Consider the following 72,089-nt stretch of genomic DNA (forward strand, 5'->3'; position numbering starts at 1 on the left):
ATTTTTTTTTTTAGAAAATTGGTTTCGAGATAATCCTTTTCTTATTTTATTGTTAAAATTAGCAAATATCGAAGGAAGTAAAATTTACAATATAATTTATGTTTAAAATTTAATTTGATGAGATCGAAAAATTTACGATAAAAATTGATATAATTATATATATAAGAAAAAAAAATCTTTAAAGGTATTGATACATATATATGTTTAAGTAATAACTTAAATTTGATAAGATTAAGACAATCTAGATATTTATGATACGTCATAGATATAAAATATAAAAAAAATTAAAATTAATTGTTTTTCGTAATATAAATGCAATGAATTGATATAATTGGTATCTTTGAATTCTTGAACCATTCTTAATTATATGCAATTATAACATATAACAACATTTTATGATTTTTTAGTACAATATTCTTTTAGTGAATATTTTATAATTTTATTATAATCATTATGTTCTTTATTTATTTTATAGAGGTAAATTATAAGTTTAGTTTCAACACTTTTAAATTTGTTTCTATTTAGTTTTTTAATTTTAGAAATATCAAATTTATTTATCAACTTTTAATTTTGTATCTAATATATCAAACTAATATATCTTTGATATATTTAAAAGTTTTTAAAAAGAATTGAAATATGACCCAAAACTTTCAAGTTTGTGTCATATATTTTTATGAAATTTTAAAAATGTTAAATAAATCAAAGATCTATTAAACACAAAATTAAAAAAATTCAGTCAATTGGATGTAAAATTGAAAGTTAAAAAAATTTGTAGATAGTTTTAAAGTCCATAGACCTAATGACCAAAAATTAAAAAGTTTAGGACTAATTAGCAGTAATTTAAATGTGGTCTCTCTGTTTTTTTAATACAATTGTGGGTAGGGGATTCAAACTAAACCTCATAGTTTCTCGTATACTCGGACATGCTCGATTCGATGAATGTGGTCTCTTTTAGATACATGCTATTATTATATATCAAGAACATGTTATAATTTCGTTTTAGATATCTTTTATAAATAATAACCAAGAAACAAAAAAAAAAGTTTAAGAAATTAAATTGAGACCATTTGATTTTACTAGTTTGGTCCATATATTTTAAATTCTATTTTTGTTTAATTTTTTTTTCAATTTTAGTTCATGTAATTTTAACCAATCTCAAACCTAGTCTTTCAAAGTTATTATTATTATTTATTGAAATTGATTAAATTACTATTATAAATTGCATATAAGAAAAAACATTACAAGAATATATTTTCACAAATGTGAACGAAGACTAATTGAACTAATTGAAACGATTTATTTTTAATTTTTTTAAAAGTACCGTGACTAAATATAGATATCAAAATAGAACAAATAAAAAATACATAAATTAAAATGGTAATTTTAATCTTAATTTTACATAGGTGATAACTACGGTTTTTTTTCTTTTAATAATGTAAACAGTATATCAAGCATATAAATTCTCACTTTTCCATTAAAAAAAACACAAAGATTAAAACAGTGCTTGTAGTTTTAAATTAAATTTATGTTAGGGAAATTTTCCTAGATAAAAAAATATCAAATTATTTACAAAAATAGTAAAAGATAAAAAATCGATGGACGCTGATAGACTTCTATCAATTTCTATCGATGATAGACTTGTATAAATTTTTATCACTGATAGTATCAATGATAGACTTCTATCAGTTTCTATCACTAATAGAGGCGGATAGAAATCAATTTCTATCACTGATAGTAAAAATGATGAACTTCTATCAATTTTTATCACTGATAGACTTCTATCAGCCTCTATCAATGATAAAATTCTGTCAATTTCTATCACTAATACACAATGATAGACTTTTATCAGCGACTATCAGTGATAAACTTGTATCAATAATACCGATAAATTTCTATCAGCGTCTATGATAGACATTGATGACAATGTTTATCACAACTATAATTATATATTTTTTTTATTTGTGTAAATATTTTTTTTCTTATTTTTCTATTTTTAAAAAAAATCTCTCAAGAAATTTCAATAGTGGTTAAAGTATATACCTTATTTCCATCTCATGTAATGTTGACTTAGAAAATAAAAACAATAAAATAAGGAAGATCCTCGCCTTTACCCCAAACAAAATATCTTATTACTTATGAAAAATAGTAATATTCATTTCAGCTTCCTAAATAACAATGTGACTTTATTCATAATTTTGAACAAACCAAAGTTAATTTGATTACTTGCCCCATACAATAATCTTCCAAATTAATTTTGTCCATTTCATGTCTAATCTGTCCAAGTAATTATCAAATCAAATCACATTATAATTCAACTAAATTTCAAAACATTTATATCCATTTCAATATTTCACCGTCTTTTTACTCACGACTAGATTACATGTTTATTCCCATAACTATGATGTTTATGTTTATTACAACTCCAAACTTTTCAAATTGTTTAATAATTTTTCAACTTTAGATGTTGTATCCAATAGGTTTTTAATTTTTTAAAAATGTCTAATAAGTCCATAAATTTTTAATTTTGTGTCAATAAATTTTAGAATTTTTAATTTTGTGTTTAATATCTTTTTGATATATTTGACCATCTATAAAATTCATAGATACAAAATTAAAATAGACTAGACATAAAATTCAAAATTATATATAATATAACATTTTTTTTTTACATTTTGAATATGTTATAGATATATTTAACTCAAAGTTAAAATTTTACAAATAAAAGTTTAAAGAAAGTGATTGAAGTTGTTATCTACACTACAATGCTTGTATGAGATAAAACAATTTTTTTTATTATTGGAGTGTACTTGACTACTCTTTTCTATACTATAAAAGTTTTTTTTTTTCTTTTAAAAATAGGAGTAGGAGAATTGAACCAAGATCAATAGTATAATGGTTATGTCATTCAAGTTATGCAATATATTTTTATATAAAAAATTTAAAGTAGGCCTAAAATAGACATGATTTTAATCTTACAATGTAATTGAACTTTTTATTATAAAAAAGAAGAAAAATGTTAGGTTAAAAATCACCTTTGGTCGTGAACTTTCATGAAAATAACAATATTGTCTCTATACTTATAACAATTTAGTCTATATACTCCTAAGTTTGTAACAATTTAGTATCTATATTTAAATAATATAAATTTAGTTTTTGTACTTTCCAATTTATAACAATATAGTCTTGAAGTGAAAAATACTACTAAAATTTAATGAAAGTTCTCATACATGTAAATTAATAAATATGTTAAGGGTAAAATCTTTTTATAAAATTATAAAGATTAAGTAGTCACATAATAAAAACTGATAACTAAGTTCGATGAATTTTTTTATGATAGAGATTAAATCTTTACAAAATCATAAATATAATATTAAGACTAAGGGCTGATTGGAACGCTGAGTTGAGATAGGATATCTAGAGTTCATATGTTTGTGAAATTCATGTGTATGTGATTATGGTGTAGAGTTATTTGGTCCGAGTTCATATCTCTATATTTGAGGTGCAGAGTTGATTTCATATGTTTGGGTATCTGATGCAGTTTTTTGAATTTTTAATATATACTTTTATGATTACTATTTTTGTTTTAAAACTTTTTTATTCAATAATTCTACCCATATTTGTTTGAATAAAATATGGATTGCAATTTTTTTCTTTTAATTTTTGAAACTTTTCTTTCTTTCTTTCTTTCTTTCTTTCTTTCTTTCTCTCTTCCTTTTTCTGACAATGAACAACAATTAACTCATTACATTTCTGCTAGAAATATGGTTAAATAAAATGAGAAAGCAAAATCAAAACTTTTGATTAGCTAATTTTTCTCCACGAATTTCATTATCATCTTCTTCTCATTGTTGCTTTATATTTTTTACTATGTCATAAATATTTTTAATTAAATCTCCCTCATCATCGTAACAACCAAATGAATGTCACCACATTTCTTCAACCGTTTCACTTTCATTTCCTCTAAGTTTGGAGAATCATCTCCTATTTTCACTAATTCTTATTGGAAAATGTTTCAGGATTTTTTTTCTTTTCATTTTTATAGTTTTTTTTGTTATATGTTACATACTTTTTAATTACATACATACTTTTTTTTTTAAAATATTCTTAATACGTGAATTCATTACGTATAAATATTGCATTTAATGCAGACAAAATAATATTTTTTATATAGTCAACAATCTTACAACATATTTTAACAGTCATCAGTCTTATAGTAGTCGAAAGTGGTTGTCGAAGTTGATTATCGAAGATGATTTTTGTTGGAGTTTGTAGTCAGAGGTGGTTGTCGGAGCCTGAAGTTTGTCACATGAAGGTGTATTGGAGTTGGTTGTTCAAATTTATCATCGGAGATGGTTTTCGAATCCTGGAGTTGGTCGGACGAAAGTGGTCGTTGAAGTTGATCATCGAAGATGATTTTTGCTAGAGATTGTAGTCGGAGGTGACTGTCGGAGTTCGAAGTTAGTTGCATGAAGGTGGTATTTGAGTTGATTGTCGGAGTTTGTCGTTGAAGGTGGTTATCGATGCCTCGAGTTGGTCATCGGAGTTGCTCGCTCAAAGGTGATCATCAAAGGTGATTTTCGTTGGAGTTTGTAGTCAGAGGTGGTTGTTGGAATTGGTCATCAAAGTTCGTTGTTGAAGCCAATTGGTCGTCGGAGTTGGTAGCATGAAGGTGGTCATCGGAGGTGATTTTCGGAGGCCATAATTGGTTGTCGGAGTTGGTCGCGTGAAGGTTGTCAGAGCTTGGAGTTGGTCGTCGAAGCTGTCATCGGAGGTGGTTGTCGGAGTCCGAATCTCGTTGTCGAAATTGTCATCGGAGGTGGTTATTGGAGTCCAGAGTTGGTCGTCAGAGTTGTCATTGGAGGTGGTTGTGGGAGTCCAGAGTTGTCATCGGATGTGGTTATCGGAGCCCAGAGTTAGTACTTGAAGTGCGATAGTAGTTGATAGGTAGGACCATTGGAAACATGGGAAAGAAGGGAAAGTTGGGGTGAGTTGGTAAAATATACCAACCTAACTCTACCAACATTTAAAGTTTGTGGGTTAAACAATGAATTAGTATATTATACCAACTAACTCAACTTTAGTGAGCCACACACCCCTAAATTTTCTCGGGCTAAAAAGTGATATTTTCCTAATATATTAAAAGAAACTTTTAGCGGGAATGAAAGGCTTATCCAAATCCAAGCCTTTCTTCCACACATTCCGAAGATCAAATTGCCTAAACGTTATGGAATTTCAATCCAAATCCCCCGAAAAGCTACCTCCCAACACCCATCCATGGCTACTTCTTCTCTACCCACCAAATCCCTTCCGCCATTTTCCCCCACTTCAAGCTTTTCACCTTCTTCTCCTTCAACCCACTTCACTAAACCGCTTTTTCTAGCCCCACCAGACATTTCTCTCTCCACTTCTTCCTCATCCTCCTCAAAACTTCTAATCCCCAGTTCCAAGAAGAATCAATGGCTCGACCCTTTCGACGACGGGGATGATCCGGAGATGGAATACGGCTCTCTCTTCGCTGATGGGAAGCAGGAAGAGGACCCTAGGCCGCCGGACAATCCCAACAATCCATATGGGTTCTTGAAATTTCCTCAGGGTTATATGGTGGAAATCGCTTCTCTGGGCCTCAAGCTCCGGGGAGATGTGCGGCGGTGCTGCTGTGTGATGTCCGGCGGCGTCTATGAGAACCTTCTGTTCTTTCCGGCGATTCAATTGCTTAAGGATCGGTACCCTGGTGTTCAAATTGATGTGGTGGCTTCGGCGAGGGGCAAACAGACTTATGAATTGAATAAGAATGTGCGATGGTCTAATGTATATGATCCGGATGATTATTTTCCTGAACCAGCGGAGTATACTGACATGGTTGGATTGCTCAAGGTTGGTTCATTCTCTCCAATAATTGACCTTGAATTTGGATAGAACAATATTGCTAGCGATTCTACACGGTTAGATGTAAGAAAGATTTTAATATTGGGATCTTATAGAAACTTCTTTCAAGAAATGGGCTAGAGTGGGTCGTTTCTCGATAAGAATAGCTTAGATCACGATACTTCTACTTGGATATGGAAATTTCATGATGATCATAATTTTGATAGCCATACTAGTGATTTGGACGAGATCTCTCGAAAAGTATTTATTGCCCATCTTGGCCAAGTCTTCAACAACTTTCTTTGACTGAGTGGGATGCAGTTACACCTTCTTCGTTTTTCTAACTATGAAGCATGACTAGGTGATCCTACTGACATTGGCCCTAGGGTCCAAGTGGTTTGGCGAATAGTGGGTTGAGAAATATTGAATGGTGATGTAGGCCAGGGTTTTCGAGATTGAAAAATGGTTGTGATAGAAATTGCATTAGGGTGTTAATAGGATGTTAAGGGTATGCTAGTAAGTAGTTAGAGAGGTTGTTATGCTATTGATTATAAATTGTGAGTGGGAGAAAAGGAGAAGCTAGACAATATTTTGGTGAATGAATTAGGACTTGAGAGTGATCTCAAGAGGGAAGGGTCCAAGTACCTCAAATTACTTGATTATCCTGTAGTTTAGTTACCGTTTATATTTTAATGTATTGGGTTCTATCATGTTGTTAGTGATAAACAAAATTTGAACCTACACCAAAGCGTCATCAGGGCGGTCACATTGAATAATGTTGGGGTTTGTAGGGTTTAAACTTAGTTAAATGAGAATAGGAGAAATTGGAACTGATTTGAGTGGTGTAACAGGTCTCATTGTTGTTGCAGGGTAGGTACTATGACATGGTCTTGTCAACCAAGCTAGCAGGGCTTGGGCATGCTGTATTTTTGTTTATGACTACAGCCAGAGACAGAGTGAGCTACATTTACCCAGATGTGAATGCTGCTGGAGCAGGGCTTTTCTTGTCTGAAACATTTAAGCCAGATAGCTCTAATCTTTCTGAGGGAGGGTTCAACATGTGAGAATATTTTATGTTTTTTGTTATGAATTTGTACAAAGTTTTTCATATTAGCTTTTGAGCTTAGTATTAGTTTGACACAGCATTGGAGTGGGAGTTACTTTATCTGTTCAAGTTCTTAGCAATGCCATTGTCTTTTCTATATTATATTGATAGTCACTCGCTGGGATGTCAGGCTTATTTTCTAAACCACAAGGAAGATGTGAAGAATGTATGTGGAATATGTTATATATTCTATAACTTATCAATATAAGCTTTTAGGTTTAGTATAATACCGTAACTTATCAATTTAAGCTTCTAGGTTTAGTAGTGTTTACTGTTTTAAATTCAGAAGAATTCAGTCATTTGTCTCTTAGTTAACTCAAAATGTACGATCCTATATGATATGTGGGGAGCAGCGTTTGCCTCTAAATGAGTGAAGTATGGTTTTTATCCGAGGACAATAAGTAGTTTCTATGTGAAAACTGATGAACGAAAGAGAAATAGCTAGCTCAAACTTCTACCTTTCTGATGCCTTGAAAGCTCATTTTCATGATTTAGGTATCATCAAATGGTTGATTGGTTAGGGAGGCCATTCCGCAGCGTTCCCAGGCATCCTGTTCCTCCACTTAAAGTTTCAATTTCAAGAAAATTGAAGGAGGTTGTGGCGGAAAAATATAAGAAAGCAGGTGCTGAGAAAGGAAAATATATTGTGATTCATGGAATAGAATCAGATTCAAAAGCCTCAATGCAGTCCAAAGGTGATACTGATAGCTTGCTACCCATTCAAGCCTGGGCAGAAATAGCCAATGCTGTAAGGTAGGTATTAATATCTTGCTTCATCAGTAAATAGAGGATGAATTATAGGCTTATATAAATGGACTGAAGGAAATAAAAAGTAACATGATGCTGCTTTTTCTCTCACTATTTTCTGATGATAATGTTTAATGAATGTAAATGGCAGGGGATTCAAGCCAGTTTTTGTCATTCCACATGAAAAGGAAAGGGAAAATGTTGAGGAGGAGGTCGGAGATGATGCAAGTATCGTATTTATCACGACCCCAGGACAGGTATCCATAATGACCCATCCTTCTCTTTTAGTGTGAAGCGTAAACTGTAAAAGGATGAATACAAAAAACACAATGTTTTAACTAAGAAAGGAAGGAAGAATGATAGGGAGTTTATGGTTAAAAAAAAATAGTCGAGAAAAGTGAATTATCTAAACACATCATTTTCATCTGGAATCTGCAGCTAGCTGCTCTCATTAACGACTCGGCCGGTGTAATAGCTACCAACACAGCTGCTGTCCAACTCGCCATTGCTCGAGAAAAACCAAGGTATTGATCTGTTTCTCCTTCACAGGAACTCAATAGTTTGCTTACTGATCTTAAAATCTTCCATCTGCTAGTAGTATGGAAAGAACTGTGCTTGACATCTCTCTATGGTACCAATGTGTTTGCAGCATTGCCTTGTTTTGCTCTGAAGAGAAAGCAAAATTATTTGTTCCCGATGCCGAAGCAAAGAGATGTATCACAGTTTCATCAGCAACAGGACGACTAACCGACATCGATCTGGGAACAGTTAAAAAGGCCATACAGAGTTTTGAAGTGCCTCTAGCTCTTGCTTTTCAATGACATTATAGATATTTCTTACCCTATTTCTGCTTATCATCTTGATATTCTTTCATTTTGTTTCACCTTTGTTACCATCAGTTGTAAATCAAAGCATTGGCAATGAAGAAGAGTAATTGTATATTTTCTGTCTGGTGTAGTTTTTTCACAGCTGTTTTCCTTTTTCTTCATGAGTGGCTTGTTTTGGTAAACATCTAATATCGTTTTCCCCCCTCCAAAACTAGCAGCTAAATAGTTCCACACACACATTGTTTTCTTAAAAGTAGCATAGATCAAAGAAAGGGTTAAAATGATTATTTTTCTAAAAGAGTTTGTAAACTAACATGGACGTTTTAAAAGTCTAAGGATGGAAATAAAACAAACATTAAATAACAAACATTTTGAAAGTTCGAAGATCAAAATAAAACAAACTCGAAAGTTTAAGAACTAAGATGGGTCTTAATTTTTTTCTTCCACTCTTTTATTACTTGATAAAGGTTGGGCTTTTTTTATGAGTTATTTTTAGTAGAATCCTAATTGAGCTTAAGTTTCAAAATTAAAATAAGGTAAGAAAAAGGCCATTTGCATTTTACTTTACATTTACTTTTAATCTAAATCCGTATAATTTTTAAAACTTTTATATTAACTTTTACAACAACAACAATAGATACCAATCCAATATTTTAGTAACAAAAAATGTATTATTACCAAGGTAATTATTTTAAATAGTAAAATTTTTGAAAATATTTTCAAGTTTAACAAAATGTCACTGTCACTGCGATACTGATAGATGTCAATCACAGTCTATCACGGATAGATAGTGATTTTGCTATATTTATAAATAAGTTGGTTCATTTTTCTTTATTTGAAAACAACCCTTATACTAAACCTTAATATTAATAATGGTGTAGCCAACAAGGGCTTAGCTCAATTGGCATTTGTATGTACTGAGGACCAAGAGGTTCGTTCGTAGATCAAATCCCTCTACCTCCAATTTCATTCAAAATGTAAAACAAAAAATAAAAAATTTCAACATAAAATAGACATAGGACCAAGAGATCCATAGTTCAAATCCCTTCACCTCAATTTGTACTAAAAAAAAATAATACTAATAATGTGTAAGAAAAAGAATAAAGGTGCCAATTTTATTTGGAAGAGAGTCCAAATGAAAAAACAAAAAAAAATCAACATAAAATAGAGTTTGGTTTTTTATTTTTTAATTTTAGATGGAAATTCGTGAAAACCCACCTCAAAAGGACGAAGGAAATAAGTCATCAATAATTACTTCCAAAATCCAACCCGAAGAATCAGAAGACCAACTATGTCATACGTCCAACATCTTCGAATGAGAATAAAAAAAAGAAAAAAATAGTGAACCTAACAACATACCAGGTTACGAAGTGAGCAGTCTTGTTACATGTGAGAATAATACAAGAAAAAGATGGGACTAGGGGTGAGCATGATATAGACCGAAAAATTGAGCCGACCGATCGAACCAAAATCGGTCGATTAGAGAAGGAGAGAAGTCGGTCGGTGTCGATTTGAGAAAATGTCAAATTAAAAATTTTCAAAAAACAAAGAACAAAACCGACCAAACCGACTGACTTTTACTCCTCGACGGTCGAGGTCGGTTCAAATATTTACTAAACTGACCATAATTGGTTCGGTGGCGGCTTGGTCAAAAATCCGACTCCGATCGACCGATGCTCGCTCCTAGATGGGAACTAACCAACTCGTCAATGCCAAAATTTCCTCATTTGCATTCTTTACATTAAAATCAATCGAGAGATTATTTATTAAATTCACTACCTTTCTAGCATCAGATTCTATACGATAGAGAGAGGGAAAGGGAAATCAGAAAAAGATAGATAAGCTAGTCCATCGATAATTGCTTGAGTTTCAAGCAGCTTGATGGACCATTCATGGAAAATCTTCCTAAAACTCGCCCCTTTTAGAGATCTGGAAGAGTCATGCACCAATAAACCAATGAAAATATTGGAAGATACCAATTCGCAGTGAAAGAAACCATAATCCATAAGCACTCTAATTCATTGATTTTGGCAGAAAAGAAAACATGTTTTAATAGAAATAAATGAGTTTCATGACATACTTTTGAAGAACTTCCTCTAAGCTTTGAACCAACTGCAAATCTCCACAGAATCTTGTTGTAGACCACCCCAAGATCTTCCCTACTATCCTCTTGGTGCTCAAGATTGAGTAGTGGGAATCAAATTAAGCTGGAATTAAGGAAATTTGGAGAAGATCACAGCAGCAACCCAACAGAAGAATAACCTTCTTTTCTCACGAATTATTTACAAAAATTTGTTTGATTGCATTCCCTTTAAAACACTACAATCTCTTCAATATATTGCAGACATTCATGCAAAGAAATTTTCTGCATGAGATGCAGCTCATGCTTGGAGTTAGTGAAGAGTTAAAGTGGGTTGTTGGTGAGCTAGTTCATGAAGACAATGGAAAATCAATTTTCCAACTTTTGTGTTTTTCTTTTCTTTTTCAATTTTATCAAAATGGATTTCATAAATCAATTTTATTTAATAAAACTGAAAATATTATTAATTTTACAAAATTAATTTCATAAATTATTTTATATTATTAATTTTACAAAATTAATTTCATAAATTATTTTTCTTAATAAAATTAATAAATAATTTTTTAAACAATTTAAATAATTCTAATTAATTTAATATCAAATATTATATTAATCTTACACAATTCCATCTTCAAATATTTAAATCATATTTAAATATTATTTCTCCAATTTCATTTAATTCTAATTTGAACACTTCAAATTGACTTATCATGCTATTCTAAAATTAATCCATTCACGAGCTAGTGGATCTACAGATGGAATTAACTGAACTCCATCGTGGACCTACAGATCATGGGCTCCAACGATCTGAAATTAATTGGTTGAACTCATTAGACCGATTTAATACTGATTCGTTAACTAATGGGTGATTCCACTAAAACCCATAGCTGAATTCCCCTCACTGTAGATATATTATGTCCACTCGATATAGCCATGATTAGTAAGTTAACCCTTCATAGGTTGCTCATAATAACGGTTGGGTCAAATATCTGTTTTACTCCTGAAATTACCTTTTGTTCCTTAAGTTCTACCGATCCCCTAATGAACAATTGATTTGTGATCCAATCAACAAATCAAATCCCTCTCAAGCCAATGAAAGAGTGAGGCCTCTTGTTTAAGACCGAGAATCAGTACTTAGAGGGAACAACCTCTCTACTGATTCTAATCGGGTAGGAGTGAATTCCCTCTTGCACCCTATATTCCTAGCTATTCATTCGGTCTTATCCCCAAAATGGTAAGCTTATTGAGCAGAGGCAGTTGGTCTACTCTCACCATTTGCAGATCAAAGGATAATCTCGAACAAACAAAAGTTCAAAGTTAGCTCAGGATTAAGATTAAGTTACCTAGGTCATCGCTTTGAAATAGTCAGTCTTAAACAGTAAACAACGTTATAAAGTAAGAGTGACTGGTTTCGTGGCTCAATCTTGCACAAAACTCATTTGCACAGGACACCCCCACTCCTCATGTCCTAACATGAACGAATTAGGATCCGTTTGTAGCACTTTACAACTCTTTATAACAACTACAGAGTAGGTCGCATCCAATAGTGTTACCAAAATAAGGTACCCAACCTTATTCATATACTATAGATTATTTTTGACTATTTACTCGAACCTGATCCACTTATATGTCTCCAAATAAAGTTCAAGTATTCATATAATAGTCAAAGGACTTAGGTTTATTGGATTTCTAAAAAAACAATATATTTAATAACAACTTTATTGAATTCTCAGAATAAGTTCTTTTGTTTACAAACCATGAGTTTTAGGACATAAAACCCAACAAACTCCCACTTAGACTAAAACTCCAGTGGTAACTTATATATCCGATATATAAGACTGAGTTTTTGAGTTTTATAGAGAAATACAATAAACTAGGGCATCCCATACTCATGATTTTACCATTCAGTATCCCATACCCGATATTTCTCCCACCTGCCCTAGGTTATTAACCTCTGGTATTTCTAGTCTTACTAGATGATTCTTAAACACTTTAGTTGAGAGAATCATTGTAAACACATTAGTGTACAAATAGCTTTTAATTAAACTATATGAGGAATGCACCTAATTCTCAACAATGGCCAGGAAGCACACTTTCCTCCCACGACATTGAAGTACTCTCAACTCTTTGATGCGTCTGACACGCCTTAACAACTCTTGTTAATAGTCAGATATAGAAATCTTAAATTTATTATACTTCAATCTTAGCCGTTTAAATATCTGAATATTTGCAAATGATTTTTAAAAATTTGATTCTTAACAAAAGTTGCTATGAGATAGAACAAACATATTTTCTGAAAATAAACATTTCATTCAAAACAAAAATATGTACAATATGTTCATTACAAAACTTCAAAAAGCAGGTAATAACATCCTCATCAAGAACATCTCCTACTGGTCTAGCTGAGTAAGCGGTCTTCAGGTACTAAGTTGCTTGCTTAGCTTTCTTTGCTTTCTTCTCTGTAAGATATTTAGGGCAATTTCTCTTCCAGTGCCCTTGTTCGTTACAGTGGAAACATTTTCCTTTCTCTGTAGTGGTTTTCTTGCTCTTCTTGCTAGTAGGCTTCTTTTTCCTTTTCCCTTTGTATTTCTTCGCTGGAATACTCTTAGTCTGCGAAGATGAGGCAACTTCAGGCTTGGAGGACATTCCTCTCTTCTCAGCAGAAGCAACATGTACTTCTGGTTCCAGACTCTTAGTTCTCAACATGGTCTGAAAAGCCTGTAGCTCATTCAATAGAGTTGTCAAGTTATATTCGATTTTATTCATCAAGGCATTGGTACAAAATTGCAGAAAACTCTTCGGAAGAGATTCTAGAATAAAGCCAACTTGGCTTCTCTCATCCATCATAGCATCGTTCACTTTAACCACATTAAAGTGGACCATCATGTCCAGGACATGTTCACGAACATTGGTCCACTCTTTCAGGCGACTATAGTAAACGTATTTGATAGCATCATGCCTCAAGGTGAAGGACGGTTGTCCAAACATCCCTCTCAAAGATTCCATAATCTCTTTGGCAGTACTCATATCCTCGTGTTTTTTCGCCAAAACGTCAAACAGGCTGGCAAGAATATAAGCACAGGCTTTATCATTTGCCCTGATCCATCTATTAAACGCTTCCCGAACAGTTCGGTTGGAACTTAAGCTAGAAATGGGAGGACATTCCTCCGTTAAGACAAATCTCAAATCGTTCTCTATCGTGAGTATTATGTTCAAATTCGATTTCCAGGTTACATAGTTGTCCCAAATCAGCTTGTCTGAAGCCAACAATTATATAATTGAACTCGTCATTCTGAAATTATAAACAAATTTTATAAGTGAATTGCTTTTAAATCCAATCATATTTTAGCAAAGTGATAATGTACCCATGATCATTATTTTTGCAATGATACTTAAGTGATTTAAAACAAATACTATCGTAGGGCAGTCAAGAATTCCTTCACAAAAGCAAGACAATTCTTGACCAAATACTATCTCTAGAATAACTCATATGCCGATAGTCATTTAGTTATCGTTTTCGATTAAGATCATTACTAACACTTAATAAATCTTGTAAGTGTAAACTCGCCATTTTCAAATCTTACAGAATGGTATGAGTATGCCTCCGAAATAGAAGACAATACCCAAGATGGAATTATAAGACCCTATTCATTTTACTAAAACCTGGGTTGTTCCAAATCCTATGTTACAACCCTCCGTAGAGATTGCCGCGATTAATGACTAGCTAATGCCGCATAAAAACGACAGCAACGCAACATAAGAATCTCATGGTTCAAACTAATGGAGGAGACCGTAGGACAATTTTGACACATTTCCTTCATCCACTTACTATGAACGACTTCCCTCATTCACCTTGTTATTGACCCATGCAAACACTTTCCATATGGAGCAGTCGAGGTAAAATCGACAAAAAGTTGAGCATGGATCTCACGGTGTGAACTCTTGAGGACGTGAGAGCTAATAACTTTTATTCTCCCACTGAAGTGTTCTAAATATTTGGGTAAATTTATACTTAGCTTTTTTTTTTTGCTAATAAAAACAACCCTAAGTCTAGGTGGTTTTTCCAAGTACAATACATATAAATGGATTTTAAACCTACGATGTCTAGGTGATAAACCAATTTTATTACCTCACACCGCTCACGAATGCTCATAAAACTGGTTACCACGCTCAATTATTCGGTCATAGTCCCCAGGTAGGAGATTTCGTAGACCATCAACTTAAATACCCCCAGCCTTCAACATGATTATATACCAGTTAAGTTTGTAACCCTAGTTTTACAAGTTTTAACGACCTATTTTAACTATTAAAACAAGCGGTTAACCTAAATGAGCATGTAGGTGTTCTTTGTTATGGATTTTAAACATCTAATCCAATTTTATAACAGCTTACAAAATTTTAGACATGCTAAACATCCACGAAAAATAATAAAGGCATTCATTATCTAATATAGCTATTATATTAAATAAAAGAAACTCTAACATGCATACTATATATATAACATTTTATAACATACTTTCAATGCATGTAGCATGCTTCCTATGGTGGGATTTTAAATCTACATGGCATACTGTATGCACATACAAGATTTATTTAATTATAACATACATCACATGCATAAATAATTAAACCCTAAATGATATGGTTTTAGTTTTGGCAAAAACAAGCAAACAAAACCTAATTATTACAAAGCAGCTTATGAACTGCTCCTGGACCGCTCGAACCACTCTAAAACGAACTCAAATAGTTTGAACCGGACCCGAACTGTCTGAACCAAACCAGCCAAAAACCATTCGATGCTGAATCGGACCGGACCACAAGAGAACTGGTCGAACCGACAGCTCTCGCTCATGTTCAACATCTCACTAAGTCTCGTCGTTTAGTAAGGACAACCATCGTCTTGCATTTTTCCTGATCGTTTAGTATTTTCTTGATCATTTAGCAAAGCTATACGATTGTGTAGTATTTTCCTTCTATCGCATAGTGTCATCGTCTAGTGCCAAAGGAAGCCACACGATCGCTTAGTGTCTAACACCATCCCGCAGCTCCATCATTTAGCACAGACAATTTACTACACGTTCGCTTAGCTCCATCATCTAACGCCTGAAGTCGATCGTTTAGTGCGCGTAAAAGATAAGTGATCGCTTAATTCCATCGCATAGCATTCAATGCATCGCCTAGTTGCTGCATATAGATAAGCGGTCGTGTAGTGCTATCACTTAGCATCTCGACGCATCGCTTAGCTGCCGCATAAAGGTAAACGATTGCGTAGTGCTATCGCTTAGCATCTCAACGCATCGTTTAGCTCCGGATCAAAGGTAAACGGTTGTGGTAAGCGATCGCTCAGCGCTATCGTATAGCTCTTCACCGCACCGCTTAGCTCCCACCCAAAGCTACACGATCATATAATGTCATCGTATAGCAATACAACGCATCGCTTAGCTCCAGCAGGTACACGGCCGTCTAGCGCACAACACCTCAATGATCAACACTCAAAGCTACACAATCATTTAGCTACTGAAGCTCAATGACGATATGAACCGAGGCTGATTTTTTGGAATCTACAACTCGACCTTTTCGTTTTTTTCTTCGATATACAGCTTAATTTCAACTATAATGACTCCAAATAAATTACAAACTCTTGGGAACATATTAAAGCTCATCAAGCAAGAGCCAATTAAAAATTTAAATAAGAAATTAGAGAGAAATTATAGGCCAAAACTGAAAGAACCATATCAGTATAGCAGTTTCATATTTTTCATATAAAACGCCCACCAAACCAAAATTAAACCGAATTGAATGCTTATTGATGCTTTGATACCAGTTGTGGAAGATACCAATGCACAGTGGAAGAAACCAGGATCCATAAGCACTTTAATTCATTAATTTTGGCAGAAAAGAAAACATGCTTCAACAGAAATAAATAGATTTCATGACATACCTTTTGAAGAACTTCCTCTAAGCTTTGAACTAGCTGCAAATCTCCACAAAATCTTGTTGTAGACCACCTCAAAATCTTTTCTACTATCCTCTTGGTACTCAAGATTGAGTAGTGGGACTCAAAATAAGCTGGAATTAAGGGAATTTGGAGAAGCTCACAACAGCAACCAAGCAGAAGAACAACCTTCTTCTCTCACGAATTTTTCACAAAAATTTGTTTGGTTGCATTCCCTTCAAAACACTCCAATCTCTTCAATATATTGCAGGCATACATGCAAAGAAATTTTCTGCATGAGATGTAGCTCATGCTTGAAGTTAATGAAGATTTAAAGTGGGTTGTTGGTGAGCTAGTTCATGAAGACAATGGAAAATCAATTTTCCAACTTTTGTGTTTTTCTTTTCTTTTTCAATTTTATCAAAATGGATTTCATAAATAAAATTTATTTAATAAAACTGAAAAATATTATTAATTTTACAAAAAATTTTCTTTATAAAATTAATAAATAATTATTTAAACAATTTAAATAATTCTAATTAATTTAATATCAAATATTAAATTAATCTTTACACAATTCCATCTTCAAATATTTAAATCATATTTAAATATTATTTCTCCAATTTCATTTAATTCTAATTTGAACACTTTAAATTGACTTATCACGCTATTCTATAGTTAATCCATTTACGAGCTAATAGGGGGACCTCGTGGACCTACAGATCATGGGTTCTAACGATTCGAGATTAAACGGCTAAACTCATTAGATCGATCTAACCCCCATTCGTTAACTAATGGGTGATTCTACTAAAACCCATAGTTGAACTCCCTTCACTGTAGATATATTATGTCCACTCGATATAACCATGATTAGTAAATTAACTCTTCATAGGTTGCTCGTAATAACGGCTGGGTCGAATCTCTATTTTACCCTTACCTCTTGTTCCTTAAGTTCTACGGATCCCCTAATGAACAATTGATTTGTGATCCAATCAATAAATTGAATCTCTCTCAGGCCAATGAGAGGGTGAGGCCTCTTGTTCAACACCCAGAATCAGCATTAAAGGAACAACCTCTCTAATAACCCTAATCGGGTAGGAGTGAATTCCCTCTTGCACCCTATGTTCCCAGCTATTCATCCGGTCCTATCCCCAAAATGGTAAGCTTATTGAGCAGAGGCAGTTGGTCTACTCTCACCGTTTACAGATCAAAGGATAATCCCGAACAAACAGGAGTTCATAGTTAGCTTAGGATTAAGGTTAAGTTACCTAGGTCATCGCTTTGAAATAGTCAGTCTTAAATAGTAAACAACGTTATAAAGTAAGAGTGACTGGTTTCGTGGCCTGATCTTGCACAAAACTCATTTGTACAGGACACCCCCATTCCTCATATCTCAACATGATCGAATTAGAATCACTTCGTTTGTAGTACTTTACAACTCTTTGTAACAACTACAGAGTAGATCACATCCAATAGTGTTACTAGAGTAATATACCCAACCTTATTCATATACTATAGATCATTTTTACTATTTACTCAAACCTGATTCACTTGTATATCTCTACATAAAGTTCAAGTACTCATATAATAGTCAAGGGACTTAGGTTTATTGGATTTCTAAAAAAACAATATATTCAATGATAATTTTATTGAATTCTCATAATAAATTCTTTTATTTACAAATCACGAATTTTAGGACATAAAACCCAACCAAAAATACTTATTTTTTTGAAATATATAAAAGGAAATAGTTATACATAGAACTAGAATTAAGTATCTCAATTATAATTTCAAGAAGTTGAAGGGGCTAATGCAAATATTCTGGAAGAGAGAGGACCCGCGGGAAAATCATAAAGTGGCGTCTTCAAGTTCGTTATCGTCTCATCCAAACGACCGGCTGTCTTTTCCCCGGCGACTGAACTTCGACTGAGAACTTCAGAGAGCTTAGCCATGGCGATCATGGCGTTTGTCTCTTCACCACCGCAAATTCCCTCTCTATCTCGATCGTTTCACAGCAACTTTCTCTTCTCTCCCATTTCCTCTTCCTTCTGCGCACTACGGCGTTCTACACGATCCAGCTTATTTGGCGCTCAAACTTTGGCAACTTCGGGATTTTGCTTTAGGATACACTGTCGTGACAAAGAACGAACTTCACCGGTTACTCAGAGCTCCGATCCTAAGGCTGGAGTTCCCATTTATAAGCCCAAAACCTACGAGGTCTTAGTCTCCGATGCTGCGAATTCTCTTGCTTATGCTCTGGAGGACGGAAAGATCCGCTTGGAGATTGATTTCCCGTAATCTTTCGTTTTCTCTATGAATATTGGGGGTCTTATTCTTCAGTCCTATTAGGCTTGTTTTTTTAGGAACACTGTCCATTCCTTTAATTTGTTACTTAGCAAGTTAGCATTAGAGTTATTACTACAATGCTGTACGTTTATTTTCGTTTCTGCTAATTCCTCTGCCCCGAAGTATAGTAATCGGTTGTGGGTTTTATTTCAGTCTTATTTGAAACTGAGATTCAAACCGTAGTCCGTTTAGGTAAATTGTTTCTTAATATCTTTGCAGCTTATGAGAAGTAACAATATCCTTTTAGCGTCGAAATGTTTCGGAGTATAATCCTCATTATTTTCTAACCCTCGTTTTGTTTTTTGTTTTTTTGGTGGGATTTCCTATATTCAGACCCCTGCCTAGCAACATTTCTTCGTATAAGGTATCTTTCTAAAGCATGTTCTTAATGGAATTCGATGCTCAGAACATTATGTTTTCTCATTTATTAAAATACTCCCCATATAGGCCTTTTCCTTAGAGGATATTTCTATATATGTAAAGGGATCCTTGTATGATTTCATTGATGTAAATAATCAACTTGCAAGGAACCTCAAAGAAAAGGGGGAAAACTAGACCTGCTTAAATATTTAGTCGTTCATCATAAATCTTCAACCAATGTACCTTGCAGCTCGTATTAGTTCTCGATTATAGATGTACTCAGTTAACCTAGGGCCATGGTATAAATTGTCCAAAGAATTTTATGCTTGCATGTTTTTCTTTTATGAGCTAGCCATGAATATAGAATAGTATTCCTTGCGAGGACACCAGTTGAAAAGAAGTTGTGAATAGTATATTAACATGAGGTATAGATAAATGCCTCCACCGATTTGACACTTGATGTGTGGAGTATGGGTTACATTCAGAATTATGTTGATTTGGATTGTTGATAGCAGATGTTCATTTGATTTGAGAAAATTTCTAAATATGTCAAGGGATCTTCAGATGAGTTCATTGATGCAAATATCCAACTTGCCCTGGCTGTTGCAAGGAATCTTCAAGAAAAGAGAGGAACTAGATCTTGCATTGTAAGCAACTATGTATATATACACACACATATATATATATTGCAAACCCCTTTGGAAGTTTGTGCAGCTGTTAAAAACTCGTGTTATAACTTTAGGTGTTTCCAGATAAGCCAGAGAAGCGCAGAGCTTCACAGTTGTTCAAAACAGCTCTCGACTCGGTAACAAGCCAACTCTTCAAACCTCTTTGTTTTGCCTTGTTGTTAAGAAGTAAATATTTTGTTTAAGATGGTAAGAGTACCAAAAGAGAGGGAAGATCCAAACCAAGTGAAAAGATATTACAGCAGAAACTCTGTGGTTGTTATTAATTGGTTATATAAATAATTCTGGAGGATTGGGAAAAACACCCCAAGAAGGACATCCTAAAGTTGTTAAGAAAAAAAATCTATATATTCGATGAAAAATTATCCTATTTGTCTCTAGTCAGTCCTTCCAAAGATAGTGAAAAGAGCATCCACCCAAAGCCTCAACTGCTTCATCTTAAGGGATTTTTTCTTTTTTAAAAAAATGTATTTGTTCCCACCATGATGAGGGTTTAGGCAAGCTTGTCCACACAATATAAATCTTGGTCCCCGTTTTATGTGCTCATTTGATCTTGTTTTTCCCTTTTATCTTTCAGATTGATGGAATAACCGTAAGTTCCCTGGATGATGTCCCTGCTGGGCCTGTCACATCTTTCTTCAGATCTGTTAGAAACACCCTTGATTTTGATTTTGAAGACGAGAATTCAGGTTGGTTCTATACGCATGGATCTCAGAAGATGTTTCACATTCTTGTCCTCTTTTTTTTATTATGTGCATGTCATGGCCATGTGTTTCACTATTAAGTGCGTTTTGCAAATATATGATATATTTTGCATGACCCTAACCATTATGGCAAGACTGAAACTTACATTCATAAACTGTATAATAAAGAAAAGGAAAATGACAGGGAGAAAAGAAAGAGCCAAAGGGAAGAAAAAAATGATGAGAGAAAAAAAAGAGAGAAATACTATGATCGAACATAATCCTATATGAGAGAACTATGTATAAACTTAAAACTGCCTCTTCCTATGTATTTCACTTCACTTTTGTGGATATAAACATGTTTCTTCTTGTTCAGCTTGTCTGTATGTGTTATATTGTAATAATCTTTTATTTCTTTACCCGCTTTTCTCCAGGGCCAACATTCTCATTTGATGATTTCTCACTCTTTGCAATCTATCTGATTTGCAGGTCGTTGGACATCTAGTGACCCTCCATCTTTGTATATATTCATTAATTGTAGCACGCGTGAACTTGGTTTGATAGAGAAGTATGTGGTATGATGTCTATGCTAATTGCAAGATAGCAATTTTTGAACCTATGGCATAAACTGATTAGCTTCTGATTAAAAGTTATCATGATTTCTTCTCTAATTGGTCACGTTGGGCTAATTTCCGTTTTTTCACTACATATTTTCTTAAAATGTTTTCCTCCTATTGATTATGATTTAGCTGTCTACTGAATACTGATATTTTAGAGGACATGGGGTGAGTTCTTATAATTATTGCCGTTACATAAGTGGCATCTTTCATGGTGGGATTGATGGTTATAAAATACTTCTTCTCCAACTTAATAGGCACGTTCTGCGTAAGACCTATTCATGGCTTTCTGAGTGACATTTTTTCACGTAATAAGTTATGTTTTAGTTAACTTCATTTGGTTTAGCCCAATTTGTTTTTGCCTGTCAACATAAGGTGACTCATTTTGGGATTTGCAGGAAACTTTTGCTTCGTCAATCCCCACCCTGTTGTTTAATCTAGAACTTGAAACCTTGCGGTAATGATCCTCCTCTTCATCCATCTTTGATAGATATTGGGTTCATATATGTAACTACTGATCAAAAGTTTGTAAATTACAGTGCGGACTTGGGCTTACTGGGATTCCCCCCCAAAGATTTGCATTATCGATTTCTCTCTCAATTTATCCCAGTGTTCTATATTCGAATCAGAGAGTATTCTAAGGTCTCGGATCTCATCTTGGAAACTTTTTTAGTTATACTTATATTTATATCTTGACTAAATTCTCTATTCTTGGTTCTCTTTGGGGGGAGGGATACTAAGACAGTAGCAGTAGCACCGTATATTGTTAATTACAGTGGAGCATTGTTTCGTCAATACCCTGGTGCGTATAATGTTTTATTGCACTTTCTGTTGGAGAATTTCGTTTTTTAATTCTCTTGATATCTTTCTGTGTCCAAATTGGTTCACCACCCTCTTAAGTTTCGCTAGCTAATTTTTAGATTCATCTGTGTTTTTACATCTATCTGTCGTCATTTCTATTCATCCTCATAATACTTTCAGGACCTTGGCAAGTGATGCTAAAACAATCAGATAATTCTTATGCTTGCGTTGCAGAGAGTGAGACAAGGTTCACCCTTGGTGAAGTATGTAAAACTGAAGTACTTCAAACTTTTAGCTGTTAAACATTTGTCTGGTGTTTTTGGACTAACCGTTGCTTGTAATTTAGACCAAAGATGAACTATTAAGGGTCCTTGGACTACAGGAAGAACAAGGAAGCTCACTAGAATTTCTCCGCAGGGGCTACAAGGTTTTTTCTTTATATCTGTGATTCTGTTTTATATCTTTCCTTCTATATGGCGATAACTCATTGCTACTTTTTCTTGTGCAATTAATTCTTATTTGCTTCCCCACCAACCTACCAGAAATTTGAAGAGAAATCTGCTTCATATTTTGCTGCCAAATCGTATTAGTAAAATTGTAGGAAACTGTTGAAATCTAGTCTACTTTTGCAGGCTGCCACTTGGTGGGAAGAAGATGTTGACTCTGAAGTATCTTCGGCATGGCGTAGTTGAGCACCTCTAGTGTCAATTATTTCCTCGTATTTTCGTAGACACAACGTTGATGACATCGGACACGAGATTTCAACTATATTTCCTTGATCAAACGGATGGCTTCTTTATAAAAGACTCTTATGGCTATCTTTGAAGAGTTACTGCAGGGAAATTCTATCTCAAAAGTTAAATCTACATCTCTTTTCAACCCACCAGCTTCAGAAGATTGACACAAACTTGAATCCAGCTCATTCACCTCTGGAATTCAAGGTGAAGTAATCTTGTACATTTTATAAGTCGCAGTAAATTACGATTTGTTGTTCATCCTTGATACTGAGTTTCTTTTTCTTTTTCACTCATGTTCCTTTAAAAAAGTATAAATCAGGCCTCTTAGATGGTTTAATCCTTGCCAAGTATGAAGTTCAACTATTTTCATGCATTATGTGGTTCATAACTGAGTTTTTTAACTGAATCCATAATATGTAGAACAATCCAAACTATTACAACTACTTGTTTTGGAAAGAAAATAAAAGCAATTGCTTTGGACCAAAAGCTAATTATTTTTTATAAGCTCTACATTCAAACATCATTTTCAATCACTAATTAACTTCTCTGTTATTAATTTACTGGTATCAGTCATAGTTATACTGCTTGTAATCTTTGATTAATCATCATTTGTTATATAAAAATGAAAATGTGATGAAAGTTCCTCCCCCGTCCGTCCTTTCAACGGAAAGGAAGCTTTCTTTGGAAAGTCGGAATGTGTGCTTTGTTGTGGGTATATATTTGGGGGAGAGATACGGTAGAATTCTTAATGGGTTGGAGAGGGATCTAGTTGATGTTTGGTCCCTTACGAAGTTTATTGTCTTTGAGTCTCGGTGACGAGTCCTTTTTGTAATTAATCTTTATGTCATATTTTGTTAAATTGGAAACCATTCCTCTAAGGTCTAACTGTGATTGATCAATCATAATCATTCACTAATGTGGTTTTATTTATCATTGACTAGTAATAATAGTAATAGTAATAGTAATAAGATGTATCATCAATTAACTAATACAGTTATGTAAGTAGTCAACGATATATTATAGGCAACCAATCATGATTATCTTAAAGATATAATTGAAAAATAGATGCAGACTTTTAAATAAATCAAAACAGAAGAAAAAGACAGATTTAAAATATAATGTTGTCTGTCTCTTCGCCCAAGTGAGGCTCCAACTTCAGCTGTAAGCTATATTTTGGATGCGGATTTTAAGTACATGGAAGAACTATGTGATATCTTTATTACAAAAATATTAGGGCAAATATCAATTTATATATCCTAAACTTTGGGAATTGTATTAATTTAAACCATAAACTAATAATTGTATTAATTTAAACCTTAAACTTTCATAAATGTAATAATTTAAACTTTAAATTAATAATGGTATCAATTTAAACTCCAAACTTTCATAAATGTAATAATTTAAATCTTGAAGTTTCATAAGTGTATCAATTTAAACCTTCTATTATGTTTTATTTGGATACACTTATGAAAATTTGAGGTTTAAATCAATATACTTATTAAAGTTTAATGTTTAAATCGATACAATTATTAGTCTGAAGTTTAAGTTGATACTATTCCAAAGTTTAGGGTTTAAAGTGATACAATAAAAAATTCGGTATAATATGTTATTAGGCTTGGTGTCTAAAAACCAAGTGTCATATCTACCCATGCTTAGTGGCCAAATTTGTCACATCCTAGTTGCCAAACTATTGATCATTTGTGGATTTTGTAAAAAAATACACATGCTGGTGAGAATAAAAGAGAAATTCTAGAGAAATTTCTAATTTTTAATTTCATATATTTCATTGTGTTATTTTCTAAACTAATTTTATTTATTTATTATATTATACTTTATTTTTTCGATATTTGTGTTCTCATTGTCTCTCGCTTTGCTCATAATTTTACGAAAATATTTATATTTTTTTAAAAAAATTTAAAATAAATTTATTTTAATTAATTGTTTTAAATGACAAAATTGCTAAAAATATTTTTTACATATAACGGAATGTAGAGCCCTTCATGTCCCTGTCCTCGTCCCCATAAATTTTCCTACGAGGATTTTGCGGGGATCAGGTTTCTCACAAGAAAAATTTTTCCGCCATCATTTTTTTCTAACAATTTTTTTAATTTCAATTAAATATATATTTTTAACCATTCCTTAAACATATCCAATATAACTTTCATTTAAATATATTATCAATTTTGGTAATAAAAACAATAGTATACATTCAATTTAAAAAGATATAATTAAAATACTAAATTCTCATAATTTTTATAAATTAAAATTTAACCATTAGAACATCTTATCTTAAATATTACAACATCTAAGGAATTAAAGTAATAAAGTCTTAAACTTAAATAATTAAAACCTCAATAATTATCCTAACAAAGTCTACAATAAATAAATATATATATATAATTTATATACAAAAGCCGGGGCGGGGTCGGAGTCGGGGTTGGGGAATATATTCCCCGTCAGCCCCGAATTGCAAACGGAAAAAAAAATTCTCACTCCCTCCCCCATTCTCTGTGTATACGGGGATAATCCCTGTGGGACCCCGACTCCATAGGTTTTTTGGACATCTCTAAAATGATAGACACTGCAGTAACATTTTGCTATATTTATAAATAAGTTAGACTCATTTTACTATATTCGAAAACAACTCTTTATTTTAATCAATAACCATTGATCTAATACCGATGTATGAAAGGTCATTAATAATTGATTACTATTGCATGAGATATACTAATTGATTAAAAGAACAAATTAATTTTTAAAATATCATTAGTCAATTGAATTAAGGTCACGTTCACCTCATGTGAAAGGTAATCCATCCTTGGTAATGTAATAAATGGACCCTAATTGATTGTTTTTGTTGTTATTTACCTACATTCCATGACTCCGTCATTGTAATAAATTGTGGGTCCACCTTGAAATCTATAATCAAATAGTGTAGTCTAATTGAAGAATGAAGGGTGTTCAATCGGATTATAGTTGAAAATTACATGGGAATCACTACGTTTACTGTTTTCGTTACAGATATTGTTACTATAACAATATAAGAATTATGAATATGCCACATTGATTGTTACCTTTACCTTTACCATTACTATTACCATTATTGTTAGGGTCAAGTAGGGATGGCAACGCAGCCAGGGCGGGGTGGGGATACACTCCCCATTTCTGTCCCCGTGGGGATTTTAATCCCCGTCCCTGCCCCATTCTCTGATTTTGGGGGTCAGGATCAAAGTCGGAGAATCCCCATTCGGAGTTTTGGGTCCCTACGGGGAAATTTTTTTTTCTTTTTATTTTATTATTTTTATTATTTAAAATTAACTAAATTTAGTATTTACATTGAAATTGTAAATTTTATGTAAGAAATTAGTATTATTGTTACATATATTTGTTCAAATTAATAAATAGAAAAAATATTTTAATACTTTTTATTATAAATTTAATAAAAATTTAATTAGAAAAAAAATAACTAAAACAGGGTCGGGATGGGGCAGGGATCCCCTCCCTGTCCCTACCCCGTTCCCGAACGAAGATCCCATTTAAATCCTCGATATGACCTCATACTCAATCAAACTGGGGATTCCCCACAGTCCCTCGGGAAATTTTGTTTTCCCTTGGGTCAAGTCGTAACGATAATGATAACAATAACAATAAAATGTGACAAGTTCATACTTCTAGGTAAACGCGATAAAAAACAATCCAATTATATTTGCGATTCAGGCATATTGTGATTCATCCATCAATCAAGCTCATTTCAATTACATCAAAATCCATTATGATTTGATAAAGATGACCTTATTGAAAAGCAGTGAACTATTATCGAAAAAGTGGCCTAAACTACATAAGTGCAATAAAAAAAAAAGTTAAGTATATTTGATAGATAAAATATTAATTATCTATATAAATCGAGTTTACCAAATTGATGTGACATATCATCATTAGTTTTTTTTCCTTAAGATACCATCATTAGATTAATCACTAATATATTCATGAAATCAAATCAAAATTTGAAATCTATCGGCATAACTTTTTACAAGTTTCATCTATAAATATACTACAAATGAAAACATGGTCTTTTACATATACATATACATATAATATATATATCTTTTCTAATTAATGCGTATCTCTATTAGAATGAAGTATCAACTTAATTATAGATGCGTGAATAAGATTTTAATTACTATTTCTAGATTTTCTCAATCTATTGGTTGAAATTGAAGAGTAAGTCATGAAAATTAAATGAGAATATGTTTATAATTGGAAGATGGGGCCATAGTTTTGGTGAATCACATCTATCAAATATCATATTATTCTTTGGGTAATATTTCTTTCCCGTCACTGACGAACATCAAACAATAAGGATCACTGTCACCTACACCTACAGTTGACAAGCCACGTACTTAGATTTTATTGGTCTGTCACCTGAATTTCTTGGGCCCCACTTCCATACCTCAACCATTGGTTTGTGATTTAGAAAACCATTTTCTTTTTTAAGTTTTCTTTTTAAAAACAAGTAAATTCCAAAATAAAGGGTAGGTAAAATTTATAACATAATACTTAATTATCGTCTTAAAAATAATCAAGTTTAGATCAAGTACATTATTAAAATTTGGGTCAATATCAATCCTTTATGTTTGTTCTGCAGGAAGATATGAAGTATTATTTGGCTCCACTACCTTCCTAACATATGACCCTCTTTTCTAGGGAATTTTGATTGGTATCTAACCTATGAGAGTAGATGATGGATAAGTTAGGAAAAACAAATCGTTGTATCTTTGAAGCTATTAAGATTCTTTAAGTATAAGTAGAATCATAGTGTTGCTCGAGTAGTTTCAAGATAAGTAACTTATATCTTGACGAGTATCTTTATTGGCTTTCTGTTGATTTACATATTACTCGAATGGAGAGCATAGTGAATCAAGTTTAATGGTGCCCCCCTCAGGTGAAAGAATGGAAGTGGAATGTTGATGCTTTCGTGGAACTCTAAAAAGTGTTGCAGCATAGTTGAGTGGATGTTTCATGACTCATTTGGATTTTCTATGTACGTTGGTTTCCAAAAGATCTCTCAAGAGTTGTCCATCAAATTATTGGAAGTCCAAACTCTTATTGAGGGTTTTAACCATTATCTTGTCTAAGCAGATAAAAAGAATTCAAATTTTTTTTAAAGAGAGTGCTTTTTTTTATATATATACAATATATATTATGACATACAAGTTTATTATCAACCATATTTTAACATTCACCAAGGATATAAGTTTAAAATGTACTCAAATTAGGGGTTAAAACATACATTTAGCATAAATTGTTTCATAAAAAAATCGATAAATACCCGAACACGATGAACCAAAACATCCATTAGGGTTAAAACATACATTGGGGCCTTTTTAAATATAAAAAAATGTTTAAAAATATTTACAATTTATAGCAAAAAATTCTAAAGTACAAACCACTCTTGAAACTTTTTACTATAAAGTGTAAATATTTTTAAAATTTTTCTATTTATAAGAATTTCTCTATATTTTTATAATATAATCAATATATTTCTACATGTTTTTGAAGTCATATATTAATGTTGGGTTTATTAACGAATTTGATTTACTATTAGAAAAATCATTATTTAACCATATAATATGATTAAGAATATTTTTTACATGCAAAGCTTAAAAATTACAATAGAAGTAAGATTATTTTAACCTGCAAATTATAACAATTAAAATAGAAGGTTTAAAAGTTTCGAAGACGTAATTTGATTAAATGAAAAATAAATAAATAAATAAATACCCAACAAAGTTTAATAATTTACATACCAATGATCTCAAACATATTAGAACAAAAAATGTAAAGTACAAAGAAAAAGTTGTTTGGCCAACATTATCAATCAAACAAATTATGCCTAAATTTTGGGAAAGAATCTCAATTACATTGCCCTAATGGGATGCTCTTGGGGGACATTAGTTAATGGGTTCACTTTAATCTTTCACTTTCATCCTTCTATCATTGACACATGGTTTATGAGAGAGAGACTATATAATATATTCTTCACTATTACATATTATAATTGTTTTCCCACATAATTGAATTATATAGAATAATAATATAAAAAAAAAGATAATTATCTACTAAAATAAAAATCATTGATGGTTGGTCCAATTGCACAAACATGTCACATTTTATTTGGCCCCTTATCAAACCAATATTTCCTTCTTCACTTGATTTGTCCACATTTGCCTTAGGTTATTAGATGTTTTTATGTTCCATGATGAAAATAAAATTCCCACAACCTTAAAAAGAACAAAATATAGAGATCCCACCACATTTCAACTATTCATTATCTATATATATATATATATAAATATAAGTGTGATCTCTATATTCAAAAGTTCAATTTAAATGGAATGATATATATAAATATTTTAGTCTTATTTTTTTAAAAAAAAAAATTACCTTCATTTTTTAATTGTCGATTCATATTTCTATAAATGAAAATATAACTTATTCAATATTACTAAAACGATACTTAACTTCTAATTAGTCAACCAATAAAATTTTCTTCTTTACAATTGCTCTTTACATACATCCCAAGAGACGAAAAAAAAAAAGCGTGACATGATAAGTTAGGTAGTCTTTTTTCTAGGCTCTCTTTAATCAATCTAACCTTTTGTGAGGATGTTTGATTTCTCTCTCATCTAACTCATGATAGAGATATTTTTTATTTTTTAAATTACAAGTTTAACGTTTGAACTTTAAAGTTGGTGTTTAATTGGTCATTGAACTTTTAAAAGCGTAACAAATTTATAACATATTCGAAAATCTTAAAAATTAAATGTTATATTAGATATAAATTTTATTTTTGTCTATAACAAAACTCTAAAGTCCCATTTGATAATAATTTATTTTTTTTAAAAAAAAATTAAACTTATAAACACTACTTCCACATGTAAGCTTATTTGTTTTGTTATCCCATTTTCACAAATATTTTTAAAAACCAAGTCAAGATTTGAAAACTAAAAAAAAAAAATAGTCTTAAAAAAACTGTTTGGTTTTTCAAATGGTTAATACTTATATGCATTTCAAGATGCACTCATTTTTGTGCATCATTTTCTACTACTCACATAAAAAGATATTAAAATACTTCAAAAAAGAAAAAAAAAACAAAAAAAACAAAATTTACCACATGACAAGTTATGATTGGACAATCTGATGGGACGTACCTAAGTAGTTTTCTTTTCAAAATTGACTAATTAATTTAGATGTTTTTTTTTTCAAGAAATCTAAAAATTACCGTATAAAATTTAGGGGGAAAACAAGTATAAATTTTGAAAAAAAATAAAAATAAAATATAAAATCGTTACGGACTTAAATTTTTTTCAAATTTTATCTATAATTGAGGTATGAATTTTAAAACATTTGAAAGTTGATGGACTAAATTTAAAATTTAACATTTTTTAAAAAAGAAAAAGTATATAAATGGATGAAAATGGCAGGTAACATGTTATTTCTGAGTTGGGTGAGCAGTGAGAGAGCAGCAGAAGCATGTTCTATTGTTCACTACCAACAAAGCACACTTCACACAAAAACAGACTACTTTTTTTTTTTCTTTTAATTTTTTTTTTTTAAAAAACATTTGTTTGCACATTCATTAATCTTACATTATACATTCTCTCCTTTCCCTAACTTATTGCCTAAATTAATGAATATTCCCAGTGGTCTCCACCAATCTCTCCAATCTTCTTCCATACTTTAATTTGTTCTATAACTTCATTTAACTTCAAACTTTTTTTTTTTTTAAAAAAAAGACCCAAATATTGAATATATTGTGTAAAATTAATCATCTCATTTTGTATCCACTCATTATTGTAATGTTGTTAAATGCCCTCTTGATTTAGGTTTATATGTTTCGTTATTAAGTTAATTATATTAAATCGAATATGTTCAATTGACCTACAAGTGTGTTAGTAATAATTTGTGAAGAAATGGACAATCGATTGTAATATTAAAGATAATACTCTCACTTTGTAGTACGTACATACTATTGTGTTGTCTCGAATTAATGTTATATACTTAGGTTTATATATTTTATTTTTAATATCTTGTTTGGTAATTATTTGATTTTTGAGTTTTATGCTAGTTTCACATAACCTTTTTTTTTTAATCATAGTTTTCGTATTTTCTATGTAAACTTATTAAATTCTTACCCAAATTTCAAAAAGAAAAATAAGTTTTTAATAATTATAGTCCTGTTTGGTAACCATTTAAGTTTTTTGTTTTTAGTTTTTTAAAATTAAATTTACAGATACTCCTTCCACCTATAAATTTCTTGCATTGTTATCCACTTTTTACCAATGTTTTAAAAACCAAACCAAGTTTTGAAAACTAAAAGAATTATTTTTTAAAAGCTTGTTTTTGTTCCTGGAATTTGACTAATAATTCAACTATTGTACTGAAGAAATATACTAATTATTTTAAAAATTGAGAGAAAATAGGTTTAATTACCCAAGACAAAATAGTTTCCAAACAAGACCTATATTTTGTTTTTTAGTTTTAATTAAGGGTGTACATGAGTTGGATTAGGTTGGGTTGAGGGTGTTTTTTGGAACAATCCGAAAATTCGAGTTGGTTGAGTTGTTAACCCAAAGAACCTAAATAAAGTCTCCAATCCAACCCAATCCAACCCTTAAAATTTGGGTTGAGTTGTCAGGTTATAACTACTTTTTCTTCTTAATTGAAAATATATAAATTTATATATAACACATGATGAATAATTAAAATCTCATAAAATTCAAATGTTAAATACCAAATATCTATGATATTTATTGCAAACTTTAAATAAAAACAAATATCATAACATTTTTATAAGAAAGATATTACAAATTCACAAATTAATCAATACAAGTAAGCAAACTTTAAATAAAGATATATATATATATATATATATATATATACAAAATTCAAATTTTGTTTTAGTCAACCTACTACCTAACCCAACCCAACAAAAATAAAAAAAAGTATAATCCAACCCAACCTTTACATTTTGGGTTGGGTTGTCTGGGTTATTGGGTTATTTGAACATCTCTAGTTTTAATTAAAAATTTTGTTTTGATTTTGAAAACACTCTTAAATGGTAAACAATTATACATAGAAATCAATAGGCAAAAGTGATGTTTATAGGGTTAATTATTTAATTTTTATACAGTACTGAGACTTCTTAATTTACAGTTAATTTTAATGTGTAATTTAATATATTTTGAAGTGGTGAGTAATAATTTATCAAAATATTTTGGAAAAATTATGTTCAAACTTTCAAATTTGATTAAAGCCTTCCCCCATTCAAAACTTTTGAGGGTGGAATTTTGGAGGCTGTCTACTTTTATAAACATATATGATTAAAGAATTCTAGATTGTTAAAAGCAACACCAACCTTTTATCTCTGATATTTGACCAAAAAGAAAATAAAAAGTATGAAATCCTTTGTAGACTTCTTAAGAAAACTTTTATTAAAAGAAAAAAAAAATTACATCTAAAAACTTTTTAAATAGAAAAAGGCAAAATATAAATAAATTTTTTATACAGATATTTTTTAGAATATTAAACAAGAAAAATCTTTTACAATTGAGTAATTACAATTTTTCTCAACCAAAGTTGTTACCATCAAAATAAGAAAACGTAAGTATATCGACAAATGAACTTTTTAAAATGATAATAAATGTTTTATCTACTAGAGATAGTGAATTTTTATATGTCAAATTCACGATAAATATAAAGGACTATGCATTTTCTTTATTGGTCAGCTTTGCCTGTGATATAATCAAAGGGTAATAGAAATATATATATATATATATATATATATATATATATTTAAAAATTATTGAATTTAACTTTGGCCCTAGCCTACCATGTATGGATTATATAGCTATAAAATTATAGAGATAATTAATGTGTGGGGTTATGAAAGAAGTCTAATGATTAACATAACATTAAATTACACATCTTAAACTTATTCAATTTTAAAATTAATTGATGTATTAGAAATAAATTTGAATATTATGCTATATTGAATTCTAGACTTTCAGTTTTGTATTTAGTAGATCCCTAAATTTTGAAAAATAACGAATAGGACAAGGACTTTAAAATTGAAATTTTAACGAACGTATAAGATAGTTATTAGTAGATGAAACTATTGAGCACTAAATTAAAGGTTTTAAATATTTTCAAAAGTTTTTTATCCATATATACATAAATTTCAAAATAAAATTTAGGAATTAAACTAGTAATTTTGCTTCTTTTAAAGTCAATATTAGGAAAGAAAATAACAAAGAAAATGAGTAAAAAGAGTGGAAGTGAATTAAATATTAATAACCCTTATAAAGAGTCTTTTGTTTTATGAAATATTGCGTAGGAGAAATTGGTTTTATAAATGAAATAGATATATATATATATAACAGACAAAGAAAGAAGAAAAATCTATAATAATCTTTTATTTGGTTGAATTGAACCAATTACTTGTTTTGTACTTATTCTGTTAAAATTAATTATTTACAATATCTTCTATTTGAAAAAAAAAAAACATTTAAAACATATTTATATGTTAACAATCAATGTCTACATCTATACATATCTCATAATTTACACAGTCATTAATTATCTTTTATATATTATTGAAAATGATACGTTCTGAAACAAAATATTACAAAATTTAAAATGATTGAATTTTGTAAGTTCAACTATGAGGAATGAATCATATATATATATATATATATATATTTTTGATAGCATAAATTTGATATATCTTTAAAAATGCCACAATATATTTGAGTTTGATTTAGTTTATATTAATTGTTATTAAATTTTCTCATTTTACCTTTTTTTTAAAGTCCCTCTTGGCTACTGTGAATTTCAATTTATAGATATCCTTCAAACCCAACCAATCCCTTTTGCTTCCCTTTAATTATTCAAATGTACAATTGCCAAAGCTTTTTGGCATGTGATAGTGCCAAAGTAAAAAATAGCACACTAAGGAATCCAAGGCTCATGAATCACACTTCAATTTCAATTTTTTTTTTAAAAAAAAAAAAAACTAAGAATGTAATTTTTTTTCAAAATAATTTATTATTTTTCCCCTTTAGTTTTTGTATAAAATTTACATTGTGGTTTGTTTTCAAATAAAATAAAATGAGTCAATTTATTTATAAATATAGCAAAATGTTACTGTCTATCAGCGATAGAAGTCTATCGCGATCTATCGTTCAATGATAGAAGCCTATCACAGTGATAGAAGTCTATCGCGGTCTATTTGACATTTTGCTATACATGAAAATACTTTTAACAGTTTTACCATTTAAAATAATTACTCTTAATCGGTAGTTTTCTTCCTAATTTAAATGTGAAATCTTTAATTAAAAAAACTATTTTTTTTTAAAAAAAAGCTTTCACATGTATAACACTATTTCCTATACCCCATTCGTTTAATTATCTAATCATTAAATAAATAAAACATATGCTCAACCTAATTTCTATCAAAGAATTTCCGTAAAAATATGCACATTTATACATATCTTTATTGGAAATTTAGGAACAAAAATAAAATTAAAAGAAAAAATAAGATTTTTTTAAAAAATAGTTTTTAATGAGGCGTTCGGGGCACGGAGTTAGTTATTATAGTCTTAGGTTATTATAATTAGATTGTAATAGTTTATGTTCAGGGTGTAGATTATTTTAGTTTGAGTTATAATGTGTTTGAGGTATAAATTATTTTAATTTGAAAATAAAATAGTAAACACTGTAGCAAAGAATAAAAAATTGATGAATGTAAAATAATAAAAACTATAACAAATAGTAAATATTGTATCAAATGGAGGTTTTGAAATAACATTGATGTAACTAATTGAATTTTGAAATAGTATTTACTATAGTAGGAGGTGGTTATTATAATTTTAGAATAATCTTTGTTCCAAACGCTCCCTTAAGCTTTGAAATCATATGATTAAATAAAAATTAAGCTCTAATTCGAAGATAAAAATTAATTTTATATTTTAACTTTTAAAATCTTAATTCTAATTCTTCAACTAATATAATCCTTGCCATAATCGTTTTTAAGTAATTTAAGGTGTGATGTAATAATACCTATATATCAAATATATACTATTAATGTTTAAATTTCAGTTGGAATGTTTGAAGTAAAACAGATAAAAATAATTTTTTTAAAAAGAGTAAAAAAAATTAGGGACAAAGAAAATGTTAAATTATAAATTTGGTAGTCGAAATAAACTTTTTTTTTTCGAGGTCAAATATTCAAATTCTCACTTTACTTTTATACTGTTTATTAAAAATAATTATAATTTTGATGATTGAACTTTTGTGATTATGCTTATTTAATTAGTTCTCTCTACTTTCAATTTTGTGTTAAACAGAGTTCTATTGTTAATTTTATCCACATCGTACAATACAATATGTATCAAAGGATCATTAGACTAACAAAGTTAACTTCAGTAATTAGTTGAACACTTCATTTAAAATTCTAAAGGTTTATCTGGATTGACTAGAGAAAAATATTTTTTAATAGTATAATTTTTATTTAAATCATTTTGATTAACATTGTTTAAAATAAACTTTAGACAGGTTCAAATGTTATTTTAAGTTGTTGTCAAACACTTCAAGACTTATTTTCAAAATTAAACACCTAAAAAATTATATACGCTAACTTTTTTTATAAAAATAAATAAATAAATAAAGTAAAGTAACAGAAGAAATATGACACTTAATAACTCAAGAATCAATGTTATAATTTAGTTCAAGGAGAAAATATATCTCTAATTAAATTTTAGGTAATGTCACTTGAAAATTAAAAAACAATGATTGTATTAGTTTAAATTTTAAACAATCATAAATAAATTTAAACCATTTATTAAGACTTCATTTTAAAATCAAATTGATAGTGACAACTTTTTTATTAATTTAAGTAGGTTTACACCTTCTTGTCTAGTTTCTCTACTTATTTGGAAAATTTTGTAATAATTTTTCTTTCAATAAGATGTTGGGAGAAAAATAATCTTATTTAAGTGATTTTAAGGTAAGAAAGGGTATAAATTGATTGATTAATAAGTTTAGAATTTTAACCGATACAATTTCTAAAAGTTGGGGGTATAAATTGATCTTTCCCATAATTTAAATCTAAATATTAAGGAATCTAGTTCAATTAGCATAAAGTTAGTGCCATGAATCTTAAGGTCAAATATTCAATTCCTCACTCACCTATTGCCAAGTGTATACCATTCCAAAAATTCGGGTTTTTAAAAATTATTAGTAGGGTTTTTTCAATATTCAATTCTCCTATCGACACATTTATTTAATTAGGATTTTTTGGACCAACTCAAAAAATTTGGTTGGTTAGATTGACCACCCGAAAAACTTGAATAGGGTCTCCAACCCAATCCTTTAGAATTTAGGGTAGATTGGATTAGGTTATGGGGTTATTGTTATTTTTTTTTATTAATTTAAAATACTTAGATTTATCTTCAAAAGATGACCAATAACTAAATCTCATAAAATTAAAATGTCAAATACCAAAAGGACAAATAAATATTTCAATATTACAATATACATGTAATTCAGGTCGAGTCGGGCCAATCTGGATATTTTTTTTTATTAAAATCGAAACCTAACCTAACTCGATTGAAATGAAAAGAATTTCAACCCAACCTAACCCAAATTGGTTGGACTGAGTTGGGTAATCCAAGTTGTTCGAATTGTTCTGAATATTCCTAATTGATTGAAATTCTTTTACTAGAAGTCGAGAGTTTGATCTCCATCACAGAGGGAGATGGTTGTGCTGAAAAGATAAATTTTTTTTTAATAATCCTAACAAATAAAAAATGAAAAAAATGTAAACATTTAAAATAGAATTAGAGGTATTATGAAAAGTTCGAATGAACGTGTGGAACCCAACACCATGATGGCGCGTAAGACAAAGTTTCTGTTTATAAAGACTTATTTATTTATTTAAAATAATTTAAAAAAACTTATCTTCATCTTCTTCTCCATTCTCCAATCTCCACTGTAATCCATATATTCCTTTTCCTTCCCTCCGTCTTTCATTATTATTGTTCATCATTTTTCCCACACTTCCTTTTTCAATATGAAAAATTTTTAGATCTTTTTTCCCTTTCAAAAATTAAATTACAAAAACTCTCTCATCTCTTTAGTCAAAAGCACATTGGGACCCTCCACCATCACTCTTCATTTCCTAATCACGGATTCACTCCATTATTATAATCCCCACTACCCACCAAAATTCAACTGTTCGAACATTACAAATCCCTCTCAAACTTTCTTCAACAATCCCCTCTTCTCAATTATCCAACTGTACAGCAAAATCCCAGAATCAGAAACCCATTTTTTTCGTTACAAATGGAATCAGAATGATGAAATGATGCTAATCTTCGTCTTCTCTGTTTCTAATCCATTTTTCTCCTATACCCATTTGCTGAAATCTCTTCAAAATGCCCTCTAGACCCTTTGCTTCCAGTCCCGCCGCTGCCGTCGCCGGAGCTTCCCCGCCGGTTTTCTTCTCGAGAACGAAGGTTGTGTTCTTAGCCCTCACCATCTCTGCTTCCGTTGTCATTTTCTTGTCTGTTCTTTATTTTCTCTACCATCTCTGGCATTCCTTTGTCCACAGAGCTAAAACCATTCCCTTCGATTCCAGTGCCCCTCTTAAACTTCAGCGATTCTCTTACAAAGAGCTCAAAAGGGCTACAAATCATTTCGATTCTGCTAATATTATTGGAAAGGGTGGATCGGGAACTGTGTTTAGAGGGATTTTGAGAGATGGGAAATCGATTGCTATTAAACGATTGGACTCTGTTTCTCTTGAAACAGAGAGGGAATTTCAAAACGAGTTGCAGATTCTTGGTGGGTTGAGATCTCCTTTCTTGGTGACCCTTTTGGGATATTGCGTTGAGAAGAACAAACGTGTTCTTGTTTATGAGTATATGCCTAACAGAAGCCTTCAGGAATCGCTTTTCTCAGATGGGTTTGGTGGATTATGCTGGGAAAGAAGATTCGATATCGTTTTAGATGTTGCTAGAGCTTTGGAATTTCTCCATCTCGGATGTGATCCACCAGTTATTCATGGAGATATTAAGCCTAGCAATGTGCTTCTAGATATGGAGCAACGAGCAAAGATTTCAGATTTTGGATTATCTAGAATAAAAGTTGAAGAAGAATTTGGTGTTGATTTGTTCAGTCAAGAATTGGGTCAAAGCCAAGAGCTGTGGAAGGGCCAAGACTATTCTGGAACTTTAGCTACTGAAACTCCTGCCATTGGAACTCCTGTGGAAAGCAACACTGAGGTAGATTTTGCTCTTGCTTTACAAGCTTCTTCTTCTTCTAAAAACAGTAGAACATCTTATAATGTTAAGGGTTTGAATCTGAATTCTTTGAGTTATAATGCCAATATTTCAAATGAGGGAGATGGGAAACTGGGGAATGGGAAAGGGAAGGAGGTTTCAAGTTTGGATGCTAATGGAGTTGATTGGAGTAATCGTTTGGTTCCTTATGATTGTGGGATTGAACATAGTAACAAGGACTTGAATTCTGGTGCTGTTTTGAGTGTTGATGATGGAGGGAATGCTAAACAATGGGGAAAAGATTGGTGGTGGCGACAAGACGGGAGCGGCGAGTTGTGTAGCAAAGATTATGTTATGGAATGGATAGGAAGCCAGATTTATCCAACAGCTAACCCTGATTGGGATGAAGAAAGTAAGAACATACCTGAGAAAGCTAATTGCAATTATTCTGTTCCATTGGAGAATGTGAATGGTGGTTCGAAGATACCGGAATTCGGGTTCGAAAATCTTCCAACCGAGTTGGAGCATCAAGAATCGAAAACTAGGAACAACAAGAAGAAACAGAAGAAGATGCAGGAATGGTGGAAGGAAGAGAACTTCGCTGAGATTAGTAGAAAAAGTAACAAAGCAAAAGGTTTAGAAGCCTCAGCTTGTAGCAAATGGAACAAAAGCCTACAACAACTGCCACATTTCGGTTTAGGGAAACGGTTTTACTTCCTTCGACGAAAGCATTCAAGACAACAAAACCAAAACGAATCCGATCTCAACAGGGAGTTTAGCTTCAGAAGAGGTTGGAAGAAGAAAAACAACACTCAATCCATAGGCAGTGACATGTGCAGTGGAGATTTATTCAGCAGAGAACTCAGCAGCACAACAAGCATGAGAGGAACTCTTTGTTATGTAGCACCAGAATATGGAGGTTGTGGATTCCTAATGGAGAAGGCTGATATATACAGTTTGGGAGTACTAATACTCGTGATAGTGTCGGGAAGAAGACCGTTGCACGTTCTCGCATCACCGATGAAGCTTGAGAAGGCAAACCTTATAAGTTGGTGTAGGCATTTAGCGCAGTCGGGGAACGTGTTGGAGCTCGTCGATGAGAGGTTGAAAGATGAGTATAACAAGGAACAAGCAAGCTTATGCATAAACTTGGCTTTGATATGTTTGCAAAAGATGCCAGAAATGAGGCCAGAGATAGGAGAAATTGTGAAGATTTTGAAAGGAGAAATGGAAATTCCACAAATACCATTTGAGTTCTCTCCTTCACCACCTTCAAAATGGTTCAGTAGATCAAGGAGGAAACAAAAACTCAATGCAGAATAGGGGCTTTTTTTGTGCTATTTGACAAGTTTTTCTTCAGAGTTATTGAAAATTTTTTAGCTGATGATTTTTAACTGAAACATTTTCATTAACTCTGTGTTCTCACTATTGGAGATATGATGTTAAATTAGTGTTGAAAATTCTGTTTACTTTTATCCCCATCCTCCACATAGAAGAAAATTAATATCTTAGTTTAGTTCTTATGATTTGAAAAAGTTAGAATTTAGTCTATATATTTTTAAAAGTTAATAGTTAGTTCTTATGGTTTGATAAAACTTCATAAATAGTTTCTGTGTTCTGACAAAATTCTCGTACATAATCTCCAACGGAGGGACTATTTATGAAAGTTTTATCATACCATAGAACTAAGGTCGTGGTTACCCACCCGTAGATATAATAAATCAATGATAATTGAAAAAGTGAGTATTATTTGATTACATTTGTTGTTGTTTACTTATAGTAATGAAATGTGAGGTCCACTTGGGATTTTGTAATCAAAGAATGTGGTTGATTAATGAAAAAAGTTTTGAAAATTTAGGATAATACTCCAACTAAAGTTTTTAATGAAAAAAGTATTGTACTTTTGAGTTTTGATAAAGTTTCCTATCTGGATTTTCATATGATAATAATTTAGATATGTTGAAAATGAAACAAAAGAAAAACGGAAATAAAATCTTATCGTATAATGACTTAATACTATTAATTAACAGAGATGATAAAGACAATGATTGTTTTCAATATGGAACTTAAAGTTATCCAAAAACTACACCTTGAGTTTTGGACTTCTTTAATATGATGCCACAATTTCCAATTCAATTTCATTTTTTAGTAAGTTTTTATATGGCTAGTTATAAACATTTTGTTTTGCTTGTCTTGAATAGCCTATCAAATATTTGGAGTTAAAATTGCAAATTTTGATTATGAGGTTTAAAGTTTATGTCTATTTGGTTTCTATACTTTTAAAATTACAAAATTTAGTCTTTAAACTCTGATATATTTTTTTTAAAATTAAAAAATCTAATAGATACAAAATAAACAGTTAAGATTTTTATTAAACATAAAATTCAAATTTACAATCTAATCGATAAATTAAATTTTAAACATTGACTTTTTCAAGTGTCTATTGACCGTTTATGAATTTATTAAATAAGAATTTACAGACTTATTAAAGACTTTTAAAACTTCAAGAATTGAATATACACTTTTTCAAACTTGAAGGACTAAATTTATAATTGAAAGTTCATGGATCTCAAAAAGGGGTTGAAATTTAAATTTTCTATAATTGCGAGATACATATGTCTAATCAGTTGAGCTATGCTTAAATATTTGCCTTTTCTTTTGCTAATATAATGTTTGGAATTCAATGATATTCAATCTTTTTTATTAAAAAAATCATTAACTTTTTTTTTTTCCTTTTTGGTTTAGGAAAGAGGCTCCTTTTGTATATAATTTCTTGAAATTAATTTTGCAAAGTATATGGTTTTGATTATCTTAAATGGAAAAGTGTGTGTAAAGAATAAAAAGGTTGAGAAAAATGGCTCCTTTTTGTGTTTGAAATATTCTTGATCTATCACATGGAATGGAACAATGCCTTTCCTTTTCAATCCTCAAAAGAAGCAACCACTTGTGGTAAAGATGAGATATGTATATACTTCAAGCATTGCCAACCACTTTAACACCCTATAACCCTATAACATCTTTAATTCCTTTTCTTTTATCTCCTTTTCCTTTTTCTCTGAAAAAAGCCCTCCAACAAAAGAGGGAAACAAATTTCCCCAAACATGAAAAAATAAAAGTATAGATTTGTGATGTATCACCTTCCATTTGGTCCTTGTAAATTTGAACTTGCTAATCTCATGAATTATACAAAGCTAGCTTTGGAACTCATCTCTCGTAGTACAGCACGCCTTGGCGCGCTACAATTTTGGAAGTCTTTTTCTATTAATTCTAGAGTTTTCAATCGACCGTCAAATCGAATTTTGAAGTAATTTAGTTGTAGAGAAGAAATCAGAGGAGAAAGCATGGAGGTTGTTAACATTCTTCGGTTGAAATCTATGTCCTAAAGTCTTGTAGTTAATTAGTTATTTAATAATTATTCAATTTTGATTATTAAATATACAATATTAGATTATCCATCATTTATATTTACAAACTAAAAACTTCCCAACTGTAGCTATATAACTTCATAAAAAAAAAAGTTGAATTATATGTTAAGTTCATGAACTTCCATGTTTGTGTCGAAAATGTAGCACTTTGTGTTTGTTCTTGTACTTTAAGAATGTTTAATAGATCTATAAACTTTTAATTTTGTATCTAATAAATCTTTGATATATCTAAAATATTTAAAAAAACAACGAATCTATTAGATATAAAATCATAAACTTTCAATTGTTGCATAGTATGTCTTAAATTTCAAAGCAATAATGAATTAGATATAAAATTGAAATTTACAAAGACTTATTAGATATAAAATTAAAAGTTTAAAAACTTATTAAACGCTTTAAAGTTTGGACTCGACTTATAATTTAACCCCCTTTTTTACTTATTCATCCATACAATCCAAACAAAAGCTTCTCAACCTTAATCGATACAAGCTCGAAATATTCTCTTAATTCAAAAAAGGCTCCTTATAACTCTATCCATGCTTGAAAAGGTTGCACTTCTAGTGAATTTATGAGCTTTTATCATGGCCAATTCCAACAAATGAAGCTACAAAAAGGACAACTGGGAATTAACCTTTCTCGTCATCCAACCACTAAACAGTAAACAGCCTATACCTTCAAAAGAGGCAAAAAGGTAAATAGAATAAAAACGATGTCGTATCTTTTCTCCTTAGTAGCCCATGCGAGTGCTCTCCTCTTCCAGCTGTGTCAAATGGAAGGAAAGAATGCTTTTTCAGCAGCTTCCACAATAACTTATGCCTTATCAGACCAAGGATTCAGATAAAGACCAACAGTCAAAAGTTTCAAACATTCAAAAATTCATCAAAAAAACATAGTTCAATTAGTTACGATATTATATCGACAATCAAAACATCAATGATTTAAATCTCAATCCCACATAGTGTTGAACTTGAAAAGAAAAATGAAAAAACATCATTACATCTAAATGACCAAAAGAATGGAGAATTTGTACGGATGACCCATTTTCAAGGGCCCAAATGAAAAATAGCCCAAGATTCAAAAACACTAGAAAGATGGTTTTTTGTTAATGTTAGTGACGCGTGAAAGTACTGATTTGTCCCCAGAATGTACATGAGGGCTTGACGCTCCCACGAATTCTCATTTCTTCCTCTCATGCCTCATTCCTTTCTCTCGCTTCTACCTCTCATTCCTTATCAGACACAACCACAATTTTTTTCTTTGATTTTTTCCCTTCGTTCGAACTCTTCCTCTCGCTTCTTAGTCTCGCTCTATTTTCTTGATTTATATTCTTAGGGAGAAGAAGGCAGAAGAAAAAAAAACCCAGAAAAAAAAAAGCACAAAAGAAATGGAGACCATTGGTCGAGTTGTGTTTGACGAAGAACGCGAGGAAGAAGTGAGAGGAAGACATCCAAAGCGAAAGAAAGAATGAGAATTCGTGGGAGCACCAGACCTTGTGTGTGTTCTGGGGTCAAATTGGTATTTTTACATACGGGTGACGTAAGCAAAAGACTATTTTTTTAGTGTATTTTACCTTGGGTCATTTTTCATTTGGACCCCTCAAAAGGGGCCATCCGTACAAATTTTCCAAAAGAATTTCCCCAACATTCAAGCAAAAATTCTGCTTTTTATACAGGTAAATTGGAAATAAGGTGCTAAAAGATTGTCAAGTCATCCTCCATTCAATGAAAGAGATTAATGTTTAATTTGTTAGGACGATGATTCATCCTAACAAGATGTTGTCCTTATTTTCATACCAATGCTCTTGTATATTTCTAACTAATGTGGAACTATGTTCACATCCCAACGAGATCTAATCGAAAACCTGTATTCTAATCCTCAAATGAATGCACCCATGAACCACCATGATTTTTTACACCAGCATAAAATTATAGCTTAAAAGAAGCTGACTGAAAGGGTAGTGAAAAGTTCAAACCCCAATGGTCCTGATGCCAAACTGGTTATGAAACTATCATTGTAGTAAACGGGCATAGAGCAAAATGATCAGATTGATGACTAGCTCATCTCCTATACAATACTAGCAGAATATAGAATATGATTCAACTGAAATCTATTCAAGTAGCACATATGCAGATAAAATTACCTACTCAAATGATGCATCCTCTGTAGATTGTTGTTTATGTGATTTCCATCTCATCATGCTCACTTTTCTATGAGAAAAGAACTTATCTTTCTTGTTATGTCTCACTTGCTGTCTTGCTTCTTCAATGCCACCAAAGTCTGGTTCCTTCAGGAGCATTTTAATCTTTGGATGTGCGATAAATCCATGCAATGTCATTTCGTCATATAATTCTCTGGCCTGTTTTAACAGACCATATGTTGCAAGGCCTTGTATCATGATTGAGTAATGTTCGGAATTAGGCAATACCTTGTAGCGCTTCATTTCTACCCATGTCTTCAATGCATAATCCGGTTGTTCTAGTTCAAATGACTTGTTAAACATTATAACAAAGGTAGCCTCTGTAGGACCTAAACCATCATGTCTCATCTGCTTAAGAAGTTCAAAGCTCATTTCAGAATCTGCACCCTGAATAAGAGAATGGTAGGTTTTGATCGTTGGACCGATATTGTCCTCAGTCATCATGGTCAGTACATCTTTTGCTTCGTCCAGCTTTCCCATCTCACACAGAGGACTTATAAGTGAGTTGTATGTAGTGGAGTCTGGCTGCAAACCTATTTCTTTTATTTTCTCAAGGATTTTGAGAGCTTCACTGAAGCAATTCTCCCGTGTCAACACGTAAGCTAAAGAATTATAGACTTCAAGGCTTGGAACCCAATCCCTTTTCTTTATCTCATCATAGAGTCTAAGCGAGTCAAAAAGGTTTCCAGTCTTCGAAAAACAGGAAATCATGTGGGTGTAAGAAGTTGAATCTGGCAAAATGCAACATTTAGACATTTCTCTCCAAATTCTTTTTGCTTCAAACACATTAACAGATACATTGCACCAGCCGTTGAGAATAATATTGAAGCTTTCTGTTTCCAAAGGGAAAAGCTTCTTGTTTACAAACATAAACTCTTCAGCTTCTTCGATGTTCCCATATTTACAGAGAGAACTGAGGAGCGCATGAAAAGCCTCTTGATCCGGAGTCAATCTAAATTTCTCCATCATGTGGAATGTCTTAATAGCCTTACTTGCCTCGTTTGCATATGCATACCTTAAACCAGGAACGACTTTGTTAGCAGCATAGAAATTCAAAAAATAACTATGGGTGTAATGTGATCTCCCTTCATTTGCTCATTTACTACATAAACCAGTAAGAAACCAATTAACAGATTGCATAAAAAAAGATCTTTTCCACATCCCACATAAATATGTTGGCCATCCTTGAATCCAAGAAAAAACTTATAAGGGCAAGGGACTTCCACATATCTCCACAATAGTATGATATTGTCCACTTTGGGCATAAACTCATGGCTTTGCTTTTGGTACCACCCAAAAGGCCTCATACCAATGAAGATAATTGTCCACACTTATATACCCACATCACTTCCTTCCCTAACCAATGTGGGTCTTTGTTTGCACTCTTAACAAAAGCACAAATTAAAAATTAAATGCTACTCCAATTTCAACCAAAAGCTTCTTGGTCATGGAAAGAACTCACACACCCACATAAAAAGACTCATTTACATACAAGCTTGTAGAAGCCATTTGCCCTCTGAGTTCACAAACTTGCTTTCTACATTACTTGGCCTATGCACTAAGCTGTCGAGTAAAATCAAAATGCAAAACGTCTTTAGCAGTCATTACAAATGGCATATCAGAATCTGAAAAGACAAATGTCAGAGTAAATGAAGATATGCGAAAATAAGCTTTACCTATCAATCATAACAAGCATCGCTTGCCTCGAATCCATCACGGATCCATGCAATTCTCTAATCAAACACCATGCAGTACTGAATTTCTTATGATTGCCCAACACCCATATCATCAAATTACAAATCTCTTCATCAACAGATCCCCATTTCTCACCCCATTTGAACGCTAGAAATGACGATTTCCAATCATCCCTCAACACCCAAATTGCCGAATACACCAAATGCCGATCTGCCTGTACATCAAACTCGTCCAATGCAGCAACAGCCTCCGCTTCCGATGGCAAACGGGCGACCCGTTTGAGCAATTCGACGAATTGAGCATTACGCGCATCATTTGGGCGATAGTTTTGGAATCTTCCTGTATCAAAGTGAAATGGGTGGCCATCTTTTTGAGAAACGGATGGAAGAGCTGAGAATTGACGAGCAGCCTGAGAATGCAGACAAATTGTTCGATGAAATGCCTGAAAGGGCGAATCGGGGATTTGGAAATAGATGAGGTGACGGAGTTGATGGAATTGCAAGGGATGGTTCCTACAGAGCCTTCTTGCAATAGAAGAAAGAGATGCCATGGGATACCATGAAAACGACTGTGAAGAAACAGGGGAAGCTTGGCTGCGCGGTAAAATTTGAGCTACACTTTGAATTACAAGAGCTTATATATTGGGGAAAGTGAAGGTGAGGCTCTAGAATTGTTTTATTGGTATAGTGGTCATATAAAAGAGGAATGCCTATGTATATACTTTAAGCTTAAATTGTAAATGACTTATTTCATAATTATTTAATCTTTTTATTTTAAAAAATTAATTAAACACTATTTATAAGTTTTTAAAAACTTGATCTATTAAAAATATGGCTTTCAAAGGTTTCATATACAGATGTGAAAATCATACTCAAGAATTTGAAAATTTTCGGAGAAAAGAAGCATACATTTGAAATCATTTATCAAATGAAATAATTTTAGAAAGTATAATTTAAACCATTAAAAAGGTTTTTTTTTAAGAATAAATTGGAGGTATTTGAACAGAGATCTCTTGGTCTTCAGTGTTGGGTTTTATGCCTTAAAACTCGTAGATAGTTAATGTAATTAATTAATCATCATCAATAAAGAGTTATCGATATTATTCCAATAAATGTTATTGATTATGTTATGTTATCAATAAAGAGTTATCGATATCATTTCAATAAATGTTATTGATTGTGTTATATTTTTATTTTGTCTTAATAACCCTAAATCCTATAAACTAGCATCCAATGCTGAGTCTTGAACAATATGTGGAGATATACAAGGATTAATGTTCAAGATACAACATAAATGCTCTATAGTATAGGGATAATGTTGGGTACCTTATCCTGGTAATACTATGGATACGATACATTTGTATTTGACACAAACACAATGATCCAACACATTCGTGTATGTGCCATGCGAGTGGGGATATCTTATGCAATGAGTTTGCATAAGGCCAAACCACGAAATAGTAACCATTAGATGTAATACTGTTGGCTAGTTAGGTTTCTATTTCAATAGGATTGAGGATATATCCATAGTAATGAGAACCCCTGTCTTGCTATTTTCCTTAGGCTTTCAAGTAGCAGTACAGACTTAGGCAACTTAGTCTTAATCCTGAGTATATTATAAACTCCTGTTCACGAGGGATTGTCCTTTAATTTGTATGGGTAAGAGTAGCTAGTTTGCCGACTCAATAAGCATACCATTTTGGAGACAAGACCAAGTGGGGAGTTGGGAACATAATAATACAAGATGAAATTCACTCATTCCTGATTTTTTAGTAAGTAAATGAGTCTTCCCTTAAATGGTGTATATGGGACTTGAACAAAGGGTCAAGAGTTTATGTTCGATGGTTGAGGATACAAAGGTAACCCAAGGGTAAAACAATATTTTGACTTAGTTGTTGTTACAAACACTCGTGAAGGACTAACTTACTCTTATTGTCTATATCTGTGGACACATAAATATATCTACAATGAGAAGAGTGCAGTTGTGGGTCTTTGTAGAAGGTACCCATAGTTAACTAATATTGATTAATTTGGTTAATGAGTTTAGCCAATTAATCTCATATCGTCAGAGCTTCTGATCAGTACGTCCACTAGGTCCCCTTTTTAACTCACTGAAGGATATTAATGAGAAGTCAGAGGTTTGATTCTCCTATCCCGTATATTGTTTTTTAAAAAAAAACTACTTAGTAAAAATTGTCCGAATTTAGCTAAACAATAATTGACATGCACTCATTCCTTTAAAATTTGAAGTTCGATCCTCAACTCTACAATTATTGCACTTTAAATATATATATGACTTATTAAATGCAAATTTGAAAGTTTAGATGGTCATGAAATATTTTAGATTTACATACTATTTTGGTGTTTGTACTTTCAAAATATTCGTCTTAGTTACTATACTTTCAACTTTGATTTATTTTGGTTCTTATATTTTCAAAGTATTCATTTTGGTCATTTTACTTTCAACTTTAGTTCACTTTATTCCTTAAACTTTCAAAAAGTGATCATTTTGATTTTTAAAAAATGAAAGGAAGCTTAAAATGAAGGACTAAAATAATCAACTTTTAAAAGTAAAATGACCAAAATAAACCAAATTTGAATATATAAGAACCAAAATAAACATTTTAAATATATAGAGACTAAAATAAATCAGAATTAAAAATATAAAAATCAAAATCAATATTTTAAAAATATATAAACCAAAATAAATCAAAATCGGGAAGGAAAAAGTAATTAAACCAATATTTAATAATGATGTAGAGAGAGTCAATTTAGTCCAAAGTTTGGACACCAAAAACACCGTAACCAAACGCTCCCAAAAGGTTCACAAGGCATTGAGCAAAACTGGAAGTGGAGAACTGGAAGAACATATCATTTTGAGAGACAATCGGCGGACAAAATGAGCGGCGAGGCCAAACGCGGCGGTGCGACCGGCGGAGCAGGTGGTTTCAGATCCAGAATGGAGCATTATTTATACAGCGGCGAAAAAAAGCACGTCGCCGCTGGCATCGTCGTCATTGGCATCATCTTCGGCATCCCTTGGGTCCTCATGAATCGAGGTTTTTCTTCTTTCCTATACCAATTTTTGTTTCCGTTACTCTATCTCCGATGATTGTTTGTTGCTGCTGAAAGAGATTGATATGTGGGAAAACAGATTTTTTTCCCTTTTTTGCCCGGGATTTGAAGAAAGGGAGACCTCTAAATATTGATGTGTGCAGTATGTCATAATCGTACTTTCAGAAGCTTCACTTAGCAATTGTGTCGCACTTATTTCCACTCACAAACAAGTCAGTCAATTCGAATACAGAACACCGACGGCACACTGGGTGCGAGTTTTAGAAAACAGGTTTGGAGAAAAAGGTTTTTGCAAACGTTTTGAATGTATGAATAGAGAAGAGAAAGATTGCAGTAGGCTAGAAAGTAATAAGCAACAACAACGGCTTTATAGCATACCACTCCGGGTATGGGGAAGTGATGGTTAGTCTTATCCCTATACAATACATTATGAACAAAAGTACATCCGTCACCCTTGCATATGGAAATGGACAAGCGGTCACACACACTAAGAAAAGTACGTATAAAGTAAACTACCTAGCAAAAGGAAATACATAAGATGAAAGTATAGTAAAATGAGGTGGAGGCGGACATGCGGCCATGGGCAACACGCCATGGACAAGCATGACTATGACATTCTTCCCCACTCAATTGGTTGACGTCTCCGTCAACCGACTTTGCTCGAACTCAGCAAATTGTTGAGCAGTTGCCTTAAGGTTTTCTGCGCGCTCCCAACGAACTTCTTTGTCTTAGAGGCTTTTCCACCTCTCCAGGAACTCTTCCCAGTTTGATTCTGGTCTTCCAACTCTGAGGTCAGTAAGTCTCTCATTGACTTCTTCCTCTGTCATTTTCTTCGTTGTGCCAGTCAGACGGGTCACCACCCTGCATCGCTCCTTGGCATGGTCGAGATGACAGGGTTTCAGTCTACTTACGTGGATGACGGGATGAATCTCCATCCACGATGGTAACTGCACCCGATAAGAGACTTTCCCAACCCTTTCGACAAACTTCCACCGGCCCTCTAAAGCAGCTCATGAGGCGACGTTCTCTTTGTCCTCGACTTCAAAACTGTCCTAGGCACAAGTTTACTCGAACCCTGTCCCCTGGTAGGAACTCCCGGTGTCTGGGCTTCCTTCTTCTTCTCCTCCTCCTCTTTGGAAGTAGGGACTGGTGTAAACTGTCCGGCTCGGCAATACGACACTTCTCCAAGACACACAAAATGTCTTGAGGGGCCTTCTCTTCCATGGTTTCGATGGACTCGTGGGTAGGGGTCCTTCTCCAATTGGAGGGCCGAGATCATCCTTATCCCTTCGGCTGTCTGATCCTGGCATGCACAACGATGGGCATAGACCCTGTAATCACTAGACACTTGGCAAGGGGTATCGGTATTACCTGGTGTTCAAGCAAGAATTCCATCCCCAACACCACGTCAAAGTCATCCGTTTTGACGATCACGAAATCGGCAGGGCCACTCCAATCCCCCAACTTTACGACTGCTCTCTTTACTATTCTTGTAATAGGCAAGGCCGCAGAGTTCACTACTTTCATTTTACTTGCGCCTCCTTCCCAACGGAGATTCAACCGTTTGACTTTTGTTTTGGACATAAAGTTATAGGTGGCTCCTGAATCGACCATGGTACTTTTGGCCGATCTATGGTTGACTCAAGCATTGACATACATCAGTCCGCCCTTTAGAGGTTCCTTTGTTTCTCTCACATTCTTTTGGAAGGCAGCTAAAAATCTTAGGGCCCCAACTCGTGGGGTTCCATCCTCTACCTGAACAACTTTGCCTTTCCAGAGGCTTGGAAAGCGTTAAAGGCTGCTCGTTTCAGACATTTGTTCACCTTGTGCTGCCCCTTGCATATATTACAGGATAGGGGCCGATAGAAATTATGCTGATTTTGCCCCTGCCACGTATTTCCAGTCGTTTGCTGAAGTGGTTTCCCATTCCCACTTGTCATCAATTCCCTGACGGGCATCCCGTCTAAGCGGCCAGCCACCACGTCAATTTCATCGTCCTTGTCAGCGACTTCTTATAACTGAGTTTCTAGGAATCGAACCTGATCAGGGACTTCTATTAGATAGAGCATTTGCTCTTCTATCTCGACCAATCGGTCAATATGGGACTTGCCCAATTGCTTTGTAGCAGACATGATCACAGCTTCTCAACTCCCCGAGCCGACTTAGCTCTGGTACCAACTGTCACAATCGCACTTTCAGAACCTTCACTTAGCGATTGTGTGATACTTGTTTCCGCTCACAAACAAGTCAGCCAATTCGAATACAGAATGCCGATGGCACACCGGGTGCCTCTCGCAACCTCCATCCCTGTTTTAGAGAAAACGGTAATGGGTTTGGAGAAAAAGGTTTTCGCAAACGTTTTGAATGTATGAATAGAGAAGAGAAAGATTGTAGTAGGCTAGAAAACAATAAGCAACAACATCAACTTTATAGCATACGACTTCAAGTATGGGGAAGTGATGATTAGTCTTATCCTATATAGTGCATTCTGAACAAAAGTATATCCATCACCCTTACATATGGAAATGGGCGAGCGGTCACACACTAAGAAAAGAACATATAAAGTAAACTACCTAGTAAAAGGAAATACATAAGATGAAAGCATAGTAAAATGAGGTGGAGGCGGACATGCGGCCATGGGCAACACGCCCTGGACAAGCATGACCGTGACACAGTGTACTAAGAAGATTTTGATTCTTGAATGGAGTTCTATTTTAAACATACTTCTAAGTTTTGCCTGAAGACTGCACAGGGAATTTAGCAATCTTTGGATTGCAACAGTAGTCGTTTGGAAGTATGTTCGATTTCCCCATGTGTAATTTAGGGTTTCAGAATCTTGGCAGCTTGAATGAGATGCAGTGCTTAGTCTTTTTGAACCTTGGTACTGTGTTGATTAGGGTTTAGGAATTGTAAGCTTTGCTGTTGGGGTACTCCTGTAATTTGGAACGAAAACGGTTGCTTATTGGGGCAATATCATTGTGGATTTTGATGATACTGAATTTTTGGACTTCAGAAATGTTCCAAGAGATATCAGAAGTGATCACTTGGGACTGTATGGGGTGGGAGTGCTCTAGAACAACCTATTTAGGTGATTATATCTTCATTTAAAAAATAAAAATGGCTGTTTCTCAACTTACTTTTAGATTGTTTTCATGGTTGACTTGGTTTAGCTAAACTGAAGTTATTTTCTCTCGGAAGATAAGATCATAGGTTCGTAAATATTGCCAATGTGAGCATAACTCTTCTGGTTTAGGCATATATCTCAACCAAGAAGTTAGAGGTTCAAATCCTCCCACCCCACACATTCTTGAACTAAAGAAGTGCTTGTAATTAGTGAGTTTAATAAGAGCCACCCAAAATACCTCTTGAAAATAGTTGTCCAAACATATAGTCTTAAAAATAGTTTTTGAAACATATAGTTTGAAAACTATTTTTGGAAGCAACTTCCAAATGACCCCTACACTTAAAAGTAGAAGTGTTAACATTTTGAAAATCTAATAGGTGGTGAAATAAGAATGCTCTCCTTGTTCCTCCTTAGGTGTTTGGGACAAGGGAATAGAATAGTGAGCTCCAAAGAGTTATGAAATCTAGGGAGTTGTGACCTTCTCAGTGTAAAGTTGATAAGGTCTAAAATGAATGTTTTTTAGTAGTGGGACCCATAAACTCCTTGAGTCGAGTTCACAATTCCTACCTCCCAACTACTACTTTTCAACTCCTTGGACCAAACACACCCTTTGGCATTCAAATCTATGTCCTATACGTCTATTTGAGACCGTATTTAAATTCAATATGACTAGTAGGAGGTTGTAAATCTAAATGACTCATCACTACTCAATTGTTTGCACTGCAGGATCAAAACATCAGTCTCATCAAGATTACATGGAAAAAGCTGATAAAGCACGAAGTCAGAGACTCTCTTCAGGTTCATCATCAGCTAAATGATTTTTTTCTTTTTTGGATTTCTTCTGATAGAGGATGTTCTTTGGGGCACTTAATTGGCATAAATTTTTTTGTAGTAGCTCCTGCTATATCTTGCATTTCCCCTTTCCCTATTCTGACACTAAAAGAAGGCAAATTATACTCACCAAGGTACACTTGTGGTTGTGAAATAAATGACGGATTTTTTTTTGTTCTCTTTTACTTCTCTTTCTACCTAGTTTTAGTGTTCAAATGTTTCTTATATTGAGAGTCAACGGTAACGAAATTCAGAGAATTATTCACATAGTGATGCATAAATAATTTTATTTTCCTGCTACTGAGTATTGATAATTAAGAATCAAGATTTGCACATGTTCCTTCTTCTGCAATATACATCTAGACATTTCTTCCATGCATTTCATAGGGTTCTTACTTTTTTTTTAAAAAAAGAGTTGTTTAATGCTCCACTTTCATCCTTGGTTTCCCTTGTGCCTTTTCCATTATTTGATCTTAAATTGATATTGATTTCGTACATCATTACTTCCTGTTTTTCATAAATATTCATATCACTGATGGTGTTTGCTTGGACTTAAATTTGTTCATCATTATTGATGATATCTACATTTCTATGATTTACAACGAATTGAAAAACCAGAATATTAATGCAATCTATTTTATTGTATTCCCAACCTATGCCGAATCGGAAAAACACCCTAACAGTGAAATCTTTGAAGATGCCCGGAGTTATGCCAGTGTCGAATGATTCCAATTTAGACCATGTGTGTTCAAATCTTGGATGTTTCAAGAGTTGTTCTTTGTTTTATTAATATTATTATTATTATTGCTACCACTATTATTGTTCATATTTTTATCAGTATTATTGCCATCTAGGATTGGGAAAAAATCTATTAAATCCTAATTAAGCCATAGTTTTAATCCTCAAACTGTTCCGAAGTGTAGTGATCCAATGCGGTATTAGAGGTTGGACAATATGTTTGGACTTCTAATTTTCTTTCTGCATATCTTAATGTTTATCTCTGTTCAAGCAAGTTCCTTACAAATCCAATTCTATTCTTTCTTAGAACCTTTTGAAACATTTTGCAAAAATGAGAAATCAACGGTGGCCTATTTCTTGCGTGTACCAACGTAAGTTTTTTGAAAAATGAAGTTTGGAATGAATTTAGTTCGTAGCGAGAGGGATAAAATTGAAATGAAATAATAGTCTTTCTTAAAAGGTTAAAAAAATATGCACGAAAACTTGTACTTTAAGGACTCAATTGAAATTTGACCCAAGATTAAAAAAAATAAATGAAAAATGTCCCTTTGATGACATCAATCATATGTGAAAGTACTCATTTGACCTTGAAGTGCACAGAAAGATTTAACTCTCGCTTCTCGATTCTTTCTCTTATTCTTCATTAGACACAATTGCAATTTTTTTCTTCGATGCTATTCCTTTGTTTAGATTCTTCCTTTCGCTTCTTCCTTTTGCTCATTGGTTTCACTTTTGCTTCCTTTTGCCTTCTTGGTTTCGCTCCGATTTAAGCTCCATCTTCCATCTTTGATATTTGGTTTGCTTCGTAATGAAGAAATTTCATGACCATCACACTCCATCTTCTTCTCAGCTTGTTTTGTAGAACAAAGAAAAAAAAGTTAAAAAATTTCTTGGCCATCACACTTCATCTTCCTCTTGCAGCTTGTTTTGCTGAATGCAGAACGAACAAAAAAGAATAAGGAGATAGCTTGCGTGCAGAGCAAAGGGAAAAAACCCTAAGTTTTTAAAGTTGGGTCATTTAGTATTTTTCATTAAGAAAAAGGTAAAAAAAAGAAAAAAAAAAAACACTAGGTCAAATCTCATTTGGATCTCAAAAAATAGATCATTGATGTCATTTTCTCGCATTGTTGCTAGGCAATTTAGGCTTCACCAGTGATATCATTATGAACAAAATCTACAGTTACTCTGAATGTAGTATCAGGCTATTAAATTGCTATTTGAACGTGCTCTTGAATTAAAGGTTGAATTTTAGAATCTATCTAAAGTATAATCGTCTTGCAAAATGGAAGGCTTCTATCGAGGGCTTATTTATTTAGATTTAGCCTCCAACTGAGAAGAATAAAATGAAATAAAATGAAAATTTTAGGGGGCGTTTGGGCCCCCTATTTAGAGTTGGATAGGTGGGCTAGTGGGCTATTATAGCCCACCCAATATTTGAGTCTCCAACTATTTTAGTTGGAAAATTTCACTTAAGCAGAGATTATGTGAGTCGATTATTTTGCTCTTACTCGTTTTTCTTACTTCGATTATCGCTCAATTAGTTTGCTCTGTTTCGTTCCATCTCTTCTCCTTAAGGTTTCGTCATTGTTCCCGATCGTCGTTCCTGGTGGGTTTAGGAACTTCCTCTTCTCTGTCCTGCTGATCAACTGCCATTGTGGTTCTCTTTGATCAGATTTGAAGAAATCCTTCGCAGATTTAGACTACGATAGTTTGATAGTCTAGATCTGTGTTTTTCTCTAGATCCGTATTCCTTTCTTTCAGCTTCCTCTTTCATCTTGTCATTCTGAACACCACTCATGTTCCTCCTTTATCTTGCCGCTTCTTTCAATTCTCTTTGCTCTCTTTGCTTCAAACGAGGGTTTCCCCTTGTCGTTTCTTTCGGTTCACCAATCTTTTGTGTTGTCCCTTCTGTCTATCTGAGTTCGAAATCGTACAACCATGTTGGAGCTCATATCTTGCTTGGTAGGGGATAGAGATTCTTGCTTGGAGCATGGTAGGGGATGGAGGATGGTGTTCGGATCTTGGTACAGTTACTAAATCCAATAGTAAGTCTTCTTTCTCTTCACCAGCCGATGATGTGCCACTGTATATTTTTTTTCCTTTTTTTTTTTTTGACAAATGTAAGCTTATTTTTTACACATCTTTTCAGCTTACTCTGATTATTTTGCTCTATGCTTGATTTAAGTGTTATATTCTTGGTCTTTGATTATCGGTTTCTAATGATCAATGTATCTATTTTGTTCAATGACTGTTTTTGTTTGATTATCGGTCTCTATGCTTGATTTCAGTGTTCTGTTTTGTTCTGTTCTGTCTTTGATTATTGGTCTTTTGATTATTTTACCTCTATTTCGATGACTCTTTTTGCATTGCTACTATTCTTAGTCTTTGATTATTTTGCCCCTATTTCGATGACTCCTTTTGCATTGCTACTGTTCTTGGTCTTTGATTATTTTGCTAATATATTTTACTCTTTTTGCATTGCTATTGTTCTTGGTTTTTTTGATTATTTTGCCCCTATTTTGATGACTCTTTTTGCATTGCTACTGTTTTTTTTTGTCTTTGATTATTAATCTTTGATTATCGGTCTTTGATTATTTTGCTACTATTTCAATAACTCTTTTTGCATTTCTTCTGTTCTTGGTCTTTGATTATCGGTCTTTGATTATTTTACTATTATTTCAATGACTCTTTTTGCATTGCTACTGTTCTTGACCTTTGATTATTGGTCTTTGATTATCAGTATTTGATTATTTTGCTACTATTTCAATGACTCTTTTTGTATTGACTCTAATGATCAATGTATCTGATTTACCATGATACATCATATTATCCGAAATTCAGAACGACTTAAGAAAGAATTTTATTGCTATGAGGCTGGTTCTTACTGTCTAAGCATAATACTAAGATAGTTTTGTTTGTTGACTTCCTTTTTTTTTTCTTCCCAATCTCATTGCAACTATGTCATAACTCTTGTTTGGCTTACTTTAGTTTGATTGTAAGTAGTGGTTCTTAAAGTAGTAGTTTCCAAGTACCTGTTGATGTGATTACAGTAGTGAAATTGATGTGTTTGGTTCCCAATCTCAATGGTACATTATTCACTTTATTTCACTAGGTGGGTTTCCAAGGTGTACTTATCACCATAGGTACACCTGCTTTTCCATGTTTAATTTAGACATATCTAAATTATGGTTTATACTCTATAATATTTTTTTGTTTCACTCTGTACTATTTCATGGACATGAATATGATTTGGTTTTCTTTTTTTGTTGTTTGTGAAATTTCTCTATCTCTACATACATTAATGTGTTGGGCAATGATTAATATCCTTTGAAGAGAATGAAATTGTATTTGTTGCATGCTCACGAAATTTGATACGTCAAACAAGGTTAAAATTGGTGGAATGAGAACAATGCAACATTCAACACATTTTATATAAATTGGTGAAACAAACAATTTTATTTAAGTTCGTGAAAATATGATATTTCATTTAATTTTTTTCTTTGATATGCAGAAAAGTAGAATCAATTGTGATATATACCTAGATAACATGCACTTAATTTACATATTGTAATCGACTATTATAATAATCTGCACCCCAAAACAGATTATTATAATCCAAACTATAATAACCTGCCAGACACAAACTATTATACTACAGACTATAACAACATGCACACCAAACACAGACTATTATACAACAGACTATAATAACTTGCACTCCAAACACAGACTGAAATAATCTACACTTAAACACAGACTATTATAACCCACTCGGCGCCCATGCTCCCTTACAATATGAACAAAATTAAAATGGTAATATTTACTTCTTTTATCGTAATTGCCCCACTGGGAAACTCAAAGAACATTGGAACGACAATAATTTTGCTGAAATAAAAATCAAAGCGGGAAACCTTATGATTGAGCTTACCTACAAACAACTATTTAAAAGAAACAAAAAATTTAACATTGGTTTAAATGAAGTACTCTTTAAAATAGTCAAAGAATTAAAGAAAAAAAATAGAAGAAATATAATAGAATGCACAGGGTTACAAATTCAGATGGCTTTCTTGAAAGAAATATCTATAATATTCTACAAATAAAGATTATAAACGATTAATGATTCGAATCCAATAGATAATACAAAAATAAAAAAGATGAATGATTCGAATTTCCATATCTATTGGAAGAAATAAAGTTAAGAAAAACCAGGAATATTATCGATTTCGGTGTGAGACCTTGAAAATTAGAAATTAATGAAATTCTCCTCATGCTCCCATTTTCATTTTCTATAAACACACTTCAAACTATTCACATTTAAATAAACTCCACTTTTTATATTACGATGGATTGATTACATTTGTTAGCAAGTAAACGTGACTTAATTCAAAGAAGATTATAATCTTCAAATCATCCATAATAATTTATGGTAATAAAAATAAAATAAAATAATTAATTAAATTACAAGTTTAATCTATAAATTTTTATATTTGTAACTATTCTATCTTTAAATTTTAGACCACCATACTTTAATTTAAATTTGTATCTAATAAGTCTTCAAACTAATAAATTATCTAATTAATTTTATCGCACTTTTGATAGGATTAAAATTTTTCAATGTCTAATAAATCATGTTAATCTGTTAGACATTCTATATATATAAAAAAAAAACAACAAAATCTATTAAATTAAGGAGTAATTTTAAATATAAAAAATATTTAAAAATATTCACATTTTATAGTAAAAAATTTCCAGAGTAACCAAATACTTTTAGAACTTTTTGCTTTAGAATGTAAATATTTTTTGAACTTTTCTGTTTATTTCAAGTTTTCTTAAATTAAACACAGAAAATGGATCTAGACACAATCAAATGTTATGATCTGAAACAAAATTTATAATTTAACTAAAAGCTGATGGAAGTACATGAAGTTTTTCATCGAGCCTTGGACAATTGACCACTTTAGATCTGAGTTCGCTGAATCATTTTGAAATACTACGCTACCATTTCATAACTATTCAATTTTTTATTTTTGGTTTTTAAAAATATACTTGTTTTCTCACTAATCATTTTTTTTAAAAATTGTTTACATCTTTCATTTGAATTTAAGGGGGAAAAAAGTTGTCCACCCCATTTTCCAACTCTCCATATATAATAAGAGTGATAACGTGGGAGAATGCAAGCCATGGGAAGAAAATTTGCAGTACTGAAACGAAAGTGGTAAGACATTAACAAAGAGAAATTTACTTTACAAAACAAGTTGACTCTTCAACAAGCAATCGACTAATCGAAAATAAGTGCATCAATGAGAAAATTTTACTTACTGGTATCTCGAACCGAATGGTAACCTTCTTCAATTTTTAAAATTGTAATTGTATAATCTATTCAGTCTTAGAAGCACCTTCATTCGGATCAGACAACGTTTGATTGGACGATGAAGGCAGCTCCTCAGCAGAAGTAGAAGCAGCACTCAGGTTGTTGAACGATTTCTTAAACTGAACCAAGATCATAGTCATGTTGTCGCATCCTTCACCACCAGCTGTGGGTGCCAAGCATCTGTCAAATACTCTCTCGCAAATAACTGAGAGTTTACTTTCCTGCATATTCAGAGAAATACAAATCAATATAAACCATTTCCCTCTTCTTTTAATATCCATAAGTGTCTAAGCCAGCTTAAGAGTACAAGCACCCCGACTAATTTCTGGTATGGCAACTGTACAACCACTAATAACAAGTCTCCACACGAACTTACCGATTTTAGTTGATCTCCAATGTAGTCTACCAGTTGTTGGCTGGACATGCAATCCCTATGCAAAGAAAGAGATGGTCAGTGATTTACCATTTTTTTGGTAGTCAATGAAATCTAATAATTCGGTTATACTCGATGGATAGGCTGGCTTCCGAGAAAGAATAATATTCCTATACTAACAGTCTAACACCACATCGATGGAATCGATTTAGAAAGCTCAGAACTACCGTGCTGATTTTTTCTAGAGTACAATGGAATGGTATGGAAATTTTAAATCCAAAACATAAATTATTTTAAGTCAGTTAGACTATTGATTAAATTGCCACTTCACATCATTACAAAAGAAAGTGATTTGATATGTAGTGCGTATATGTTATTACAGAAGTGTAAGGGAACTAATAAGGTTATGAGGAATAGTATGGTATTAGTAAGGGCATAAGGATAGATAGGGAGTTGGTGTATTTGGTTATAAATAGAGGGAGATTGAGAAAAACAAGTGATTTAAGGCTTGGGTTCACATACTCAAGAGGGGAGGTTTCAAGTGCCTCATACTTGGTTTATCATGTAGTTCTTGATCCTATATTTCGGTCGGTTCTTTATTTTTTTTTTTTTCAGGTGGTATATACTAAACAAAAACATACATAACTTCAAGTCAGTTAAAGGGCTGGATGGTTCAGACTTCAGAGAGATTAGCTTCCCCTAAAAGCACAAAATTTCAAACTTACCAGATCCCATCACAGGCAATAACAAGAAATTCGTCATCCTCACAAAGCTCAACCTAATTACAAGAAAAACAAATGAGATCCTGAAAAATGAATGAGGGATTAAAAAGAAAATGATGAACCCTTCCAGGTATCATCAGACTTCAACAAATCATATAAACTTATAACACCATGGCTGAAATATTAAAACCATTAACACGTACAGTTGTCACATCTGGATTGGCAGTTACAATCTGCTTTTCTGCAGGCATACTTTTATTCTGCTTAAATTCCATGTCTCCTGTAAAATCAGTATTCCAAATCAATAATAATCACGGAAGGAAATTCTCAATTAATATTTCAAATTTAGAAATTACAACTAAGACTTAAAAAGTATGTAACTAATAGCCTTTAGCCCAGGCCCCAATTTATATTCCAAATTCAAAGATAAGACTTAGAAAAAGGGTGTACCTATAGCCCGTGCCAAGTTGAGACTTCCATTAACACGACCAACTCGGATGAAACCACCTGCTTTCAGAATCCTGTCCTTCTCGACCTCAAGATCAGGCTTGTGATCTTTAGATAGATTATATGCCTGTGAAGAAGATGTTAGGTGGAGCTCTAGATGCCCATGCAAATATCTCGATTATTCTCCCTAATTTACAGTGCTTCTCATGACATTAAAAACAATCATATTCTGGTAACACTGTCAGAATTATTACATCCATATCTATTTATGCTTCTTCACTCACAACCTGTTATGTTAACTTCACTAATCAGAATAGGATTGATTGTATTTCAAGTGAGAAATGTTGGGAGCAATCTGGTTAGGAAACAGAGGGACAGAAATTGACAATTCATCATCTTTCCAATTAACATATCCAATTGCCTGCCCTATCTCTATTATCCTCTCTCCTTATACAACACAATTCGACTGAACTGACAGAACTTCAACGGATATTGATCTGACAAATCCACCATTCATATAAATTAAAATGAGATAAGTTGGGGCAAAAGAAATGAGAACAAAAATAATTGAAAAATATATTACACAAACAACAATAAGGATTTACTAATGATTACATCTTTATACATCTAATTGGTTATTGCACTCATAATTCTGATCACATCACAACACATCCAATTGATTCTTATTTTCACCTCTCTATTCAGGAAGATATATTATATGGGCTGCATGAAAATCAATTGTTCAATGTCTTTTTAATGCAAATACCTGACCCTTTCTGGAAATGACACAGCGAGAATCACCAGCATTTGCCACCACAAGTTGGTTATTTCGTATGATCGCAACACAGGCTGTGCTTCCAGCATTTGGTCCATGAAAGTCAGAGTGAGGTCCCTAGTTAGCAACATCACCTCCTCACTTTAATTGAATCCATGCCCAACCATAAATGTACAATTGTTTCATAACAAAATTTAACCCAAAACTAACACAGGTTACTACAAATCAATGCAAAGAAATACAGTTAGTGAACTGCAAATTGCGTCCAACTGGACACAGAGGAAAGAGGGGGACTACCTCTTCTACATACGCATGTCCACCTCAAAACAGAAAAGGAAAGTAAATCCACCATAGCAACTGGGAATTGTGCATAAAAATACCTCCTCCGGAGGCCAATCATCCACTTGGTTGTTAGCTTCATTACCCTTGGGCGACCATATAAATCCTTCTATCATACCAGATATCTTGTCCATTTTGTCTCCTAAAATAGCTAATTCTCTCCATCCTCTTTGTCCACGCATCATCTCATCCATTCTGCATCATTTCAGAGTGGCAAAATAAGAAGGCAGGTCTTGCAGTTTTGACACAAACATCCTTTCAACGATCAATGGTGGAAGAGGTAAAGCAAGAATCACATCATATCTGGATGGATTTAATGACTAAACACCCCCATTTATTTTTAATCTATTAATCTTTGTAAGAAAATGATAACGCGTACCTAGTGCATCAAATGAAACTCACAACTATAAAACTTCAGACAGGCTATAACAATAGAAAGCCCAAACGAACATGATAGTGATACACTAGTTGTTTCATCACTATCAATAAAATAAATAATTTCCAACTGCATAATCCAGGACACTGAGATAACCACTAAGGATACCAAGTAAACTAAAACAAAGGCAGTGGATTAATAACCTGAGAAAGGCCTTCTGCAGAGAAGTTCCCAAATCTCCAGCCATGTATGATTCATGCTTGAGCACCTGTCGATGAAGATACTTGGCACAGAACTTTGAAACTGCTTTACCTGCATTTCAATGAGATGAGGGGACAAAATAAAAGCTATTAAATTAATTTTTTAAAAAAATCACAGAAATGCAAGTAAAGTAAAAGAAATAATTAATGGTAAAATTGGGGGGCGATGCTGCTGAAAGAACAAATACTAACCTCCATGGCCATCATAAACACCAAAGAAAGATGTTGAAGGGTCCAAATCTAGACAGGCTGCATGCTGAAACTTAAGTAAGGTGAGAAAGAATCCATACGTACCACACAACATTTAGAATTTGCAGAATGCAGATCATTTTCAGAGTCTTCAGAAGATGGTTCCAAGCAGAAACTTAACAACATCTCAGATTCAGACGAACCGTCTCCACAGGTTACAGGGTTACAAGTGAGTTTGAGTAGGTTGTAGATTTTAGTAAATAAATAAATAAAATTTGCAGTCACTGTCCAGCAATGAATCAGACAGAAGCCTCTCGAATGATCGGAATGATGAAAAGTATAATACTAAAAGTGATTTTGCTCCACCCAGTGCCAAGTTACAAATTTCCATTGCTCTGTAGATATTCTAATGCAAACTCTCTGTTCCAGTACACTAAAAGGAGTGCTTAAAGAGCACATGTGACAGTACATACAATACCACTACCTCGAGATAATATAGTACAAAGTAGTTCATCCTATGTGTTAATAATTTGCATGGGTCACAGTAAGCAATAGAGAGCATGATGAATAACTGGGTATAATGACACGACAAGTTTAACATCAAAGGGAACAGTAAAAATAGACAGAAAACTCACAGCATCTTCCATGGTTGCACGCCAGCCTTGCATAGAGGATAGGCCGTACCGAAGTCTTTCATTCTCACCATCATCTGAGGCCTTTTCTGTTTTGGGGGAGCTGAGATATATCCCCATTTTCCAAGCTGGAATTAGATAAAATCCATGAATCACCAAAAGGTCGCCCCTCACAGAAAAATCATTTGCAAGCATACGTTCACATAATTTCCAAGGGGAAGGAAAAAGAAAAATTGACGCGTCAACAATTTTGCCCTTCAATCCCTCTTCGTTATATTGTTGTTTCAGTAACACTCATTCCAAAAGATATAAAGCACGCATGTGGTTTGAACTAAAGAATCAGTTAATACATTGACCTTTCATATGTATGGATGTTAATTCATGAAATCGTCAAAGCTATTCAACTTCACAATTCATAACAGTATATGTTTCTATCAGCGAAGTGGTTCTTGAAAGTAACCAGCAAAGCTAGTTGTTAACCCGAAATCAACATAGTAACAGCCTAAGGATTAAAATTACTAAAATCACTCCAAAACATGTCTTTATCATTCAAAATCAATCTAATTTTTTACATTACACTTGTAAACACAATTTTCATGTAGAAAAGAATAATTTAGGATTGAAAGAATGCTTCAGTTTGATTTTAAACATGACAAAAGTGAATTTAACCATTTCAAAATCACTCCCCAACAAATGGTCTTAATTGTGAAAGATTAACAGGGAGTAATATAAAATCCCTCCCTCCCAAGTGAAACACATCTAAACCACCCTACCTCCATCTTTCAAACTCTCCTTTAGGTTACAGAACAAGAACAAGATTCAAATAAAACCAAATACAACAGACATCCATACTCAACGAAAAGGCTTACTTCGGTAACTCCCTCCGAAACAAATCAAAATCAAAATCAAAACTAACAACGAGTGAAGAATGATGGCTCAACGAATTTTATGCAAACAGACGGATCATATAAACCACGAGAAACTCCAAAGAAACAGAGATCGGCGGAATCGAAAAGAAATATCTCCACAATCAAATTCAATCAGATATAGTAAACAAATCAAAACAAACAGTAGAAGAAATGAAAGAAAAACAAAAATGGAAAATACGACTCACCCGCCAAGCGCTTCGAACACTAGTTTCAGCGGAGAGAGAGGAAGAGAGATCTATCTTTTAGTGTGCTTTTTTTTTTCCCCCTTTTTCTTCAAAAAATTTTAGATCCTTCCGTTGCTTTTTTTTTTTTTTTTTTTTTTTTTTTTTTAACGATATGATAATAAAATAAATTCAATCAATCAGTGCAAGATGTTTTCGATAATTTTCGAGTTTAAACGAAGAAGGTGGGGCACGTGTCCTCCACGTGCACCCGTTTGCAGTTACATATGATGGGCTACGCGGCCCACACTCACTTAAAGTTCGGCCCATAATGTGGCCCATAAGTATCAGGAATTGGGTCACGTTTTCACATGCGGCCTTTTATAATCACATGCTCTAATCGATTAATGTCACAATTTAATCTATACTTATAAATTTGTAATAGAATGTAGTATATAACAATTTGTTCTTGTGGTTTTAAAATTTGTTATGATCTTAAATAAATTACAATTTGATCTTGTAGTTTTAAATTTTGTAATGATCTTAATTTTTGTTAAGTAATTGTAATATAAGTAAATATACACTTGGTAAATTTCAAGTGTAAACTTGAAATAAGATACAATATTTGATAAATAAATATTAGATTATTGTGGTTTAAGTATAATTATCAATATGTACTAAAAAGGAAAAAACAAAAAAACTAATGTAGATGTCAAAGTGAGTATTATTCAACTGGTATGAAGTATAACTCGTGGACCAAAAAGTTTATCGGAGTCCTTCCCACCTATGCTAGGAAAAAAATTGTAGTCATGTTATTTTAATTATATTTATATTGATATTTAATATCTATCTTGTTTATTTATAAGCAGTCTCTAATTTATTAAAATTTGCTTTTGTTTTACGATTTTGGTTAAAACTCATTCTCTTTTGATAACCATCTAGGACTTATTTAATAACGTTCTTGTTTTTTTGTTCATATATTTTATTTTTCAAGGAATTTACTTGTTTGATATCCATTCTCGTTCTGTCTCTAAAATTTAAGAAAAATTTCTAAAAAAGAGGCCAAATTTGAGAAATTAATTAGTTTCTATTTTATGTATATTTATTCCTATACCAATCGAGTCAAGTGCAAATTTTGTTTCTCAGTAGGCGTTAGAGTTTTGAATTGGCTATATTTGTTTAAGGGTGATTGATGTTTGCTGATTTGTTGATTGTCCCATGAAATGTCTTACAACTGTCTCTTAGGTTGTTAATTTTGTAAATTATTCTTTTCCTTATATGTTTTCTTGCGATATTTTTTTTCCGATAATTCTTTCCTTATTTATGCCATGCATTAATTGAATGGGTCTAATTACCTCTTTCGTTGTGCCTTTTTATGAGCAAGTTGTTATCTTACTAAGGTTGCCGCTTTTTAGTATTTTTGTTTTCAAGATTTCCATCTTCGTGGTGGTTGAACGTGAGAACAATGATTCAAAATTATTGTTGATCTTGAAGTTGTATTTGTGATTAGCGTTGAAGTAAGCTTCGTGAGAAGGTTATTCTTGGTCTTAAGGGGAGTCTAAGATTTCATCATTACTTGAGAATGGATTCTCCAACTTAGGGAAGACTAGGTTCGTCACTTGAAGAGGTTTTCACAAGAATGTGGAAAGATTACGGTTGAGAGGAAGTCTCACACTTAGGAAGAGCCTGAGTGATCTTACTAATATTCACATACTTAAGAAAAGCCTAAGTTTCTTTAGGAGAAGGTCTCACACTTAGGGAGGAGCCTAAGTGTTCAGTCATTGAGTTGAGCTATTCGTATGTGTCACTATATTTGTCGTTTGTTTATAGATGAACATACTGCTATAATTTCTTGATTTCATATTAGTAAAAGTATCTTTCCACAAACATACTGCCTCCTAGACATAGATGGTAATTCATCGAATTGGGTTACTAAACCTTGTGTTTTTTCTATTTTAGTTTATCTCTTTACTTTCTGATTGTTCTTGCAATTGCTGATACATTGTGTGTGACATTATTCTACTATGTGGTCGATTATTTTCATTTTAGTAGGAATATAAATGAAATAGGTTTGTAGTTTTTCAAATTTTATATACATATTTTAAAATTTAGAAACAAGAAGCAAAAGTAATTATCAAATAAGTGAACTTTTTTTAAAATGAAAAATAGAAATAGAAAACGACAACGTACCAAACAAATCATAAATGATTACCAAATAAACAACGGTAAGAAAACAAATCTAACTTTAAAATAGCAAACAGTGGGACCTAAACAATAGTGTTAGAAAATTAGAATTTCAACACTGAACATTTATTTGGAATGAAAAAGAGTTTGGTGGAGAAGAAGAAACCATCGTCACGTGGAATACATGCAAGAAGGAAGGTGACTTCTTAATCGACACTCATCCGGCCATTGAAGCACAACACGTTACACGCAACCTTTCTCTCCATCCAAAGTTAAAATAGTAATTCGACAATTGGAGGCCTTTGAAGTCATTTGTTTTTTTTTTTAAAAAAATAGTTGTTATAAGAATTCAAATACTATTTTAATAGATGAAGATTTTCATAATCTATAATATATATATATATATATATATTATATATATATTATATATATATAGTAAAATTGAAGAGCACAACGGAAATACGGTTATGAAGAAAATATAATATAATATAATAAAAAATAAAATAAATTAAGAAAAATAATATTAGTAATAATTGGGAAATAAAAATTGAAAATATGGAAATTAGGAAATTTGAGATTTCTCCAAATTTCTCTAATTTTTTGAACTTCTCACCGGTATATGTCTATAAAATCCACCAAATGCCATTATTCATAGGCAATTTGGCAAGTAGGAGGTGGAATGACTTAGACACTAATGTTGTGTGTTTACAAGATGCATGGTCAATATGAGACATAAGGTGGTAGAAGTATGACACATGGATTACTAGGACACTACACATGGGCATCTAAATTATACATATTTTAGAATATTTATAATACTTCTCCTTAGATGCCTATTATAAATATATGAAATATGCTTAACCTTAAGAAAAAAAATACATATTTCATATAATTTGTACTCCTAAAAGAATACAATATATTTTCTCCTCTCATATTTCACTTGTGATCTTTGAGTCGTCGCATTCCAATGCTATACACTAATTTTTCAAAGGTTGTGAAAGGTAATGTCTTTGTAAATAAGTTAGTCAGGCTATCTTTCAAACAAATTTGTTGTACTATGATGTCACCATTTTCTTTAAGATCATGAGTGTAGAAAAACTTTGGTGAAATATGCTTTATTCTATTTCCTTTACTATATCCTCATTTGATTTGGGATATATATGTATTGTCTTCATATAATATCGTTGAAAAAAATTTACTAGAAGACAAGTCACATGTTCCACGAATGTGTTGGGTCATTGATCTTAGTCATACACATTCTCTACTGATCTCGTGAATTGTATGAATTTCAACATGATTTGAGGAAGTGGCTGTTATGACTTGTTTCACTGATCGCCATGATATAACAGTTCCTTCATAGTGAATAAATAATTTGTTTGAGCCTAGTTTTATGTGAATCAAATAAATATTCAAAATCTGCATAACCAACTAGATCCAAATTTGATTTATTTGAATAAAATAAACTCATATCCATCATTCTTTGGAGATAACAGAGTATATGCTTAACTTCTAATGTATTTTTGTTAGAGAAGAATTGTATATAGCTAATAGATTTACTGAAAATGCAATATTTGGTCTTGTATTATTAGCAAGATACATAAGTGCACCAATTGCACTAAGATATGGTACTTCAAGGCTAAGAAGTTCTTCATTATCATCTCAAGATCGAAATATATCTTTTTTCACATCTAGTGAATGAACTTCTATTAGAATGTTCAATGGATGTGTTTTGTCCATATAAAAAATTTAAAAAAAAATCCTATATAAGTTGATTGATGAATAAATATCCCATATGTTAAATGTTCAATTTGTAAGCCAAGGTCAAATTTTGTTTTTCTGAGATCTTTCATTTTAAACCCTTTCTTAAGATGTTTTATTGCCTTTGAAAGTTCTTTAGGAGTTCCAATTATATTTAAATCATCAACACATACAGTTATAATAGTAAATCTTATTATGATTTCTTTATAAAAGCACATGGATATATTGGATTATTTTGATATCTTTCTTTCAACAAATATCTACTCAGCCGATTGTACCACATTCGTCCTAATTGTTTCAATCCATATAGTGATATCTGAAATTTTATTGAATATAGTTCTTGAGAACTTGATTTATATATTTTAGGTATCTTAAATCATTTTGGGATTTCCATATAAATGTCATTATTAAGAGATTTATGTAAATATGCTGTGACAATATCCATAAGATGCATGTCCATACTTTCATACACTATCCGACCAATTAAATATCTTAGTGTTATTACATCCACCATCGGAGAATATGTCACCTCATAATCAATACCAGGTCTTTGTGAAAAACTTTATACAACTAGTCCTGCTTTATATCTTGTGATCTCATTATTTTTATTTCATTTTCTCATAAATACCCATTTCTATCCCATAGGTTTGCACCTTATGGTGTTCGAACTACTGGTAAAAAAAAATATGATGTTTTGAAAGTGAGTTTAATTCTGTCTCGATTGATTCTTTGCACTTAAGCCAATCTCTTCTATGTTGACATTCTTCAATAGATTTTAGTTCAAGATCCTCATTTTCATATATAATATCAAGAGCAATATTATAAGCAAAAATGTTATATCATCTTGAGTTATCATGTAAAATTTTCATTATTGTTTGGTTAGATTGGAATTCAAGATTTAAATAGTTGGTTAATTAATTTCAATTTAATTATTTTGAATCAATTGAGATTTAATTTGGCATGCAAATAAAAGTTGAATTATTTTATTTAGACATTTTGATTTGTTTTGTGGATGGAAGATTTAAAATAATTTGGAAGGGAATTCTTGGAAGAAAGAGGTGGGATATTGGCTTTGTTTGGGCTATGAATAAAAGATTTTGGATTTTGAAAAAGAAATTAGGATTTTGGAATTTAAAAAGGAATATGGAATTTTATGAGGGGAAAAAAAAAGAAATTTGGATTTAGAGGAGGAAAAGGGAGGAGATAAATAAGGGTTAGGGTTGTATTTAGGTTATGAATTAAAGAGAAAGAAAAGAAGAAGAAGAATTAAAAATATTTTTCCTTCCCTCAATAAGCACAAAAGAGAGAAAAAATAATAATAAATTAATTTTTTTCTCTTTCCTCCGCGTTCGTACGCACATCTCTCCCCCCATCTCTTACAAATTTTTCACGCTGAATGGAAACCCTTGCCGCCATTGAGAACAACCCGCGCCGCCGCGTCCAGCCATTCGCATCTCGCCAATCGCTCGGGGTCTGTTGCTCATTCTGTCGGAGAGCCATAACCGTGCGCCGTCGTTCACGTGTCTCAGTCCTTCGTGCCGACAGGCCCGTTCATGCAAAGTCGACAATCCTTACTGTCTTCTCCGATGCCAGCTCGTATTTCCAGCCGTTGTCGTCTCCTTGTTTGGTCAGTCTCTGACTGTTGGGATTGGTGTCCTAAATCTCTTTTGTATTCTCGTAGTTTGTAAACATTGTATAAACAAATTGTTATTGAAAAATAATTGTTATTTTATAAGCATTTACTCAATCCAATAAACTAAGATACTAGGTTAGTTTATATAATTTAAACATGTATGTAGAGACATACAGGTGGATAATGTTTAAATGATAACCTAAACGGTCTGTAGTAGATGGATAAGGCCGAGTACCTTATCCTTGTTATACTATGGATATGTCCACTTTTTAGATATTACAAGTGTTGTAAAATACTATAAATGATTTAATCCTGATCATTCATGTGAAGACCTGTGAGCAGGGGTATCCTATACAAAGAGATCGTAGAAGAGACAACATATTATATACGTCTATTCTCCTACTAAGTATTTTGAAATAGGGTTTTCATTGCATAGACAAACTTAGGCTAAGTCATTTATCTAAGTTTTAGTTCTGTTTTGCCCAAACATAACTCTTATGTTTAGATAGTTGATATAATGTGAATATCCAAGTTTATTAAACTCTTTAATAAACTAATCACATTATGTTATAATAAAAGTTTGATTAGTTCAACTCCCAAGTCAGTTTCCAAGTAGGAGTATTCCGTTACCGTCAGCTTAAATGCTCCGACATTAAATAGAACCTTCCTTAGACAGAGTTCACTTATAGACAACCTTTTATTATTTAAATCTTTTAGTTTACCCATTTTAAACTATCTAAAACTAAATTAAAAGATATATTTTAATCTAATTTCATTAGATAAGCACGTAATTTACTTTATTCTAATCTCATTAGAATTCTAATAAAAATAAACAAAAAATTTAAACTATTTAAAATTGAAGTAATTTTATCTCTATCAAGTCAAAACCTAATCTCATTAGGGAAGCATGCAATCCTTCTAATCTCATTAAAAAAATATATAAAGATAAATTAAAGTCAATTTTATCGTTAATTAAGCAAGATCCTAATCCTATTAGGGAAGCATGCAATATTTTCTATCTCATTAGAAAATTATAAAGAGAATTACAGAGAAAAATATGTACTAAATTCATAGGTTGATTAATTTGACATATCGAGATCAAGGACAAATTACTTGTATTTTAATTTCAACTTCTTTTTTTTTCAAGATTCATCCACCCATAAATGTGCATAAGTCTCGAAAATGGGACATTTGTTGAATGATAAATTTTAGACTAATCATAAATTTCCATGTCATTTCTTAAATTAATGGCAAAATTACCAAATCAACAAATTTGGACCAATTAAAAGTTGACATGTGCCCCAAATTGAAATTGAAGACATAAATCGGAAAATTTCAATAATGCCACATGTTTTCATCATGACCGTTGGATTAAATAAAATAACTTGGTCCAACTTGATATTATTATTTGGGCTAAAGTCCAATTGGGCCTAAAAATAGGCTTACTTTGACCCAGATCCAACTAGTTGGGCTTAAGGGCTAAGTCCATGGACCAACCATGCCCAAGCTCAAAAAATCCATCAGAAACTCTATAAATAGAGGAGTTCTCTTCATTTGTGGGGAACAAAAAAATCTGCACTCCAGAGAGTCTAAAGAGAATTCTCCCAACAATTAGAAGACTCCCAGATTCTTGAAGCTACAAATTTTTTGAAGATACAAGTCTCATGAATCATCCCGTAAACATCCATCAGCATATCCACAAACACATTAACTCTTAAACGCATTGTAGAAAACTTAAAACCCACCACGACTGTAAAAGAAGTTCAATATAGTAATGGAATTTGGAATATCAGAACAACTTGGCTTTGATACCAATTGAAGGAAATCTAAAATAGAGATCTCCATGAGCAGCGGAAGTGGATCGTTCCAAATCCCATTCAGAATGAACACAACAATTATAGTCTTAAACGGAAACGAACAAGTTATGCATAAATAGAAATTACAGCATGCTATAAGAAGATACAAGAGATAGAGTATGCGTACCTTTGAAGAATTATTCTTCAAGTATCCCTTGATTAGTCTCCAATATGTCCAAAGCAGCGCTCGAATGCAACGAACAGAATGCGACCTCTACGAACGTCTGAATGAGCCTCGATCCCAATCGAGTCCAACTTGATTCACGAACTGAGTTAGAACACCACCACAAGTGTTACCTTGGTATTCTCAGTGTGAGAATTCAAGAGTTGTGGGCTCTGTATGATCTTGCATTGAGGAAGATGAAGGTATACGATCGAGTAAGTGGGAGATATGAAGACTGTCTATCGTATAGACGATGTACTTGATCGTTTAGAAAACGGAAGCCTATCGTATAGACTTTGCCACTCGATCGTGTAGCAATGATCAACGAGTAACTATCGTATAGTCAACTCTCAACGATCGTGTATGCTCTCAATTGCTATCACTTAGTAAAAACTCTTTTTACTTGATAGCCTATTCCGTGAGAATTTCCCGGATGAATCGACTCTTAATTTTGGAAAACAATTTTCCTTATAAAACTTCCAATAGCCTCCCATTCAATCGGTTATTAGAGAAAAAGAATTAATTATCATATCATTAATATATTATAAATAAAAATGATAACCAACTTATCATTTTATATTTATAACCTATAGTTTTAATATTTCATCATATGAAACATATAAACCATAGTTCTTTTTTTATTTTATGGTACTTAATATAAATCATATTTATATTAATTCCTCCAATTAATGTATCTAATACATTAC

General features: G+C 32.4%; 6 protein-coding genes across 9 annotated transcripts; 4 read left to right on the plus strand and 2 right to left on the minus strand.

Annotated features, from left to right (window-relative positions):
- Positions 1–5,168: 5,168 nt before the first annotated feature.
- PNSB1 (NDH-dependent cyclic electron flow 1) lies at positions 5,169–8,658 on the plus strand. The gene is made up of 6 exons (XM_039040618.2): positions 5,169–5,874; positions 6,735–6,925; positions 7,466–7,723; positions 7,869–7,974; positions 8,156–8,241; positions 8,367–8,658. The coding sequence occupies exons 1-6, from the start codon at positions 5,275–5,277 to the stop codon at positions 8,536–8,538; spliced, it is 1,413 nt and encodes a 470-aa protein (XP_038896546.1). The 5' UTR covers positions 5,169–5,274; the 3' UTR covers positions 8,539–8,658.
- A 9,672-nt stretch (positions 8,659–18,330) lies between these two features.
- LOC150033626 (protein LPA3-like) lies at positions 18,331–23,126 on the plus strand. Its single transcript, XM_090317554.1, has 12 exons — positions 18,331–18,853; positions 19,239–19,269; positions 19,820–19,912; positions 20,008–20,070; positions 20,529–20,640; positions 21,124–21,209; positions 21,650–21,708; positions 21,791–21,893; positions 21,993–22,053; positions 22,233–22,315; positions 22,399–22,479; positions 22,685–23,126. The coding sequence occupies exons 1-12, from the start codon at positions 18,510–18,512 to the stop codon at positions 22,742–22,744; spliced, it is 1,176 nt and encodes a 391-aa protein (XP_090173680.1). The 5' UTR covers positions 18,331–18,509; the 3' UTR covers positions 22,745–23,126.
- A 13,723-nt stretch (positions 23,127–36,849) lies between these two features.
- On the plus strand, positions 36,850–39,590 carry LOC120086298 (Protein kinase superfamily protein). Its single transcript, XM_039042864.2, has one exon. The coding sequence runs from the start codon at positions 37,285–37,287 to the stop codon at positions 39,451–39,453; it is 2,169 nt and encodes a 722-aa protein (XP_038898792.1). The 5' UTR covers positions 36,850–37,284; the 3' UTR covers positions 39,454–39,590.
- Positions 39,591–41,968: 2,378 nt separating this feature from the next.
- On the minus strand, positions 41,969–46,150 carry LOC120084621 (Tetratricopeptide repeat (TPR)-like superfamily protein). Of its 4 annotated transcripts, none has more exons than XM_039040427.2 (3): positions 45,429–46,150; positions 43,700–44,767; positions 41,969–42,315 (listed from the first exon to the last, which is right to left on the minus strand). In XM_039040427.2, exons 1-3 carry the CDS (start codon positions 45,995–45,997, stop codon positions 42,222–42,224), a joined length of 1,731 nt encoding a protein of 576 aa, XP_038896355.1. In that variant the 5' UTR covers positions 45,998–46,150; the 3' UTR covers positions 41,969–42,221. The 4 variants fall into 4 exon arrangements, with proteins under 4 accessions (XP_038896355.1, XP_038896356.1, XP_090173572.1 ...); XM_039040428.2 differs by having other exon boundaries at positions 43,696–44,767; XM_090317446.1 differs by having other exon boundaries at positions 41,969–42,352; positions 43,696–44,767.
- A 2,062-nt stretch (positions 46,151–48,212) lies between these two features.
- Positions 48,213–52,661, plus strand: LOC120085312 (GAG1At protein). The gene is made up of 2 exons (XM_090318332.1): positions 48,213–48,505; positions 52,372–52,661. The coding sequence occupies exons 1-2, from the start codon at positions 48,346–48,348 to the stop codon at positions 52,461–52,463; spliced, it is 252 nt and encodes an 83-aa protein (XP_090174458.1). The 5' UTR covers positions 48,213–48,345; the 3' UTR covers positions 52,464–52,661.
- A 5,745-nt stretch (positions 52,662–58,406) lies between these two features.
- Positions 58,407–63,997, minus strand: LOC120087264 (putative protein phosphatase 2C 60). Its single transcript, XM_039044206.2, has 11 exons — positions 63,813–63,997; positions 62,702–62,826; positions 62,070–62,133; positions 61,821–61,929; positions 61,283–61,436; positions 60,894–61,019; positions 60,131–60,254; positions 59,884–59,960; positions 59,684–59,736; positions 58,962–59,016; positions 58,407–58,806 (listed from the first exon to the last, which is right to left on the minus strand). Exons 2-11 carry the CDS (start codon positions 62,816–62,818, stop codon positions 58,591–58,593), a joined length of 1,095 nt encoding a protein of 364 aa, XP_038900134.1. The 5' UTR covers positions 62,819–62,826; positions 63,813–63,997; the 3' UTR covers positions 58,407–58,590.
- Positions 63,998–72,089: the final 8,092 nt, after the last annotated feature.

Source organism: Benincasa hispida, chromosome 9 (assembly GCF_027475165.1).
Source record: "Benincasa hispida cultivar pf3 chromosome 9, pf3_genome.v1.1, whole genome shotgun sequence".
In the NCBI taxonomy this organism is placed as follows: Eukaryota; Viridiplantae; Streptophyta; class Magnoliopsida; order Cucurbitales; family Cucurbitaceae; genus Benincasa; species Benincasa hispida.

What these genes read in the sequence shown, in the direction of transcription:
- PNSB1 (XM_039040618.2), top strand. Translation starts at nt 5,275, where the DNA reads ATGGCTACTTCTTCTCTACCCACCAAATCCCTTCCGCCATTTTCCCCC. An exon ending in ACATGGTTGGATTGCTCAAG is followed by an intron (nt 5,875 to 6,734) that starts GTTGGTTCATTC and finishes TTGTTGTTGCAG; the next exon opens with GGTAGGTACTATGACATGGT. An exon ending in GAAATAGCCAATGCTGTAAG is followed by an intron (nt 7,724 to 7,868) that starts GTAGGTATTAAT and finishes TGTAAATGGCAG; the next exon opens with GGGATTCAAGCCAGTTTTTG.
- LOC150033626 (XM_090317554.1), top strand. Translation starts at nt 18,510, where the DNA reads ATGGCGATCATGGCGTTTGTCTCTTCACCACCGCAAATTCCCTCTCTA. An exon ending in GAGGAACTAGATCTTGCATT is followed by an intron (nt 19,913 to 20,007) that starts GTAAGCAACTAT and finishes TTATAACTTTAG; the next exon opens with GTGTTTCCAGATAAGCCAGA. An exon ending in ATTGTTTCGTCAATACCCTG is followed by an intron (nt 22,054 to 22,232) that starts GTGCGTATAATG and finishes TAATACTTTCAG; the next exon opens with GACCTTGGCAAGTGATGCTA.
- LOC120086298 (XM_039042864.2), top strand. Translation starts at nt 37,285, where the DNA reads ATGCCCTCTAGACCCTTTGCTTCCAGTCCCGCCGCTGCCGTCGCCGGA.
- LOC120084621 (XM_039040427.2), bottom strand. Translation starts at nt 45,997, where the DNA reads ATGGCATCTCTTTCTTCTATTGCAAGAAGGCTCTGTAGGAACCATCCC. An exon ending in ATGCTTGTTATGATTGATAG is followed by an intron (nt 44,768 to 45,428) that starts GTAAAGCTTATT and finishes TCCTGGTTTAAG; the next exon opens with GTATGCATATGCAAACGAGG. An exon ending in ACAGAGGATGCATCATTTGA is followed by an intron (nt 42,316 to 43,699) that starts GTAGGTAATTTT and finishes CATTTGACACAG; the next exon opens with CTGGAAGAGGAGAGCACTCG.
- LOC120085312 (XM_090318332.1), top strand. Translation starts at nt 48,346, where the DNA reads ATGAGCGGCGAGGCCAAACGCGGCGGTGCGACCGGCGGAGCAGGTGGT. An exon ending in TTGGGTCCTCATGAATCGAG is followed by an intron (nt 48,506 to 52,371) that starts GTTTTTCTTCTT and finishes TTTGCACTGCAG; the next exon opens with GATCAAAACATCAGTCTCAT.
- LOC120087264 (XM_039044206.2), bottom strand. Translation starts at nt 62,818, where the DNA reads ATGGGGATATATCTCAGCTCCCCCAAAACAGAAAAGGCCTCAGATGAT. An exon ending in CCAATCCAGATGTGACAACT is followed by an intron (nt 59,737 to 59,883) that starts GTACGTGTTAAT and finishes TCTTGTAATTAG; the next exon opens with GTTGAGCTTTGTGAGGATGA. An exon ending in ATTGCCTGTGATGGGATCTG is followed by an intron (nt 59,017 to 59,683) that starts GTAAGTTTGAAA and finishes TTCTTTGCATAG; the next exon opens with GGATTGCATGTCCAGCCAAC.